Source organism: Eurosta solidaginis, chromosome X, assembly GCF_040869045.1.
Source record: "Eurosta solidaginis isolate ZX-2024a chromosome X, ASM4086904v1, whole genome shotgun sequence".
NCBI lineage: Eukaryota > Metazoa > Arthropoda > Insecta > Diptera > Tephritidae > Eurosta > Eurosta solidaginis.
Window position 1 is genome coordinate 53,448,091 of NC_090324.1, and position 72,089 is coordinate 53,520,179.

Genomic DNA, 72,089 nt, shown 5'->3' on the forward strand with positions numbered 1-72,089 from the left:
CCATCGGAGCCACAAGATCTGGAGTTGTCCAAAGATTTTACTACCTTCAGTAATTCAGTGCCAGTAAAAGGTTCAAAGAAAAAACTAGTACCTAAATTTGAAATAACTGAGTTATTCATTGAAAGTTCGTATGTATAAGCAATTGTATAAGTTTGACCGATTGTTGAAATCTGACTATTAAAAAGGTTTGCTGTGGGATCAGAAATATTTAAGCCACTATTGCATAAAACAACTGATGAGTCAATTGCTTTAGGACTCCGATTTAAAAGGCTGTTTATAACATTCCATTCCTTTTTTGGGTTTCCATACGACGACCTAAATTCGTTTCGATAGAAACTGTCGCGTTCCAATCGTACTTCTTTTCTTAACCTTCTACATAGATCTCTATGTCGACTACGAAGCCTTGTATTCGACGGATTTTTAGTGCTCTTTCTTCCAAGCTTGTTTTTAAGGCGATTCTTTTTTACCAACTGCTTGCTGATCCAAGGCTTTAACTTTATATCAGATCTAGGTGAAGTGACGGAGTAGCTTGCAGCCTGAAGGTGGCTTAAAAAAGTATTTTAAAAAATGTGGTATGAATTGGATACGTCTTTCTCAGCAAAAAATTTGCCCCAGGACTCAAACCGTAGGGTTTGATTAAGTAAACCGAAATTAATCTTAGTGAATTTTGAACTCGGATTACTTCTATTTACGCTTTTTTGCATGCAATGTTCATTACTATACAAGCCATAGTATGATCTGTAATTTCGAAATCAGGGTTTATGTCGGAAATATTATTAAAACTACTACAGCTGCTGCGACCAAAAACATGGTCGATGTAGCTTCCAGAAACACTACGAGTAGATACAATTAAAAATGATGTTAAACCAAGATTAGCCATAAGCGTTAGGTAGTTATCAGTTGTATCACTCAGTCTGAGGATATCCAAATTAAAGTCACCTAAAATGTCTGTGCAGAAACCGAATGTAATCTATAGACACACATGAAATTAAAAACTTTGTCAGATATGATTAAGGAGATCTTTAAAATATCTGCGCTTGTAATGTTATACTCGACATATTCACACTCGTAAATATTTCGAACAAAAGCTCCAACACCACTTGCAAAATATTGCTCATTAGTGTTAGCAAAAAAAGTATAGCCAGATATTGTAAAGTCTCGTATTTCATGAGAGTATATCCATATTTCAGAAACGAAAATTAAATCTGGTTTGTTTTTAAACAACTCAAAATGACAGACTAAAAGATCAAAATTTTTCCGAAGACTGCGTATATTTTGGTGAATAGCAACAAAAGAGTCACTATTACTGGCCAATAAATTTAAATCATTAATAGGCGTGTTTATGGCATGGCTTTTATTATTTAGCAAATTTAAAAAGATCATTAATTTTGATGATAAATAATTATATGAATCTAAGTTCCTTCTGACAAATCGTCATAAGTTCTTAAAGCAACAGCCTCGCCATTATCAGCCTTTTTTATCATAATTTTTTTATTTTTCAACCATAGATACTTATGACATTTTTGTTTTTTTTTTTTGCCGCTGTAAACAAATCATTTATGTAAATATTGTGTTTGTTTGCATCAACAAAAAGCTCAGTGGTTCATTTTCCCTTTGCCTTTCGTTTACTATACATCACTTTTCTCTTCATCTCAATAGAAGCAAAGTGAACACGCAGCATATTGTCCCCCAGCGGGTTAGAGGGTCAGAAAATACCCGCGGTAGGCATGCCTGTCGTAAGAGGTGACTAAAATACCAGATTCAAGGGGCTGTGTAGCGCAACCCTTCAGGTTGCCAGCGTAATATATAGCTTCTCCAAACCCAATTGTCAACCTCACCTATCCGCGGCGAATCCTGTTTCACTAACAGACGAGGCTCTGGCGACCACAAGCTCCTCATGGAACTTGGCGGTGGGGAAGGAGGGAATGGCCTGAAGGTTTAATTTGGCTCCCGAGATGGTCGGGCTAGCGCTTTAATGGTGCTGTGGTACCGGAGCGTATCCGGCAAAGGACCATCACATCGATAACACTCCCCAAAGCCTTTGGGGAGAAACCTTATCGCTACAAAAACAACAACAACAACTCAGCACAGTACCCAAATGAGAAGATTTATTTCCCTACTTTAGTTTTTTAATATAACATCTGCTTAAATCTTCTGTCATCACGGTTATACACAAAACAGAGCTTAAAATATTTTTTGTGCATTCTGTAGTGTGCCTGACCACACTAATGCACGCGATACATATTGCTGAGTCAACAGGTTTGATGTCTCGATTGCATAGCTTTACTTATGAGCCACCTGTGACACATAGCTTAACAATATGTGATCGCATTGCATAGCTTAGCAATGTATGATCGCATTACAAGTGGCACACTTATTTCAGAAACAATTAGCAATTAAGCATTTGTATGTATTTCAAGCGGAAATCGATATGAGAAGTACTCCAAAGTTCAATTTAGCAATTAAGCAATTTTGTATGCATGAGTAGAATTAAGAACTTCACTGTGAACATATAAAAGCTGGCGATGTGCCAAAAAAATCATTCTTGACTAAAGACTTAAACCTGGTGGTTGTCTTTATTCAGGAATCAAAGCGTGCATTTTAATGCTCGGACAAATGCGGCTGGAGAGCTAAGATAATACTCAAATCCACAATTCATCTTGGACTAGGTCCTACATAGGAGAATTAGGGTAACACTTGACTCAATCTTGATTCAGTAGACAAGGTCCCCTGCAATTCACTGGCATTCTCACTTGCTAGCTGCGGCACACCAACAATGTCGACAGCGCTGCTTAGCAGTTGTTGCTCTCTCCAGTTCAATGCAATTTCAAGCTTGCATACTTTAACACACAGTTTGAAGTTTTCTTCTTTGAGCTCCTTTACAATGTTGAGAAAATCATTATTTTGTTTCTTTGAACTAATTATCTCGTCGTTCAACAACTGCAAAGTTATTTGTTTCGTGCCTGTATCATTATTATTATGCACTTGCACTTGCTGAGGGAGGTGGGAACCACTTGCGTTGGTGTTGTTATTGTTGTTGGTGTTGTTATTGTTGTTGTTAGTTTAGGAGGGTGGAGCCGTGTGTAGAAGTCCACGAAAGTGGAGAAAGCTTCTGACCACTGCCGGTGGCTTGCGGCCAGGTATCCTTCGGGTAGCCGCTAAACATCCGTTTAGCAGTGAGCTAATGTGAGAAGGCGACAACGTGGCTAGGCCTCTCTGACATAATCGGTCTAAGGGCTAGACGGGGGAGATCTCATCGGCAGCGTCTGTACACCTCTAGGTGCGGCTGTAAGCGGGCGTCTGTCTGGGACAAGCGGCTCGCTATATAAACGTGCAAGTAATATTTTCACCCCCGCTGAGCGGGTTGTGCGCTGGGCTTGGAACCCGCTACGTAAAACCATACTCCAATGAAATATAACAAAAATCCTCGGATAAATACACTCTCTATTGATAAAGACCATGGCAAAAACGTGTGAAGGACAATTAATTGAGGGCATGCACCTGGAACGTCCGCTCCCTGAATGGGATTGGTGCAGATGCCCGGCTGGTTGATGTCCTCGTCAAAACAAAATCTGACATCACCGCCATCCTAGAAATGCGTTGGACGAAGCAAGGAAGAAAGAAGATCTAAAAATTATGACATCTATTGGAGTGGCCATACGTATAAGCGCAGTTTCGGCGTCGGATTGGTGGTGGAAGAGAGACTTGGTCGCCAAGTTCTGGCGTTCACGCCTGTGGACGAGCATCTCGACGCTATCCGAATAAAAGCCACATTTTTTAATATATCATACATCTGCGCCCATGCGCCGACAGAGGAGAAAGACGATGAGGTGAAAGAAACTTTTTATGAACAATTAGAAGGCACATACGAGCGCTGCCCCCGTCATGATATAAAAGTCGTGCTTGGCGAATTTAACGCCAGGGTGGGCAAAGAAGGTATTTTTGGCCCTACAGTCGGAAAGTTCAGCCTACACAATGAAACTTCTCCTAACGGAGTGAGGCTGATTGACTTTGCCGCTGCTCGAAACATGGTCATATCTAGCACGAGGTTCATGCATAAAAAGTACATCAAGCTACATGACTGTCCCCTGATCGAATTACTCGCAATCAGATCGATCACGTTGTGATAGACGGACGGCATGCCTCCAGTGTTTTAGATGTGCGCACGATCCGAGGACCTAAGATCGACTCAGATTATCTCGTTGCAGCCAGAAAACGTACCCGCCTCAGCGGGGCTAAATCCAAGGAACAAAAAAAACACAAGGAAAGCTAGAAGTCGAAAAGCTTCAATCACAACAGACTGTCAATGATTTCGCAACTCGACTCTCACACCTACTCTCTGAGAACACAACTCTGCCTGAAGGAATACAGGAGCAGTGGGACCATATCCCCAAATCACTTCGTACTGCCGCCGGGGAAAAAATTGGTTACCGGTGGCCGTGAAAAACAACTGGTACGATGAAGAATGCCGCGTTGCAACCAAAAGAAAAGACGCTGCCTACAGGGCTACGTTAAAAGCGAACGCAATAAGAGGAGTGTGTGAACGCTATCGTGAGTTGAAAAGAGAAGCGGGACGCCCTTTCAGGAAGAGAAAAGCAGAAGCAAAAAGGCGTGAGTGCGAGGAGCTTGAGCTGCTAGCCGCCAGAAATAATGCCTGAAAATTTTACAAAAAATACGGCGACATACGGAAGGTTTTAATCCCGGGGCAAACTCCTGTAGGAACGAAAATGGCGGCCTTGTAACTTATGTCCAGAGAGTGCTTAGATTATGGGGGGTACACTTCACCACGAGATGCATGGTTCCAGGGGGGGGGGACTTTTTTTTGTGGTGACTGTAATGAAGTATATAATACTAATCTACAGAGTAATTTCTTTCCACACAACGGATTTTTTAAATTTTTAATTTTTCTTGCTTTTTTACGTTATTATTACATATATTTAAAAAAAGTTCCCGCTCCCCCTAGAACGTAAAAAACCAAGAAAAATTAAAAATTTGTAAAAATCCGTTTTGTGATAAGAAATTACTATGTATATTAGTATTATATACTTCATTACAGTCAATACAAAAAAAAGTTCTCCCCCCCCCCCCCCCCCCCCACTGGAATCGCGCATGCACCGCGCAGAGATGACGAAAACGATCCCGAAATCGATAATGATGGAATATATGTCCCCCGCCCGATTATGACGAAGTTAGAATAGCAATAACCAGATTGAAAAACAACAAGGCCTTTCGCGCTGATGGATTGCCTGCGGAGCTATTCAAGTACGCCGGCGAGGAGTTGGTAAAGCGCATGCAGCAGCTTCTTAGCAAAATGTGGGTGGACGAGTGCATGCCTGACGGTTGGAATCTTAGTGTTCTTAGCACAGTCCACAAGAATGGGGATACTGCAAAATGCACCAACTAAGGTCCTAAAGTCCTTTGGACTAGGTAGGCAATTGAAAAGTAAAGTCCTCTCTCGGCGAACGAAAATCATACTCTACAAGTCACTTATCGTACCCGTCCTGCTATATGGGGCAGAAGCATGGACCATGACAACAGCAGATGAAGCGGCTTTGGGAGTGTTCGAGAGAAAAGTTCTTCGAAAGATTTATGGACCTCTACGCGTTGGCGATGGCGAGTACCGAAGAAGATTTAATGATGAGCTGTACGAGCTATACGCAGACATCAACATAGTCCAGCGAATTAAAACGCAGCGGCTGCGCTGGCTAGGCCATGTTATGCGATTGAAAGATGATGCTCGGGCCAAGAAAGTGTTTCTATCGGAACCCGCCTATGGAAGCAGAGGTAGAGGGCGGCCCCAACTCCGTTGGAAGGACCAGGTGGAAAACGATTTAAACTCCCTTGGTGTGACCAATTGGTGCCAGTTGGCGGAGCGAAGGAGCGACTGGCGCGCCTTGTTGGAAGGCCATAACCGTTTAGACGGTTAAGCGCCAATTAAGTAAGTAAGTAAGGTCCTTTCAAGTGTATTGTGCGAAATATTGAAGTCCACCGTGAACCGGCTGGACCTTATCAGTGCGGTTTCAGACCTGTTAAATCTACCATCGACCAGATTTTCACAATGCGCCAAATCATGGAATAAACCAGTGAAAAGAGAATCGACACACATCTCCTCCTCGTCGACTTTAAAGCCGCCTTCGACAGCACGAAAAGGAGCTGCCTATATGCAGCTATGTCTAAATTTGGTTTCCCCGCAAAACTTATACAGCTGTGCAAAATGACGTTGAGCAACACCATGAGCTCAGTCAGAATTGGGAAGGACCTCTCCGAGCCGTTCGAAACTAAACGAGATTTCAGACAGGGTGACCCCCTATCATGCGATTTCTTTAATTTGATGCTGGAGAAAATTATACTAGCTGCAGAACTTAACCGCACTGGAACAATATTCTATAAAAGCATGCAATTACTGGCATATACTGATGACATTGATATCATCGGCTTAAACACCCGCGCTGACAAAACGAAGTACCTGCTGTCATCGAGCAAAGAGTCAGCGCATACGCGCCTTGGCAACCACGCTACTGTTGGCAGCCATAATTTCGAAATAGTAAAAGACTTCGGTTATTTGGGAACCAGCATCAACTCTAGCAACAACATCAGCACTGAAATCCAGCGAAGAATCAATCTTGCCAATAAATGCTACTTTGGACTAGGTAGGCAATTGACAAGTAAAGTCCTCTCTCGGCGAACGAAAATCATACTCTACAAGTCACTTATCGTACCCGTCCTGCTATATGGGGCAGACGCATGGACCATGACAACAGCAGATGTAGCGGCTTTGGGAGTGTTCGAGAGAAACGTTCTTCGGAAGATTTATGGACCTCTACGCGTTGGCGATTGCGAGTACCGAAGAAGATTTAATGATGAGCTGTACGAGCTATACGCAGACATCAACATATTCCAGCAAATTAAAACGCAGCGGCTGCGCTGGCTAGGACATGTTATGCGAACGTAGGATGATGCTGCGGCCAAGAAAGTGTTTCTGTCGAAACCCGCCTATGGCGGCAGAGGTAGAGGGCGGCCCCAACTCCGTTGGAAGGACCAGGTGGAAAACGATTTAAACTCCCTTGGTGTGAACAATTGGTGCCAGTTGGCGGAGCGAAGGAGCGACTGGCGCACCTTGTTGGCCGGCCATAACCGTTTAGACGGTTAACCGCCAATTAAGTAAGTAAGTAAATTTTGGGAATATTTGCGCTCTTATTTCCAAATGTCTTATGCGGTTGTTGTTTTTGTACGTTTTGCATGTTCTGCTTTTATCTAGAAGGCGCCGATGACATTAGTTTGTTTGATGCTTGTGAGGCAGTCTTCGTTCCGGTCGGAGCAGATACATTCATGGCAGCAACAGATATAGAAGTTGGCAATGGCTGTTGATGTTGGACTTTATGTGTAAAATAGAGCATGATACGCATCGATGCTTAATGTTATTGCACTTCATATAGTCCAAATCAGCAGCAGTAATTTTGGCGCAAGAGGCATGATAAACTCTTCCACAATCGGCACACGCGACTTTGGTCACATCCACTCTATCGGCTTTGTCTTGGTAAGTTGGACAAAACATATTTATGTATAGAAAGGAACGTATTGGCTATTGTGTTGAAATAAAACATATTAACAAAGTGCGCATCCAACGACACTGCGAAAACACGTCCGCACACAACGAAAGTCAATACATACAGGACACATGAGAAAACGAAAATCGTTAAAGTTGACTTTAAAGTGAGGAATAGTTTACCTGCCCGGTAAGTTAATTGAACTTTATTGGGAGGATGAGAAAACGGTTCTTAAAGTAAAGTAATTTTTATTGTGACATCTCAAGCCGTTTCCGTTTCCGTTTCGTTTGAAAGGGCTGTCATTCGGGTGGGTCTGATAATCGGTCAACATATATCTTGGTATGGCCCCATTAATGTTAATTGGTGGACTAACTTATTTTTTAATTTTTTTTGGCAATATTTTTTATTTTTCTATGATACAGCATTCAAAACTGCATTCAACCATGAAATTTTTTTCCGGGAAGTGGACCAGGAACCTATCTATTTCAAGAAATTTATTATAAGGAAATTATTACAAGGAAGCGGAAGAGATAGAGGAGAAGGAAGAAGGAAGAAGAGGAAAAGAAGGTGATGAGGAAGATGAAGTGAATGGGGAACAAGAAAAGGAAAAGGAAGATGACCCGGATACCCCTAAAAGATGTTTATACAATAAGGACATCCAATAAAAGCTGTTGATGAGTACCTTAGTACAGGGAATTTTTATACTTATTGCTGACTATGGTCTCGAAATAAAACGTGGATCAGGTTATCACTAGGATGTGTGTTTATATTATGGAAATCAAATTTGAGCTGTTGATGTGTGCTTTAGTACAGAGTCTTTTTTATACCGCTGGGTGACTAGGGTCTCGAGATATAGACAAAAACCTGAACCCGGGTAACCCTTGGATGTGTTTGTAAAATATGGGTATCAAATGGAAGCTGTTGATGTTAGCTTAAGGGCCCTTATCTCATCTAGCCTTTAATTGTCGCAATCACTTTATCCTCCTTATAAGTGAATTACCCGGAGGAAAAATTTACCGGCAGCTCATCTGCCATTTAAATTTTATTTTTAGCTTTGAACGTATATAAAAAAAACGTAATAAAAAACAGTTGCCAGTGAGGTTCGAACCGCCGGCACTTTGAGTTTTTCATAGCAGCAAAAAGTAGCCGCAACGATGCATTCTTTACTTAGGTTTAAATTAAAGCATATCATGTCAAGATTGAAAGTATACAGCAAAAAAAGTAGTACACTTTTAATGTGAACGTTTTGCAGTTTAAATGTGACGTTGCCAAATCTAAATCAAATGCAAGCTTCATTTTCACATGAGAAAATGGAAATCCTGGCTTTAAAGTAAGGAATAGTTTACCTGCCCGGTAAATTAATTCAGATTTATTGGGTGGATTACATCTCAATCCGTTGCCGGGGTATAGACCTTAATATTGATTAGGGCTACCAGTGGATGGGTGTTCACGATATGGGAATCAAATGAAAGGATTTTCGTATCGGATAGGTCTGATACAGTGACGCTAACAGTGCGTATACGTAACATAAAAATAAGAGTTACGCATATATAAGTAAAAATGTAGTATACATAAGTGCTTTAAACATATTTATAACAATGTTTTAATAATTACTACCAGTCGTAAGGACTTTAAATCGTTTTCCACCTGGTCTTTCCAACGGATTAGGGGCCGCCCTCTACCTCTGCTTCAATAGGCGGGTTCCGATAGAAACACTTTCTTGGCCGGAGCATCATCTTTCATTCGCATAACATGGCCTAGCCAGCGCAGCCGCTGCGTTTTAATTCGTTGGAATGTCTGTGGATGGCTGCGTATAACTCGTACATCTCATCATTAAATCTTTTTCTGTACTCGCCATCGCCAACGCGTAGAGGTCCATAAATCTTTCGAAGAACTTTTCTCTCGAACACTCCCAAAGGCGCTAAATCTGCTTTTGTCATGCTCCATGCTTCTGCCCCATTAAGCAGGACGGGTACGATAAGTGACTTGTAGAGTATGATTTTCGTTCGCCGAGAGAGGACTTTACTTTTCAATTGCCTACCTAGTCCAAAGTAGCATTTATTGGCACGATTGATTCTTCGCTGGATGTTGTTGCTAGTGTTGATGCTGGTTCCCAAATAAACGAAGTCTTTTACTATTTCGAAATTATGGCTGCCAACAGTAGCGTGGCTGCCAAGACGCGTATGCGCTGACCCCTTGCTCGATGACAGCAGGTACTTCGTTTTGTCCTCATTCACCATCAAACCCATCGTTACCGCTTCTTTTTCCAGTTTGGAGTAAGCAGAACTAACAGCGCGAGTGTTTAAGCCGATGATATCAATGTCATCAGTATATGCCAGTAATTGCATGCTTTTATAGAATATTGTTCCAGTGCGGTTGAGTTCTGCAGCTAGTATAATTTTCTCCAGCATCAAATTAAAGAAATCGCACGATAGGGGGTCACCCTGTCTGAAACTTCGTTAAGTTTCGAACGGCTCGGAGAGGTCCTTACCAATTCTAACTGAGCTGATGGTGTTGCTCAACGTCACTTTGCACAACCGTATAAGTTTTTCGCGGAAACCAAATTCAGACATAGCGGCATATAAGCAGCTCCTTTTCGTGCTGTCGAAGGCGTCTGTAAAGTCGACGAAGAGGTGATGTGTATCGATTCCCTTTTCACGGCTTTTTTCAAGATTTGCGGCATTGTGAAAATCTGGGCGATGGTAGATTTACCAGGTCTGAAGCCGCACTGATAAGATCCAATCAGCCTGTTCACGATGGGCTTCAATCTTTCGCACAATACACTTGAAAGGACCTTATATGTGATATATAGAACGCTGATTCCACGATAGTTTGTGCATTTTGCAGTATCCTCCTTCTTGTGGACTGGGCAAAGAACACTTAGATTCCAATCGTCGGGCATGCACTCGTCCGCCCATATTTTGCGAAGAAGCTGCTGCATGCGCCTTACCAACTCCTCGCCGCCGTACTTGAATAGCTCCGCAGGCAATCCATCAGCGCGAAAGGCCTTGTTGTTTTTGAATCTGGTTATTGCTATTCTAACTTCGTCATAATCGGGCGGGGGGACATATATTCCATCATCATCGATTGCGGTATCGTTTTCATCATCTCTGCGCGGTTCCAGGGGGGGGGGCTTTTTTTGTATTGACTGTAATGAAGTATATAATACTAATATACATAGTAATTTCTTATCACAAAACGGATTTTTACAAATTTTGAATTTTTCTTCCTTTTTTACGTTCTAAGGGGGCGGGAACTTTTTTTTAAATATATGTAATAATAACGCCCGGTGAATCGCTGCCTCCATTTAGGAGAGCAGAGAAGTGTTCCCCCCATAATCTAAGCACTCTCTGGACATAAGTTGCAAGGTCGCCGTTTTTGTTCCTACAGGAGTTTGCCCCGGGCTTAAAACCTTCCGGCTGTCGCCGTATTTGTTGTAAAATTTTCAGGCGTTATTCCTGGTGGCTAACAGCTTAAGCTCCTCGCACTCACACCTTTCTGCTTCTGCTTTTCTCTTGCTGAGAGGGCGTCCCACTTCTCTTTTCAACTCACGATAGCGTTCACACACCCCTCTTGTTGCGCTCGCTTTTAACGTAGCCCTGTAGGTAGCGTCTTTTCTTTTGGTTGCAACGCGGCATTCTTCATCGTACCAGTTGGTTTTTCATGACCGCCGGTAACCAATTTTTTCCTCGGCGGCAGTACGAAGTGCTTTGGAGATATGCTCCCACTACTCCTGTATTCCTTCAGGCTGAGTTGTGCTCTCAGAGAGTAGGTGTGAGAGTCGAGTTGCGAAATCATTGGCAGTCTGTTGTGATTGAAGCTTTTCGACATCTAGCTTTCTTTGTGTTTTTTGTTCCTTGGTTTTAGCCGCGCTGAGGCTGGTGCGTTTTTTGGCTGCAACGAGATAATGGTCCGAGTTGATGTTAGGTCCTCGGATCGTGCGCACATTTAAAACACTGGAGGCATACCGCCCGTCTATCACAACGTGATCGATCTGGTTGCGAGTATTTCGATCGGGAGACAGCCATGTATCTTGATGCATCTTTTTATGCATGAACCTCGTGCTGGATATGACCATGTTTCGAGCAGCGGCAAAGACAATCAGCCTCACTCCATTATGGGAAGTTTCATTGTGTAGGCTGAACTTTCCGACTGTAGGGCCAAAACAACCTTCTTTGCCTACCCTGGCGTTGAAGTCGCCAAGCACGACTTTTATATCATAACGGGGGCAGCGCTCGTATTTGCCTTCTAATTGTTCATAAAAAGTGTCTTTCACCTCATCGTCTTTCTCCTCTGTCGGCGCTTGGCCGCAGATGAATGATATATTAAAAAATGTTGCTTTTATTCGGATAGCGGCGAGATGTTCGTCCACAGCCGTGAACACCAGAACTGGGCGACAGAGTCTCTCTCCCACCACGAGTCCGACGCCGAAACTGCGCTTATACGTATGGCCACTCCAATAGATGTCACAATTTTTAGATCTTATTTCTTCCTTGCTTCGTCCAACGCATTTATTGGATGGCGGTGATGTCAGATTTTGCTTTGACGAGGACATCAACCAGCCGGGCATCTGCAACAATCCCATACAGGGAGCGGACGTTCCAGATGCATGCCCTCAATTAATTTTCCTTCAAACGTTTGCAATGGTCGTCATCAATAAAAAAAAAAAAAAAAAAAAAAAAAGCCCAGCGCACAACCCGCTCAGTGGGGTGAAAATATTACTTGCACCTTTATATAGCGAGCCGCTTGCTCCAAGACAGACGCCTGCTTGCAGCCGCACCTAGAGGTGTACAGACGCTGCCGATGAGATCCCTCCGGCCAGCACTTAAACCGATTATGTCAGAGTGGCCTAGCCAGCGGATGTTTAGCGGCTACCCAGAGGATACTTGGCCGCAAGCCACCGGCAGTAGTGAGCTGCTTGAACCGCATGCAAAAGAATCGCTCTGGCCATTCCCAAGCGAATGGCTGTCAGAAGCTTTCCCCACTTTCGTGGACTTCTACACACGGATCCACCCTCAGCATAATTTACTACCATAAATAAAGTATACTTTCACTGCACAACCTTCCGCGAACTAGTAAATTCTAGAGGGAGAAACGCCTAGAAATATGCGAGCGAGGAAACCGAAGAGAATAAAAGCAGCACAAGCTGAGGCATGATTGCTCATTGATTTAAGCACGCTATTAGTTGCGAAGTATAAGTGTTATTGTGAAGTATTTTCAAAGTAGTCTCATAAAGACCATTTTGCATTATTGAATATTAGTCCTTATTTATTCAACAGTTTAGCGATACGAACAATAGTAGAAGGTTGCAAATAAGCGGAATTGCACTAAATTCGTAACAATATGTATATTTGAGCGGGTAAAATTTTTTTCCCATCAGGAGTATAGCAAAAACGTAATCTACAGATGATTCTAAGAAAAATTGCTGAAGACACCACAGCTCTAAGTCCGTTTTCGAGGTCCCCAATTTTGCAAAATAGATATCCTACATTTGTATGTATGGTTTGGCCAAAAAATCTTCATAAAACACTCTTCAACACTCAAACACACTTCACTAAACTCTTTCAACAAATATATAAATTTTACAACGGAACTTGAAGAAGACGGAAACCTACCATATCTTGACTCAATTATTATTAGATGCAAAAATGAATTGAAATTAAAGTAGTATAAGAAATCAACATCAACAGGACGAATCATCAACTTTTATTCAAAGCATGCAAAGACGATGATAATGAATACAGCAATGGGCTGTATAAGAAGAATGTTAGAAATTACGGACGACACTTACCACGAGGAAATTAAAAATGAAATAGAACTATTATAAAGAAGAAATGATTTTAGTGAAAACATAATTAAAACCCTGTTAAATAAATATCAAGAAGAAAAGAATCAAGAAAGAGAAAAAGAAAAAGAAAAACCGCAGGAAATATTTAAGTCAGTAGCTTATGTGCCAAAATTGTCGGAACGATTGGCCAAATCAGACTGATACAACAAAGATGTAGTAAAAATAGCCGATAAATTCTTTAAAAAACATATATAATCAAACAAAATCAAAAATTCCACATACATAAAAAAGCAATATGCTACAGCGTATATGTTGGAACAACAAAGGCAAACTTAAAACTCGACTAGCGCAATACAAATCGGATTACAAATATTGCCACCATACTGCAAACCAAAAAACTGCACTTATGACCCACTGTACTGAAAACTTCCACTCACCAAACTTTGAGCAAGCTACTATTCTTCAACAAGAACAACATTACAGAAAACGATTTACTCTGGAAATGCTTCACATTATTAACACACCAACCAGCAAACGAATGAACTACAAAACGGACGTAGATAACTCCGCTAGCTTCTATAGATATTTGTTGACAAACAAACGATCAGTGATAAACTCCACGTCAAGTGATACGCACGTGTAAAAAATGTATGTGATTAATTTTTTAAAATTTGTATGTTAGAAAATTTGTTATTTATTTATTTATTTTGTTATTTTTATGTTTTATAGTTTTCACCCTGAAGACGATTACCGTGTGTAATCGAAATATATTGGTAATATATAAAAAAACCCTTGTGCTTTTATTTCAATTCGGACCTCAAGCCAGCTATAAAAAACTGATTAGTTAACAAAAAGGTCGCCAAAATCAAAATTTATTGAAAATATATAAAGGAATTAGCGACGAGCTACAATATATGTTTATCAAAATGAAACACTCACAAACTTCCTGGTCGTCAGGAAAGTTAATTACTTCACAAGATAAATAGCGATTCCGATTTAATATTCAGTCGTGCAATTGGAAAGAAATTAATTGAACTCCAAAATGCACTTACCACATTAAAATTTATGCAAGTGATTAATTGCAAATAGGAAATTAAAAATTAAGGGACAATGGAAAGGAGTTAGATTACACAAAATAAATTCACTTGTCAGTTCAGAATTTAAAACACAATTCAAAGTTTAAGATTTACACTTGTGAAAATTATAACTCGAAAATGGTTAGGAAACTCACCCGGGGCTAGCTGCTGGCTCGTGAACTTTCCAAAATAGAAGAAGGAGCCAAGACCGCGAACAAGTTCGTGGCACCTACCGATAGCTAACTTTCGTTGAGTTTTTCCCCTTCAAAGTTATCTCTCGGCTGGTGTTAGCCTTTACCGGTATTAATAATAAAATAAATAATGTGCGTGTTAGGGTGGTCCAAAATATTTATCCTGGTGGCCTAAACATGCCGGCCCCCTTGCGGCGAGCAACTTGAAACTCGGTGAGTACGCCAGCAACTTTCCCAAGGCAGGATAAACTAAATAAATTAAAAATATGATATGTATGTATAGTTGTATGGTAAGTGCGATCTCCGTTGGACATCCGTGCTTTCAATACTGCAGCCTCGCTGAACTGTGGATGAAAGAGAAAAGCGTTAGTGTTCAAGTACGTGAGATTGCTTGGTTTAAAATGCACCTTGTGGTATAATTAAAGTTTTTATAGTGGGTGGGCCACCGTGTTGTGATGGTAGCGTGCTCCGCCTATCACACCGTATGCCCTGGGTTCGCATCCCGGTCAAAGCAACATCAACATTTTAGAAATAAGGTTTTCAATTAAAAGAAAATTTTTCTAAGCGGGGTAGCCCCTCGGCAGTGTTTGGCAAGCGCTCCTGGTGTATTTCTGCCATGAAAAGCTCTCAGTGAAACTCATCTGCCTTGCAGATGTCGTTCGGAGTCGGCATAACACATGTAGGTCCCGTCCGGCCAATTTGTAGGGAAAATAAAGAGGAGCACGACGCAAATTGGAAGAGAAGCTCGGCCTTAGATCCCTGCGGAGGTTATCTCGCCATAAATTTTTTTTTTTTTTTTATAGTGGGTGGGCTCCAGACACGACGAGGCCGAAAATTGTGGCTTGGGTGAGGAGCCCGCCGTCAGTCGACGCGGGTGTGCCGCCGACCACAATACAGGTGTAGACGTCGGCGCCCAAAGTGAGCAGCACTGGCGACGATCAGTAAAACGTCGGATCGGCCAGCTTCATGAACTGGAATGGGACCGCTACCGACGGGTCCAGATTTGCCGTGGGGTTTAACCTCGCATAGTTTGCTATTACGGTGGCTTGGGTCGTGATCTTTCCCGCTACCCCATACTTCCCTCGAAGAACGACGGTTCACCTCGAAAGACGTGCGTTATTGTTGCGCTCCAGGCGTAGATCCTGGCATAGATTGGCATCGATAATGCTGGTGGGAGCGCAAGCATTTAACAGGGCGCGGACCAGGTGTAAACGGCCTCCTGCCTCAATTCGGACTATGGCTGTCGGCGCGATGCGATCAATGCTCGAGTATAGTCGGCGCCGCTAAATTGTCCCGGAGTCAACCACTCCTGAAGCCAGTAGGGGTGTGTTGTTGCCTCACGAGGGCTCTATGGTTGTTGCGCATCTTATTAGTGGCCGCCCTCCCAGCGAACTGTCGTGACGAGCGGGACGGACGCGGTTCCGCGTCGTCACGCTCTTAACTGTAGAGCGGTGCGATGGGCGGAAAGGACGTGTCTCCGCGCCATCCCCGATTTGTAAGCGTGCGAAAGCGCCGTGCATAGGCGAGCGGTTCTCGGGTCTCTCGTGACTTAGTGGTGGCCGGAATCGCCGCGTCTCTAAACTGACCGATTGGGCTACCTCTGCTGCATTGGCCAGCCTCTCTTCTTCCTCGACTTGCTGGGCCCATGATTTCGTTTGCTCCGTGACATGGATGGAGAGGACCCCATCCGAGCTCGCATCGTCGTCGTCGTGCTTGCTTTGAGGTGGCAACGGCTGATCTTCGTCCATATGTATCGTCGTGTGATGTCGTTCACTGCAACGTCGGCATCGGTCTTGGCTGTGGCATATTTCCAGGCGGTTTAACGGGGATAGGCAGTTGGGACAATAACGGTGAATGAGTATTGCTCGTAGTCGCTCCTCAGTCGACATACCACGGTAAATTGGGCCCAATCTCACTCCGTGCGGTTTGGTGCACAGACGGCAAGCGATGGTGAACGCATTGGGGCGTGCCTCGGTTTTGGAGCGTTTGAGTGTAAATCCAGGCATGTCTGGAAGTGGTAGCGTTTAGTAATATCGCTGCATAGGTTGGTTGGGTGGCTAATGGACGGAGACCAGGGGTCGATTCTGGCTGACATATTGATTGGCGTACTCGGAATAAGGTATTCACGTGGAATGCATAATCTTATTAGGTTATTATGCAGTGATTATGATATGGTTGTGGTGGTTGAAACCACTATCAGACTTTATAAAAGATTTATTTAGATAGAAAATATTTTCATCAGAATAAAAATTCTGATATTGAAAGCCATCAATAGTAAATTAAGAATTATTGAGTATAGACTAAGGACAAACTATATTTTTTGGTGTTTGCCTAAGGCAGGCATCACGCGGTAATGTACGCTATATCACGGTAAACCCGTGTGTTGTCACGGCTCCTTGTCATTCATAGCTGGTGAATGAGATTGTCGTTTAGCGACGTCGTTCAAATAAAAATGTGCGGCAGATGTAAAGTGGCCTTTATTCGCTGCACTGGAACACTATTTGTGTTGATTTTGGCAATTTTGGGGTGAGATGCACAAATTGTGGTGTGTTTGGTGATTTCAACACAACCCTAGCGGAAATAGACTACCTTACCGAGTGCGGTAATTTGTAGAGCTGTCAGCTGCTAACTCTTCCACTCATTGGAGTATACAGCTGTACGGTGCTGCCAATTTGGCAGCATAGCAATACCTAATGGTCATGTCGCGAAAGTGTTTGAGGACATTGACGTTTCAATTCTGACGCGACCTGAATTCTGAAATGTTTCATTTTTTTTTTGTGGGTTTTTTCTCATAAAGTTCATTTGGTTGAATTATTATTTCATAAACGTTTCTGAACCTTCCTTTAGTTATTTTATTAATCTTGAAAATTGCATCATAATCTCCAATTAGCTTTTCAGCAGTTAAGTTTAGGCTGATAAAACTTGAAAGGTCTCCTTCGAAAGTTGTTTCTTCGTAGTTTAAGATACAGTCTTAAGCTAAGTTGGAGTGAGTTAGGTTTTTTTTTCATATTTTGTTTTGTGAAGTTCAGCGTGTCGTCGACCGCTGTTCATGTGATCAGCGCTTTTGGTTTTACTCATTTGCTGATGTCTGTCTGGCAGCACTGTATTTTAGTGTTGTTATGTTCGCTGAATCTGTGCACAAAACCGGCATTTGTAGCGTGACAAGCGAAGTGGCAAGTTTCATCCAAGGAAAAAAAAATATGTGAGTATAGGGGTTGTAGCCCTTTTTTGGTTATGGGATCATTTTCCATAATATAATGAAACCACTTTCTTTCCTTTTCGTTTCAGGGCATCGTTCGAACTTCGTCCCAATCTTCGCATTACCTTCTTGAATTTACCGCGGAACTACAATCGCATAAGATTGACGGTACGGTATTATGACGAGGGACCCTCGTGGTACACCCGTTTTTATCGGGGTTATGAGGGGCTCTTTGGGTGCGCGCAGACTCAGCGGGCGGCCAGGAATTTGTGTGCCGAGTGGGTGGGCACACGCTTAGCTGCTTTACCACATAGAAGGCCCACCTCAATCTCCACATGGGCTTTGCACCCTATAAGTGCAGCTGCGGGTAGCGATACCCCTCGGCTTCCTCGCTGGGGTTGCATCGCCAGCGAAAGCATAGTTCGCATTAAGCGGGATTACGTCGGTCTCTGCTTTTTCAGTGTGTAAATATATTTTTTTTAACAAATAAATTTTAATTAAAAATGTGCGTTTCTCTTTTGTAAAATATACTTTTTTTGGACGGAGAATGGACAAAGTTTTTTTTCTTTTTTTTTGTCTTTTATTTTGTCTTTTATTTTGTACTTCCTCCCCTTTTTTCTCCTATGGTTGTTTGTTTTTTTTTTTTTTTTTTTGTCCCAAACCATAGCTGTTGGTAGGGTGCGTCGTGCACCTACCTAGCTCGCGTATGACTTGTTGTGTTTGTCGGATCTCACGGATCCGAATTGTGGTACCCTGGTAACGCCTACAATGTGTTCCCCGCTTAAGAAACAATAAGGGCAAAGTCAGACGAGTGGCAACCTTGTTTCGTTCATTCAGAAATGTCATTCATTCATGGAAATGAGTATACAGACATTTTTGAATGAATTTTCATTATGAAGAAAAATGCGTGATGGGTAAGTATAAGTATGCCAGTATCGTTCCCTTTTTATAATTTTATAAATATTCTAATTTCTTATTCTTTGTTTCATTTCAGCTAACTACTTCTTTAAAATTGAGGCGATGATCACGTTGCGGTCCGCCGCTGCTTGAGTTGGTAAAAGATTTACTACGTACATGACGTCTCCCGTGGTGGCTACGTCTTGAATGCTTGCGATTGCTTACGGCACCAAAGCAAAAAACACCTCCAACCTCACAATCACTATCCATCATTTCGTTTTGTAACAAATGTTCCACATAAGGTGATTGATGAACCGAAGCTGAGACCGATGCTGCGACACAATCATCAGTGGCGATTTTAGATATATTTACTGATGCATTCCCGTTGTAAAGTTGAAGAATTGCATTACGTTGCTGACAATTTGATGTTGACTGAAATAGTGGTTGCTGTGGTCGTCGTGTTTGGATGCAATGTGCCGATGGATCTCTTGATAGCTCGGAACCAAAATTGCTTGCAGTACTGAGGAAAAGTTGGCATTCAGGTGGTAGATTTGTCCCATAACTCAGCACACCGGGATAGTAAGCATCAATCGGGAATGACTCGGGGACAGAGAATGTATGACGTAAGCGTTGAATCTTGTAACTATGGGTACCATTATTTACGACAATCCACGACCGTTTCAAATAAGTTTGTTCGATATAATTTGATGAGCTCTGAGGACGCGAGGGGGCATTTGCCTTGTTTTCACTATAACAGATTGTTGTTGATTGTGACCAATTTGGCCTAAAGTGAGTGACATATTGAGTGAATCATCTCTAAATACGGCGCTTCGTTCCTCAAGTTGAGTCGGCGTTCCGATAGAGCTCGCTGTGGCCTCCAGTTGTTGCGCAACGGCACATGATAGTTCACACCCATTGGGAAGCGATGTCGCGCCCGCCGAAATCCCCATGGTCGATTGACAGCAGCAGCATCCCTGTGTAACTGCGGCTCTCGACTGTGAAGCGCCTGCAGAGCCACAATCTGCAGTAGCCATTAGCACACGATTGGATAGTTCATTGCATATTTCTGCCTCGGGCATTGAGGTTCCTGATATTTCTTCCGCCACGCTGCCCGTTGCGAGTGTTAGAGCTGCAGCTGCTGCCGATGTCGTTGGACGATCACCAGTGTGGGTGTTAGGTTGTATGCAATTTGAATGCTCGCAACAACGCTCAGCATGATGATGATGTCTACGTCGTTGTCGCTGGCGTGCATCACGTATTTCTTGCTCCATACCGACTTTGATTACTTCGTCATAGTCCGGCGGGGCTTCATAGCTAGGCGGTTCATCCGGTGTCGTCTCCTCTTGACGATCCAAAAGCTCACTAATCGTTTCCAGATTATTTTTTAGTTCGCGTTGATGTCGTGCTCTCACACCCATCCGGTATAAAATGAAAATACCCAATGTGCTTATTATAAAAATGCCGGTAGCTGTTTTCAAATCTGGATACTGTTCAATTTTCGGAAAATAATAATTTGGCTTATGTGAATACCAACGACGATCGTGCTGTAAATGTGCCCAATCCTCTTCGCATGTCTCCGGCTCATCTGCACCATCACCGCAATGATCAAAACCATCAGCATGTAAACGTATGGATATGCAATGATTATTGACACATAAAAAGTCCGAACCAATATAACAATTTAGATAATTGAACGCCGCTTAAACGTATATAATAACCAGTGAGTACAGGTACAATATGATTCTCTTTACTCATGCCATTGTTAGGCCAAACGACACTCTCTATTTCAGCTGCATCGGATGTTGTACCCAAACGTATAGTTAGATCCGAACGTGAAGCCATATCATGAAATTCCTCAATGTGCAGCGATATGTGGGTTCTCATCATCATATAATTATTACCAGATTTTATGATCCATATGCAATCGTAAAATCTTATATCGGTGCTATTTTCAATCATATTCATCATAGTAATTGCACCACCTGGCCCTGAAACCATGCCACCACAATCTGTGTATGGCACCAAACGATCCTCCTTCAATTGCTTCGAGGACACAAGAGAGATCTCGGCACGAAATCCAATAACCGCATTACCATTACCACGAAACTGTAGCAACAATGATTTTCCATTGCTTATTGTGATGGGCGAACGAAAATGTTCACCGGTATAGGGATCCAACATTTGACAGTTCGAATCGAATATTTCCAAAGTTGAGGTGAGACCCAATTGAAAGTCAGTAAAATCTAAACGCACTTGACAATTTTCCGATTCACATGTTAATATAGTTCAATACCATAATCACGAGGGTAAGGCATTGGAAAATAAGGCGTGGAGATGACATGAGGTGCATTGATAGAATAATTGCTGTAATGGCCAGCCGCTGACAATTTTAACATTTCCTGGTATGTATTTATTTTGCGTAATCCAATAAGAAAATCTCAAACAAAGTTGGTAGGTATGTTAAGCAAGTTAACTTTGGGTATGGTTGCCGGTTAAAGTAGAATTTTATTAGGCACAAAGTATGTTTTTTTTAATAAAAGATATACACCAAAAATTTATTAAACCGTGCACGGCAACAGAGGTGAAAGTACTGAGTTGAACCACAAAATAATTTAACTCATTTGTGTATTATGAACTGCGCACAGGGCAAAAAGCGGCCGACGAATATAGCAGCAGAAAAAATAATGTAAAACACAAACAAAACCCAGAATGGATTGAGTATTAAAAGCAAAAACAGAAACAATTAGAATCTCTGGAGCCATGTATTCAGTTGTACCGCAAAGGTATGGGTGCGCCAAAATATTATGTGTCACAGTCATAATTTTACAACTGATTGGTTTTTATTTCAGTTTAGCGACCAGTTGAACAAAATATCAGTGCGAAGTTGTTACATAAATACAGGCCGTGAGTGGATGAGGGAAGGGTATGAGATGAGGGTGTGGTTTTATTGGGGGGGAGAAGTTGTTCACTACGATGGCACCTACCAAGTCTCGAGGGGACTTTGGAAGAATATGACGGTGGGTAAATATTAGTGTGTAGTGGTGGATGCTTATACGTTGTTTCTTCCCCCCTTTTGTGTCACTGTTTAAATGCCTTGATTTTTTCAACAAGACTGTATATTTACCAGGTGTATGAACAAATTTACGGAAGCAAATGCAAAGGGTAAAAAACTGTATTCAATTGGGAATTTTCAATTGCATTGGACTTGAGCGCCTGCATTGGCACGTCAGCTTTATTTCTGAAGACAAACTGTGTAACTGATTCACTACTGACTTTGGCAGAAGAGTTAAGCTTTTGTGCGGCGTGCTACACAGGGAGTATTTACCCTTTTATTCTGATATTTCGGAAGGCTCATTCCCGTTTAAATATCCATTGAAGGGTTGCGAATAAAACTTTAATTTAGAATATTTGGAACCCGTTAGCCTGATACTATCTCGTGAGGTCCAAATATTTTAAATATAAAACAATTTTTAAATGGAGACGTATGTTCCGAGAATACGGAGTGAATAACTTAACGTACTCAATGAGTACATTTCGTTATGGCATCTCCATTGGTTTTAACGACATTTTTACGCGAATCGACTTGCTGGTCCAGTTGACGTGGAATGATGAATCTTCAATTAGGTACTTCTCATAAAATTACTTATGTTCAGCCACACTAATAGATCATGGCATGGTTAGTAAATTCATCATAAGATCAAGAAATGTTCTAAGCAATTATGCAATTCAGTACTTATCAGCTATTCGTAACCTGATGGCTTTGTATTTTTTTCTACTAAGTCCTATTGGCCTCATAAATGGCTCCAGGTTGGACGGGTCATTTGAAGACGGGCTTAGTGGTCGGGAGTTGAGACAGGATCAATCCTACACAGGAGGGTGCTAAAATCCTCGAGAATAAATTTATGATCCGATGCGATTTTTTTGAAATTAGTTTTGAAACTCTTAACTCCCGCTTCGCACAGTCCACCCATATGAGCAGCGGCTGCTGGTATGAAATGCCATATCAGGGTTTGGTGGGCATATTTAGAGAAGGTTTGGTTGAGCGCATCAACGAGCAATGCCTTGAACTCTGAGCGGAGAGCCCTCGACGCACCGACAAAGTCGTCCCGTTGTCGGAATAGAGGTTTTTCGTGCATCCTCGTCTGGCGACAAACCGACTAAACGCGGCGGTGCTGAGGTCGCTAGTCGCCTCTAAGTGGATCGCCTTAGTCGTAAAGCAGAAAAATAGGCAGAGGTAACCCTAGGACATGCGGCATCCTCGTCCGCTGTAAGACTTGATGTCAAACGGTCCGGCAAAATCCACCCCTGTATTGGTAAATGCTCGAGAAAAGGTGGTGCGTTCCGCAGGAAGAATTTCCATGAGTTGCGTCGGGGAACGTTTGCGGAATAGCGTACAGGCCTTGCGGTTGTGGCTGATGGATCGGATCATCTTTTTGACCCGAGGTATCCAATACTGCGTTCGTAGGAGCCGCATCATTAGTTGGTTTCCGTCATGTATGGAAATGGTGTGGACAAACTGGACTGGGAGACGTGTGAGTCGGCAGGCGTAAGGGAGGATTATCGGGTGACGCTCGTCGACGGGAACATCCCTGGATGCGTTGAGACGACCCCCCACCTGAAGGACATTATTTTCGTCGATAAAGGGGTCTATAGAGAGGATCTCGCTCGGAAAATAAGAGGGGACATGCAAGTTAAGGAACATGACTACATTCAATTCAAATGCTTAATATAGACAGGATGCTTCAAATATTACAATCTGAATTATTTATGAAATTCGGGGTATTCGAATGTGCTCCCACACACTGAACGGGATTCCAATTTCAAAATCTCAGATTACCTCGGGCTCATTTTTATATCAGTATGAAGAAGTTTATATATAAGGGTCAAATGTAAATTTAATTTTCGTTTTTAAGATGAAACGGCATAGAGAAGCCAAGTTTTTTCATAAACTCCAATACAAACTAAAACACTTAGCGATCCTGCCAGGAGCTGCTAAACAACCTGTAATAAAGTTACGCGTCTGGACAATATTTTTAATAAGTAATTTAAAAAATGCTGCGCCTAAGATGTTGCATCCTGCTGGCAGCATAACTGTGTATGGGCAATATTATTTTGTTTTCTTTTGCGTTGCCGTCTAGCGCCCATCATATAGGCACTAACAAATATGTATAAGCATGCGCAGAACATTGAACTGTAGGCACATTTTTGCTTTTGCATAAACTATTATGCGCCTGCTTACTGCCAGCAGATATATGGGTATGAACACATGTACGTACATACCAACCATATAGAGATATACGTACATCCCGATATACGTAGATATCAAAGATAAGGATCCTTCTTCTTTGTGCGCTGGCATATTCTGCCAGCAATCTTAAAGATACATATCCTGATATATGTATATATAAGACATACGGGTTTCCCTTTTCTTATGCGTTTTGAACGCTAGCTTACATTTGCTCCTCAAAATGGTTTCCCTCTGCGACCACAGATTTTAAGGGTCTTGCCGCCACTTCTAATTCAGCATCTACGCGCATCGGATGCCCCATTCATCCGAGTAAGTACGTAACCCAAATCTATTTTAACACTGAATTTTTACTTTAGTCAAAAATACTTTTGATAATATATAGTTTTAACATTAGAACTGTAATACACTTGTAGCATTAAGCCTTAATAATTTTAAAAATAAAAGCATTATAAAGAATTATTATTGGCCAAATCCTTTTATTTTTTATGTCCTGCTCTCCGATAACTTTTTCAAACCAGTACCTGAGGAATCAGGATACGGAGCATAACAGCACCTAAGGCGAATTTTATAAAAGGGATAGCAGCACGTAGCAGATAAAAAACGTATTAAGGCCGGCAGAGAGCAATCAATAAATCATCTATCAATAAAATCTTCTATCAAGAATTAATCAAGGTGGTTGTTTTCAGTTGGCACTATAACTATATATATATATATATATATATATATATATATATATATATATATATATATATATATATATATATATATATATATATATATATATATATATATATATATATATATATATATACATATATAACCAGTGCGGCAGTGAATAATTAATTACCTGTGAGTTGGCTGCATCTGCCTTTACCCTGGTATGAATGTTAGAGGTTCGAGTTCAATACTCAGCTCCCGAGAAGCTAGCTGATGAAGAAGTGAAATTCAGAAACATGTCCTAGTAACCATCGCCGTTTGTAAACTTTGCAATTTTTCTCTAATATCAATAACAAAATAATTGTTTATTGCAATATGAGCAAGTCTCTCTCATTAAATATAGATGATATATTCATTTTCGCTTCGCTCCCAAATTTCTTGCATAATGGAATTTTACTTCCTACTAGCCGACGCAATAACCGAATTTTAGTCAGATTTTAATGACTCACCTGTAGCAAGATACACGAAGACAACTCTTGCGCTTCAACAAAAGTAGTTAAGGGCGATCTGAAAAAAGGCAAAAGCGTCCCAAGAGCCTCTTCTCAATTCAGATACGCTAGAAGCCAACAATATTTCAGCTGTAAACCTAAAACACAAAAATGCTTACTCGGTATACATATCTGCGATGCATGTCAAATTTCGTTGAGCTGCAGGAAAAATTAACCAAGCCTGAAAAGACTGTGAAAGCCTCACCTATACGTGAACGTGAACGTCATTTTCGTCTGCCGCCCTGCGACACCGACGTGTTCAAGGGCGATTGTCTATCCTTGCCAAGATTTCGCGTCTTGTTTACGGCTATTTATATAAATAACAGTGATCTTACTAATGTTAAGTGGTTATATTGCTGATTTTTGATAGCCTTGTAAGTACTTATTATTGTAAAAAATTTAATGAGCTGATAGGCCTTAGTTAAATAAAACACAATATTTAAAGTTGTGTTTTAGTTTTACTTCGTCGATATTTCGATTTCAGTCTGAAATCATCTTCAGGAACATATGATCGATCAAACATAGTCATATCTTCCTGAAGATGATTTCAGACTGAAATCGAAATATCGACGAAGTAAAACTAAAACACAACTTTAAATATTGTGTTTTATTTAACTAAGGCCTATCAGCTCATTAAATTTTTTACAATGTTAAGTGGTTATATTACATGATTCAAAACATATTACCTCAACCAAGACACAGGGGGAAGCGAAGGAAATTGTCCAAAAATGCGAAGTCACATATGACGGCTTCGAAACTGCCTGGAAAAATTTGACCGACAGGTACAAAAATAAACGTATCCTGATTAATACTCAGTTAAATATTTTATTCAATTTAGAGTCAATTAAGCAGCAGTGGGGTACTTCAATTAAAAAGCTGCAACGCGAGATCAATAATTTTAAAAACGCATAAGATCGACATAGCAAACTGGGATGCGATTCTAACATACTTGTGCTCGATTAAGCTACCAGAAAGCACATTGGCGCTCTGGGAACAGACAGTCGAGGACAAGACTGAAGTTGGAAGACATGGACACATTTTTGTTCAATCTATTCCAGACACTGCAAACTGTTTCGGGCATAGCAGGTACAACCATGCCACAGCCCCGAAACAGAATAATGGTAGACTTTCTACCGATTCTTCGGGCAGAAAGTTTGGCACCTTTGAAACAAGCATAGCCAAGGTTTCTTGCAACATGTGCAATTCAAATGAGCACAAACTTTTAAATTTTCAGAGGTTCCATAACCAAATGCCCCTTGGTAGACTAAATTTCATTAAAACTTCTAATAGTTGTGTCAACTGTTTATCCTCAGGATATTCTGTGTCTAGGAGCACCAGCTAATATAATTTCAGCACTTGCCACCTACGACATCACACGCTCCTACATATACAGACAGTATATCTGCGGGTAGGATTTCAGCGTCACAACCCAATGTTAACACCGCTAGCACTTCGATCCAGGCCCAGCACAGACGTAACGCTGCAAATAGGTGAGCAAACATTTCCAAAAATGTTACGTCATGTTTCTCAAATACCAGTAAGGGGGTTTTACTAGGCACAGTACGCGTTAACGTATATTTTATTTTTAATTAATTCTGGGTCTGAATGCACCTTTATAAACGACAGGCTCAAGCGTCGTATTAACTTGCCGTATAAAAGGCTGTCTGCCCAAGTTTCGGAAATAACTTATTGAACTGCGTTGCTTTTACCACAACTGACAGGAGACCTTGCTACTTGTCAGGTAGACCCAACCACTACTCAAGTTTTCCCTATCTCATATTAGCGGACAAGAGTTTTTCAAAAATGAGCCAGTCGACCTGTTGTTGTTGTTGTAGCAGTGCTTCGCCCCACCTAACATCCGCGACCGATCACAGATTGTCATCAATATCCTCTAACGGGAGTCCAAGGAAACTTGCTGTTTCAACAGAGTTGGACCATAAGGAAAGGGGTGTTAGAGGCGTTGGTTCCACATTACAATTAAAGAGATGGTTGGTGTCATGTGGGGACACATTGCAAGCGGGGCATACATTTTGTATGTCGGGGTTGATTCTGGATAGGTAAGAGTTTAACCTGTTACAGTATCCAGAACGAAGTTGAGCCAGAGTGACTCGCGTTTCCCTGGGGAGTATGCGTTCCTCTTCCGCGAGTTTTGGATACTTTTCTTTGAGTACTGGATTCACCGGGCAATCCGGCATAAAGGTCCGACGCCGGTTTGTGGGGTTCACCAAGGACCTGCTTGTGTTTTTTCGCTTCATACGGCTGGGTTCTCAGGTGCCGTATTTCCTCAAAATGCTTACGGAGATGACTCCTTAAGCCCCTAGGCGGTGCTGGCTCATCCAGATGTCTGTTGGGATGCCCAGGTTTCCAGGAACTGTCAGCATCTCATTTCTCTCCCTGATGGGGAGTATTCTCGCCTCATTATGCAGATGGTGTTCTGGGGACATAAGAAAACAGCCCGTGGCGATTCTGAGAGCAGTATTTTGGCAGACCTGTAGTTTATTCCAGTGGGTAATTTTTAGGCTTGGCGACCATATGGGTGACGCGTAGCACGTAATCGGCTGGCTAATTGCTTTGTATGTAGTCATGAGCGTTTCTTTATCTTTTCCCCAGGTACTGCCAGCAAGGGATTTGAGGATTTTGTTACGGCTCTGAATTCTCGGAACAATTGCGGCTGCGTGTTCACCAAAATGTAGATATTGATCAAACGTCACACCCAATATTTTGGGGTGTAGGACAGTCGGTAGCGTAGTGCCATCGACGTGGATTTTCAAAATGGTCCACATTTGGGACGTCCATGTTGTAAATGAGGTCGTGGAAGATTTAGTCGGTGATAATGCCAGGTTTCGCGAGGCGAAAAAACTGGATATATCAGGGAGGTAGCCGTTTATTTTATTGCATAGCTCATCGATCTGTGGGCCTGGGCCTGTGGCCATTACTGTGCAGTCATCGGCGTACGAAACGATTGTGACTCCTTCCGGTGCTGAAGGTAGCTTAGATATGTAGAAATTAAACAAAAGTGAGGATAGAACACCACCATGTGGGACCTCTTGTTTAATTCTCCTTGGTTTTGATGTTTCGTTTCTAAATTGCACCGATGCCTGCCGACCACCCAGATAATTTGCGGTCCACCTTTTAAGACATAGGGGAAGGGTAGACCCTTCCAGGTTTTGCAGTAACGAGCCATGGTTGACCGTATCAAAGGCTTTTGAAAGGTCTAGCGCTACGAGTACTGTTCTATGGTGGGGGTTTTGATTTAAACCAGTCGACCTCATATTAGGCTGTGACATATCTGCTCAAAAAATTCTAGGCGGTATCAAACAAGACGTTATGGGAACTCTTATGAAGCGGGAGACAGTTTTCGGTTGGATATTAACCGGCGAAACTGCAACATTAGACCTTGCCAAAAAACGCGTATCTTTTGTTAGCGGGATAACTCTTGACAAAACTTTACGATCATTTTGGGAAATAGAAAATGTACCTAATAAAAGGCCATACAAAGAAAATGAAGCCTATTGTGAAGAACTGTACAGGAAAACAACGAAAATAACCAAAGGGGGAAAATATGTGGTACCACTTCCATTTAGACAAAATTTCCCAAAGGACGTACAGCTAGGCCCATCGCTTAAAATTGCTTGCTCACAATTGTTTAGGATGGAAACGATGTTAGCCAAAGATCCACCTCTACAAAAATAATTTAATAGAGTATTAGCCGAATATGAGGCCCTAGGACATATGTCGCGTATAACCGAACGCATTCACGGAGACTAATGCAATAATTATTTTCTCCCATATCATGCAGTCAAAAAAAAGGAAAGCCCCACAACAAAAGTTCGTGTTGACTCTAATGCGTCTTCGGGAACATCAAATAGAGTCAGCCTCAACGACGTCTTCTACACAGGTCCAGTCCTACAAAGCGACTTGCCGACTTTAATATTACGATGGCGCTTTCTAAGTATGTTTTCAATAGCGATATTGAGAAAATATACCACCAAATCATCTTAAATCCCGGCCACACGAAATACCAAAAATAGTATTTAGAATAGACCCCTCACAGCCCACGCAACTCTACGAGCTAAAGACAATCAAGTATGGCAAATTAGATCAGCGATTTTCTGACCAGTTTTTTGGTTACAATTCACGAAAACCAAAAACCGTTCTTGAATCGTAAAATTTGTTGATTTCGAATTGAAATGGAGGTAGCGCAAAATTAACGTAGTCAACGTGAATAGCATCAGGCATAGCATCAACGATAATAGCAAAATACTAGGCTTTCTTGCCTTCATCTAATATAGTTTCCCTCACGTGCTTTGCAAAAATTTCTATAAACTCATTCTGAATGTCTGTGGAAAGATAGTGAACTTGTAAACATTTGTGCTGCTGTTGTGAAATCCTAACTTTCTCCAAATTATCTCTAAGTATCGGATCATATTGGCTTATGAGACCTTAGATGCCCAAATGTCCATCGTTTCGTTCACCAAGATATATACTTTCGCCTTTGAAAGCTAGGCCTCTTTCACCCAAAAATAAAATGGCGTCCCAAATTCTATATAAAATGTCTTTTTAATTTTGAGTTTCAGTGATTAGCTGATCATTGATAAGTGTATCAATTGTAGCCTCCTTTTGAATTAGATTTTGTAAAGATCGCCATTGAATATAACATTTAATGTGATCTTGAGTATTTTCATGTGATGGCGGCAGTTTATCGTATAGCTTCTTCCATTCCTGGAATTTCGAATATCCGCCAGGACAACAAGTTTTAGGTCGATTTAAAGTATTGGTGCTTAACAGACGACATGATAGGCAATAAAAAGCATTGCTACTGGCACTCCACACTAACTAGTCACGCTCCACTTTCTCTCCATTTGGCAAGATTCTGTTTAAATACGAGGTAGGAAATGCCACGTCATGACAATCACGTGGTAAAATAACAGGACACTTTTGATGATCTCGACGAATTATTACTTATTCAGGTCGCAAAAACTCTTTATTCACGGCAGGGGTGTAGCCAGAATATTGCCTTGGAGTGGGTTCAAAAAAAATTTTTTTTTTCAGTTAAATAAATTAAAAAAATGTTATGGGTAAGCTTTAACGTTAAAGTACGTGTATTCAGAATATGATATGAAAAAGGTTACAATTTCGTCTCTATATTTACTTAGAACACTTTTGGTGTCTGCAGACGTTTTTAGTATGAACTTTTCTTTGGCACTGTTGCTTATTTTTTGTTGAAAGGTGTTTATTTTGGCTGCAATTTCACTTCTTACTGAATTCTTTAATTTATTTATTTTATTATTTTTGCAATTATTTATTTTTTTTAAATTTATTTTATTTTTATTTTTTTATCACTTGACCATTTTGCTGTGATTTTTCCTGTTAATTTTATTTGCATCTGTGATATTATTTTATTTTTATCTTATCTTTAAATCTTTGCTCCTTTCATCTTTGATATTTTCTTTATTTTTTTATTTTATTTTACTTTTAGTTTCTAGAATTTATCTGTGATATAGCTTAAGTAGGATGTAAATGTTCGCAGTGACCGAGTTTCGTAGTTCCTTGATGTTGCAACAAAATTATGCCGAGAGGCTTTGAAACTTTAACAATAAGATTAGGCCCGGCATTGAGCCGTGGGTCGAGGCCACACGTTGGACGGTAAACAAAAGATTGCGATCTGCGGTCGAATTTTTTTTTACGCACAAGCTCCATAGTGCAGGCACCATCGGCGGTTGCGAGCCTGTAACGACAGCCTTGCATCATAAGCACTGTTTCGAATGAATGGCAGCATGTATCTGTGACTACGTGTGATGTGTCTAGGTTCGTGGGTTGGCCGCAATGTTACAATGACTGTCGCAACAGCACAACGGAAACATTGTGTCTGCAGTAGATATGATGTTGCTGATAGCGTAGCAACATTGCAGTCAAGACACGAACTAAATGTATCTGTGTAGGTGTTAATTTGTGCAAACGTTTAAGTGTATGAGTGTATGAGTGTGTGAATGCATGAGTGTGTGAATGCATAAATGAAAATACGGGAAAGCCGAAAGATAGCTTTGCACGTATAGGTAAAAATTTTTCTAAATGACGTTCTCTGCCACGGCGGTAGCTATAAAAGGGCACAACGTTAGGCAACGGACAAATTATTATTTTATCAGTGCCCAGTGTGAGTGAGTGCAGTTTACCTTAAAGGTTGTGCCCCGAAAATTATTTGAAGTCATAAGTTTGGAGTGCGCGGCTTAAAGCGAAAAAGAAGAAAAATAAAAAGAATTTGTTGTGCGCGAATAAAAGCGAAAGTTCGCGCCGAAAAGTTTTTTCGCGAAACGTAAAAAGGGAAGAAAAAGAGGCTTAAAAGGATAAAGGCAAGGATCTCCAGCCAATCACAAAGCGGTTTCCGACGCAAGACAGTAGCAGAAGTTCCAGGTGAGTTTAATTGTTTTCTTTGCCCTTGTTTTTTTTATCTTCCTCCAACTTGGCATGCCCACTGGGAAGCTGGCTTCTATATAGTCAATTTTCCAAGCAAGCCGAGAGCAAACTTGCATGCATGTATGCACGTCTACATACAGACATATGTATGTCGGCGAGTACACAATCATGCAGACAATAAATATTATCACCCTCACCAGTCTTTTAAGCCTAGAAATTCTTCAAAAATAACTTTTTTGTATATTAGCAAGTTACTCCCTGCTGGAAAGGACCACTGGGCACAGAGAATTGAAAGTCTAGGTTTCCGGCCTAAAGGCTAACTTGGCGGCATACCGCCCGGCAACAACTACCACTCATCCACAAACAATAGACTTTATTGTTAATTTGGTGGCGCACATCCCAACAACAACCATTACGCCACTTTTATATTGGCGACATACGGCCGCAATAACCAATACCGCATCTTTGTTTTAGTTAGCGACATACCGCTCCAACAACGAAATTTGGTATTGGCGACGCAACGCCAACAACAATCGTCGCAACACTTTCATACCGACGGTACACAACGTTTACAACAACCACATCCTCATTTTCACTGGCAACGCACTCGCGCATATTCTCCAGCAACACACGGCAATAACAACAAGCACAACTCAACTTATGTCTAAATATATGAACAACAACACGCAAAAGATACATACGCTCAACATATTTATTTGGTATCGCTCGCAACAACTAATGAACCTGACCATAAGCGAATGAAAGTCTGGTAAGATAAATTTCGCATAGAACAAAAACTGCAAAGCTTAACAAGATTCAAGTCTGGAAGAACGACAGCATCAACGGAAGGCTACAACAACAACATTTGAGGGAGAAGCGGATTTAAAAATGTTATTGTTATTATAGTTATTTATAAGTTTTATTTTGGATTGCGTGAATTTACACATATGTAGTATATCTCTAATTAGGAGAATTTTTATATGGTATAAAGCTGTACGAGGGGACAGCGGGGAGTCGTCCTCCTGGTTAAATAATATTTTCTTTTACCTTTTCTTGTTTTACTTTCAATTTTTATTCCCTTTTTGTTGTTTTTTTTAATTCACTTCATTTCGCTTCTGCTTTCATTCGCCTATTTTATCCCCCATTTAACTGTGCTTCCATCGTATTTCACTATTCGGATGTTTTTATTTTTGCCTTTTTGGTAGTTTTTTTATTTTCCTTTTTTTAGTCGACGAGGGACTAACTCCAAATTGTAAAAATTTGAGAATAGTAGTCTTTTTTTTTTTGTTTTTTTGGTTGACCTAAAGATTGGCGGCAATATTCCTTGCAGGATCGTTCCTTGGAATATCGCCGCTACATACCGAGGTTCACTTAATTAAATAAATAAATGTAAGGCGCGATAACCTCCGAAGAGATCTAAGGCCGAGCTTCTCTTCCAATTTGCGTCGTGCTCCTCTTGATTTTTCCCTACAAATTGGCCGGACGGGACCTACATGTTTTATGCCGACTCCGAACGGCATCTGCAAGGCAGATGAGTTTTCACTGAGAGCTTTTCATGGCAGAAATATAATCGGAGCGCTTGGCAGAACTGCCGAGGGGCGACCCCGCTTAGAAAAATTTTCTTCTTATTGAAAAATCTTATTTCAAAAATTTTGATGTTGCTTTGCCCGGGGTGCGAACCCAGGGCATACGGTGTGATAGGCGGAGCACGCTACCATCACACCACGGTGGCCGAGGTTCACTTAGTTAGATTATTATTAATAGGTCTGGAAGCACTGCGACTTTTGTGCAGATATAGTTAGATACCCGTATTTTTTTGGATAGTTTATTTCTTTTAACATCCATTTTTTGCCATATGAACACCACGCTGGTAGATTCGTTACTATAAACCCACTCGTTGCAGAACTGCAAAACCGAGTGAGTTATCAAGAGCTGAATAGACGTATGTATGTATCTGGAATGTATGCTCTGAGCTTTTCCTCTTTTCAGCATAGCTACAGCGGAGCCGGCCATAAGTTGCACATTGTGCAATTTGAGTTCGTATATTCACACCGACACTAACGATGTGTGATCACGGTCGTTTGCTTGCGCTTGTCACTCACTAAAATCAACAGTGAATGCAAAAGAAAAAGTCCATGCTACTTTTTGGGCACATAGTAAAAACAATATGCTGCAATGTTAAAGTGACTTTTAATATACGTTTTAGTTAGTATTATTAAGTTCCTTTGAACATACATATTAATATTTACAATTTAAATATTAATTATTAATAATGATTCAAGGTTCGATTCGAGCTCAAGGCCAGAACAATAATTTTTTTCTAATTATTGTTATTTTTTAATTTTTCTAAATTTGAAAAATTGTATTTTGTTTTTGGAATAGTAAGTACAAAATTTTTCAGACAACCTGCCATAGCTGCGCAGATAGATCCATTTCGAAGGGTGTTAAGCCTTCATCATCAGTACGCTTTAGGCATGCTGCGCTAACCATTTAGCTATACAGCGGTGGTTTGTTTGACTGGCAAATTTGCTACTTCCATTCCTTTTTACCAACTATATTTATTCAGTGTTGCGCCATCTGGTGCAAATCACTGATAATGCTGGATTTTTGCTTATTGTCAATTACTTTGTTTGACATTCCCAAGTGCTCATGGTTTATTAACAATTGTTTTTGTTTTTATCGGCCTATTGATAAATCATTCAAGGTTCGATTCGAGCTCTAGGCCAGAACAATAATTTTTTTCTAATTATTGTTATTTTTTAATTTTTCTAAATTTGAAAAATTGTATTTTGTTTTTGGAATAGTAAGTAGAAAATTTTTCAGACAACCTGCCATAGCTGCGCAGATAGATCCATTTCGAAGGGTGCTAAGCCTTCATCATCAGTACGCTTTAGGCATGCTGCGCTAACCATTTAGCTATACAGCGGTGGTTTGTTTGACTGGCAAATTTGCTACTTCTATTCCTTTTTACCAACTATATTTATTCAGTGTTGCGCCATCTGGTGCAAATCACTGATAATGCTGAATTTTTGTTTATTGTCAATTACTTTTTTATTAACAATTGTTTTTGTTTTATCGGCCTATTGATAAATGATTCAAGGTTCGATTCGAGCTCAATTATTAATAAGTATTGACAATTTAATATAAGTATCTTTTTATACGTTCTACTTAGTTTTATTAATTTTCATAATTTTTTTTTTATTGAATAACTTTATGTTTTGAAAATATATATTTCTATCTTTGCATTTACTTTGTTTTATAGTTCTTTGTTAATGAAAAAGTGAATTTTTTAAAGTAAATTTTGCATTGAAGAAACAGCATACCTTCTTTTATAAAAAGGTTTTATCTGACTAGCTCGACCTCCGCGTTCTTAGTTATACGAATATAAGTAAATATAGTAAGGATTAGCTTGAAATCAAATAACCAAAGTCCTTTTTAATTTCAAACTTCACAGTCCTAATTTTCTTTTAGCGCACTGTTTGGAGTTGTCACTCAATTTTTACACACACTTATGCAATTGTTTTAGTATTTGTGTGTCCGACTCTGCTCTACAGCTTGGAAGCGCCTCCAACACATTGAGTGACATGATTGAGTATATATGCTAGTATGCAAATATATTGGCTTGCAATTCCTAATTTATACTCAAAAATTTGAAAAGAATAGGAATTGACAAAGAGCAATAATATATTTGCATACATAATTTTATGCACATACATATCTACATGCAGGCTTATTTTTTGTCTTATGCCAAACTCCTTTTTTATCGTTCTTCTTTTTTATCGTTCTTAATTGCATCAGTTATTGAGATAGGTCAAGGATTAGGGCTTTAACTTTATTGTTTTTTTTTTTTTGTAGCGCAAGGAATTTATTTTATTACGTTTGAATTGTGTATAAGCTAGGGGTATAAATGGGTTGGGGTTTCCACTACTCTCCCTTCCAAATGAAAATCACGGCACTTCACTTTAAACTTCACAAAATAGCTTATTATTAAACTAACATAAAATGACAGACTTCTATATCTATATATATAAATGGATTTATATTTAAAATCACTCAGTATTCCGCGACAATGATATCGATAGCCGGACGTTAATAAGCGAACTGATTTAGCAAAGTTCCTAAGTTTCCTGCGCAGCAGGGAAACGGTAAGTATGTATGTATGTACGTATGTATGTATGTATGTATGTATGTATGTTAATATGAAAATGTACAAAGAGTATAAAAAATGCAGAAAACAGTAAGTAAGTTCTTATTTTTCAGGGTGCTTCAAAAGGGTGAGTTAAGTAAGTTAATTTAAGTAAATTTAGGTATTTTAACAAAGGGTATGTATCTTAGCACAGGTAAGTATTTTAGAAAAATGATTTAAGTAGATTTAAGAAATTTAAGGTAAGTGCATATGTGGTTTTAAGAAGTGAATGTTTTAGTTAAATTTTACAAGGTGAGTTATTCTAAGGTAAGGATATACATATATAAGTGTAAATTCATTGTAAAATCGTTTTTCATAATAAATTCATTATTATATTATAATTGAATAATTAGGGAAAATTTTTAAAATTCAATCAAATTGGAGTTCATGTCTTCAACATGGCGTCCGGCCTGCTCCGATGAAGGAAGCAGCAACTCCTGAATCTCTGCCAAGGTGGATACTGCCGTGGAGAACAGGGTTTTCAAGCGCCGCTGAGTGTCCTTGCGTCCTTGCCTCTTCTTTTTCGGCTTTGCAATGACCACTCGTCGAGTAGTGGGTTTCTCCATCAGTTTCGGTACATTGCGTCGGTTCTTCTGCTTCTAGGGAGGTTTATCTTGCTGCCGATGAAGCAGCGTGTGATGTGCAAGGCCGCATTCTTGCGGCAACGGTCCGGGGAGTCGCATGCGCCCGTAACATGGGATGTTGCCAAACAATTTATACAATATTTATGAGCCCACACCGACTCATAGCGTTCTTCAGGAGTCATAGCCATGAAGGCGTTGCAATAGCGCAAAGAGTGCTTTTGGCAACAGAGCCGACAAGTGCTGTAACTCTCGTAGTGTCTGTAATGAGAATAAAAAGAGAGAGCAATGTTTTGTGAGGTGAGTAGGGGAGTGCTAACGATAGGGTTTTATGGATATCCTAGAGTTTATATGCTACGGTGAGATCTCTAGAGTGAGGGTAGAGATATTATTCTGCTGGGGGAAGTGCGCATTGTTTTGCAATGGGTCGTGCATATATTCCGCTTTGAGTGCGGAGATCTACATCTCGAACATTTTCGTCCGATCCGGGATGAAGACGAGTGACACGTCCGAGTCGCCACTCATTCGGGGGGGAAAGGTCGTCTTTCACGACGACTAGATCACCTTCTTTGATGTTTGTCTGCTGAATTTTCCATTTAGTACGCTTATGAAGTTCTTTGAGATATTCATTTTTCTAGCGCGTACTAAATTGATGGTGTAGAACTTGTAGTTTTTGCCATTTGTTGATGAGCGAAAGATTCTCGGAGTTGGGTTCGCGAGTAGTGGTGCACCACGGAGGAAATATCCGGGAGTTAGAGCGAGTAAATCATTTGGATCTTGCGACATCGGAGCTAGCGGTCTAGAGTTGAGAACCGCTTCGATTCGAATGAGTAGGGTAGTAAGTTCTTCAAATGTGAATTTTTGACTGCCTGCAACTTTAAGGAAATGGGTTTTAAAGCTTTTAACTTCCGCTTCCCATAATCCGCCCATGTGAGGAGCATATGGTGGGATGAATTGCCAGTACAGTCCATGAGTAGCAATTTTTTGAGCTATGTCAGTTGCGGCTTCTGTGAGAAAAGAAGAAAGCTCCTTTTGAATGGCACGACTTGCTCCAATAAAGGTTTTGCCATTGTCTGACATTATTTTTTGTGGGAGTCCACAACGACTAACAAAACGAGCAAATGCTGCTTTAAAGGCAGCGGTCGTCAGATCTGAGCAGACTTCCGTAAGATTGATATTTTAACGAGAAAAGGTCCATCAAAGTCGATACCGGTCGTGTGAAATGAGAGAGAGTATGTGGACCTTTCCGGAGGGAGTGCGCCCATTATTTGGGATTTAGCCTGTTGTTTATAGATCGTGTATATTTTACAATGGAATATGCACTTCTTCACCTTTTGTTTGAGTCGAGGGATGTAGTATTCCTGTTGTATCATGCGGATCATCAGTTGTTTTTCGGCATGCAACAAAGTAGAGTGAATAAATTCGAAGAGTAAATAGCAAAAACGAGAGTTATCGGGAATTATAATAGGATAACGCTCGTTGTAACTAAGATTGGCTTTTGCGAGCTGACCGTTCACTCGCATTATGCCTGATTCGTCGAGCATAGGGTTTAGAGTTAACAATGAACTCTTTGTGTTGAGTGGTTTGTTGGACTGTAGATCTGCAATTTATGTTGCGTCAACAGGATCAAACGAACTTTTGCCTGATGAACTTCCTCTTGGGTTAGCGTGATCGTTTTCAAAGTATCAAGACCTTGTGCTCTGTGTATAAATCGGTACATATAAGCAACGACTCGTAGAGCTCTTCAGTACGAAGAAAAGCGTTCGAGTAGATCAGGCACATCTACAGCATGAAATGCTTGGGTGCGCTTTTGTTCCGGTGGAGTAGGGGTTTGTGTCACTGGTTTCGGCCAGGACGTTGGGGATTTGGCCAACCACTCTGGGCCCTTCCACCAAAGGGAGCATTCGGCTAGATCCTTGGGTGTACATCCACGGGTACCAATATCGGCTGGATTATCTCCACTGGGTACGTGTTTCCAAGGGGCGTTACTCACGTTTTCCAGAATTTGTGAGGTTCTATTTGCCACGTAGGTCTTCCAGGTGTGTGGGGGTTTTTACAGCCATGCTAGTATGATAGCGGAGTCCGACCAGAGAAACAGGTCATGTGGAGTCAGAGTTAGGTGTGAGCGAATTTGTTTTATTAATTTTGTGAGTAGTACTGCTCCACAGAGTTCTAGACGAGGGAGGCTCACGGTTTTCACGGGAGCCACTTTGCTCTTCGCCACGGGTAGGTAAGTAGAAAACGTCTCCTTGCTATTCTGCACTCGCAGGTACACACAAGCGCAGAATGCTTTTTCAGATGCATCTGAGAATACATGCATCTGAAAGGGTTTATTCGGTGAAAATTCAACCCATCGAGGTATTTTAATTTCATTTATCGCGGAGAGATTTTCGCGAAATATGTTCCATTTGTGGAAAGCGCTGGGTTTGACTTGTTAGATCTGGACTTTTTTCGAAGGATCTTTCAAGGCTGAGGTATTGTTGTTGTGTAGCAATATGTGAGTGTCCCAGGGCAAGCGTCTTTGGAAATCCCTTCTTAAATGGTAGTTTTACAATATATCTACCATCTTCTTGGCGGTGGGTGGTTTTGCGGTAGAGTTCTTCGGAAAATTTGTCATCTTCCGAAAGAGCTTGAGTCATGGGTAGCTCTTCCTGTTGCCAGAACTGCTGGAGTATTTTACTGAGAGTATCATCCGGACTCTCGAGTACTTGAGTCGAGAATGTATTTAGTAGTAGTATCGCTGCCTATAACTATGTCGATTTTTGATGGTGTGAAACATTGAGGGTCAGCGAGTGGCAATGTTGCAATTTCCTTCAAATTTACTGTCGACACTTTGAAGCTGGGTAATAAATGAGCCAATTTAGGCAGTAAAATGGCTTGGGTATAAACTTGCTTTTTCTGGTCCGCGGAGTAGAGAGTTATTTCACAGATCTTATTCGAGTTTTGAACTACCGAACCTCCCGTTCCCTATATTTTATAATGGGTTTCTTTGGTTGGCAGTTGAAGTAGTTTTGGTATTCTAGAGGCTACAAAGGGTTTTTCAGACCCTTGGTATATCAGTGCACGAATTTTATGATATTCGCCGTTAGCTAACACTGTGACTAATGCTGTGGGTAAGAGGGTGGTTGCGCTACTACTTGCGAAGTGAGTCGATGTCCTGTTTTTCTTGAATGGGTTTTGAGTTGATTGGGTTCGACTGACATCTTTTGAAGTTGATGTTCTGTCTGGGTCTTCAACTAGCGCCTTGCTCCTTTGTAGTCTCCGTGCTGAGTTTTGAGGGCTGGAGTTTGTTTGAAAATGTAGTAAAGAGTGATGTCGTTTTTGGCAATATACACAACTGAAATTGCTACCACACTCTTTTTCCAAATGTGAGCAAGCTGAACAATTTGTGCAATAATTGTTTTCTTTTACGAATTTGCTTCGCTCTTGGGTTGAGAAACCTCTGAATTTTGTACAGCTCATTAATGAGTGATTCAGATTGCAGAGTTTGCATGAAGGTTGCCTCTTTGAGTCCACATGGAATGTTTGGGTCTTATTCCTGAAATTCGACTGGCTTTGAGGCGTCGAAGATCTGTGGTTGAAACTAGAGTTAGAGTTTCGGAATTTATTGGGTCTATATGTGCCGAGTCGTTCTACCACTTCGTACCTAGTCGTGAGAAATTTGTCCATCTCCGACCAAAGTGGTAGCTCCTTTCTAGAGTCGAGTGATTGCTCCCAAAGTGCTAGGGTTTCATCAGATAGTTTTACGTGGATGGGGTCCCAGTTATCAGTTGAGACATCGCTCGCATTTAGGGTCGAGATAGAGTTATTTATGGTGGTTTGGGATTTGAGTGCTCCCCAGGTCAGCTCGAAGTTTTGATCATTTAGCTGATATTTTTTAATAATCAGAGCTGCTTTGCCTCGGGGTTTTGCTCTCAGGTGATAGAGTTTTTGGGCCTGAGATAATTTTGGGTGATTTATGTAGACCGTAGTGAACATGTCCCGGAATGACGGCCAGTCTTCATAACCGCCATGGAAGACCTCCGTGTCGCATGCGGGGACTTTGAGATAAGGTTCGTGTTGAGAGGGGGTATGATTTACCTGTATGGGCATGTTGCTCGGTTGACTAGTCTGCAGGGTGCTAATCAGCTCGCTGATCCTGAGTTTTATGCTCATCGCTGTGTCGAGAGATGTGTTGTATGCCTCCTCGCTTGTCGCCCTGAATTTTTCCTCCGTTCTGCTTCGTATGCAGGTTCCACTGCGTCTACTCGCTTGTTGAGTTCCTCCAAGTACAGCTTGAGACTGGGCTCAGAGTGGTCCGTTTCCGCTAGGTTCCACCATTTTACGGAGAATTTTTCTAATTTGTTTATTTCTAAGAAAAATTTCTTGTCCAAAACTCCGTATTCATCTTCCGACTGGGATTTAGATCGGGTAACGGGTCCTGACTGTGGCTTTAGGGTTTTGTGTTGCTCCTTTTTCTCGTCCGCCATATTACAATTTAAACTTAAGTCTAAATTTTACGGAGAATTTAAGTGTTCCTTACCACTGTAATTTTACTCAGTTTTTGAGATGCCTAGTCCCACTGTGCAATTATGAGTAGCGGAATTTGCACAAACAAGTGGATATGAGCGGCTTTTGTGTTGTGGAAAATTACTTGTCTTAGCGCCTCTAAGTACAAGTATGTGGTTATGTATATAAATATGTATGTATATATGGCGTGGAGAAATAAAAAAGAGAGTGGGTGGAGCCATAATTGCTTTGAGTTGCTATTATTTTACTAAGTTGAGTTCTAAGTTGCGTATTGAGTGAAGTCTTAGTTTAAAAGAAGTGCGTATTAGGGTGTTTAACTTTTTAGTTTTTTTTTTGGTCCAATAAAATCAATTTTATTATATAGGGGTGGGGTTTTTGTTGGAGTAATGGGCTGAGTTTATTTATGCAACTGAGTTAAGTACAAAATTGAGTTTTTTGGAGATTTTTTTCTATGTTGCAAAAAATGTATGCAACGGGTTATTTGTATTTGGGTAGCAACCAACTTTGAGTGAAAGTGATTTAACGGGAGAGTGTATGTGGTATGGGTAAGTAATATATACGTTTTTGTGAAATATATTATGGGTGTAAGTACAGCTTTTTGAGGGAAACCGCTATGGGCTTTAAACCTATGTCCGAACTACTGGGTTTAGACGAGAATGTACTTGGTTTTTATCCAGAATCTGATGTTTTGTACCAACGGGTATAATGAACTGATATTGGGGTCAAACTCCAAGCACCCCATGTACTTATCGATATATGAGTATAATGATTTGTGCAGGATGTACTCACTTTGACATTCCGTTTTCGTTTTATTACCACCTGTTTTATCGTGATTGCGTATAATGTTGTTGCTTTTTCTGTGCTGGTTATTTCCGTGTTGTTGGAGGTTTGCTACAGTGTTTTTGTGAATGTTGTTGTTATTGGTCCACTTATGCAGGTATATACCGCTCGTGGAGCCAATAAAAATATTTTAACAAATTTTTACTTGAAATTTGTGGTAAATATACTTTGACACTTTGCACGTATATATGCTAAACAATTTGTCCACTAGGGTGTACCGTTTTTTATAATAATAATTTTTTTTTATAGGTAAATTCCTTTTGTTTAATTTTCAATATAAATGTCTTTTATTTCTATTTCTTAGCACTTGTATGCCTTTCCGCACTTTGTACTTCTTTCTTTTCTTTTCAGCACCTTGCTTTCCAAAATTTTTCGTTCTTCGGGTAATTTTCCCAATTTTAATTTACTTTAAACCTGTTTTTTTTCAGCACTTTGTAATTTTTAAGTAAGTAAATGTAAATTTTTTCTACAATTTGCACTTTTTTGTTTGTTTATATTTATTTGCGGTTTGTTTTAGCGCGCACGTACCGGTTAAGTATTTGACTTTACTTTTAGTTTTTTGAATGTTTATTTTTTATGTTTTTTGCACTGGTATAGGTACATAAGTATACACTTGTATTAAGGTAAGTAAAAACTATTTGGTCTTTTTTCGCAAGTAAGTATTTTTTAAATTTTTATATTTTGCAATTGTTCCGGCTTCAAAATTATCCTACGAGTCATGCAAAGTTATCTAATTCCCTCATTTGTAATATTTCAATTGGCATCACTGTATTTGTATTAATTGCTTGTTGTCTTTCTTCTATGTCTTGTTCTGTTTTAATAAATCAGTGTCATATCAGCAATCAAACTATCAGCTTGTGCTCGTTACCTTTCGGTTGTTTCGATTCGCATTACCTGCTTTGGAAATTTACAGTCCACTCAGCAAACATTTCAACATTTTAGTGGTCCTTACGAACCGGATTATTTCTACACATTGGAAAAATCTTCAGTTATGCACAAACTTATGTACATACTATAAATGCAATAAATCCACCATCTACAGCAAACGATAAGTTGTGACTCAACAGCAAAAGCGGTAAAATTAAAACATACTTACATACATACAAACAAATAAAAAGGTACAATCCAACGGTTGTTATTATATTTGTTTGTACTAAACATAAAACGGTGTGCTGTTATCAAAAAACGAGAATCCCAAAACCATGGAGGTAGCAAATTTAATTCGTACGCGGGGTCAAATAAAGGGCTCCTTTACAAAATATAAAAGTTATATCTTAGCAGCCAATGAAGCTACAACATATGAGGCTCTAAAAATACGGTGTGATCGGCTTGACACCTTATGGCAAGAATTTGTAGATGTTGATAAAAAATTGCGTCAAATGTTGACCAAGTCTCAGATTATTCTTCTCAAGAAGATGTATATTTGGACTTGAAGGAACGTTTTCTTGTGCTGCTAGCTACTCGTTCTGCTCCACCAGCTCTCATTTCAAGCACTGGGGCAGAAGACCTAAATACAACACTCAACAGATTTACGGAAACTCAGCGCAGCTTGATCGACAAATCTCGTACCTACGACACGCCATTGCCAAAATTGGACATTCCTGCCTTCCACGGGGAATATTGCAAGTGGCCTACCTTCAAAGACCTATTTTCAAACACCGTGCACAACGCAGCAACAATATCTAAGTCACGAAAATTTCAATACCTGCAAATGTACCTGAAAGGTGAGGCTGCAAGCGTTATTTCGGGAATGGTTTGTTCAAATGAAGCCTACGACAGAGCTTGGAGCAAAGTATGCGATAGATATAACAAACAAAAACCAATTGTTATTTCATACATAAAATCATTTTTTGACCTCAAATGTGTAGTAGAACCATCCGCTGTGGCAATCCGTACACTGTCAGACAATACAGACTGTATTTTGAGAGGGCTGAAATCTTTAGGAGCAGACGCAGAAAGCCGAGATCCTTGGATTATATACATGTTATTGAACAAATTGGACGATGACACCAAAAGACAGTGGGCCGAGAGCATAAGGATCACCCCAAAATCGAAGAATTGATAGAATTTTTAAACAAACGATGGTCAGCTCTTGAGTGCATGCAATCTTATAAAAATGGAACCTCCACTTCCAGCCGTACTCGATGCTTTATCGCAACAGAATCAAGTCAAGTTTTAAGGTGCTCCATATGTCAAGGTGAACATTTTGTTTACAAATGTCCTCAATTCAAAGCTTTAGAAATAACAAAAAAAAGAGAATTTGTCAAAGACCACAACTTGTGTTACAATTGTCTGTCTGCAGAGCACAGGGTCGGCAATTGTACCTCTAGGCAAAAATGTCACCATTGCGGACGACTGCATCATTCATGTCTTCATGTTGACGCCTTCAATAGAAATGAAGCATCAGAAAATCAGCCTTTTTTGTCAACATTTTCAACACAAAGCAACATGGTGAATCAAATGGGTGTTCTCCCTACAGCTGTCGCGAACGCTTCAAACATCATGGAGCCACGCTTTGCAAAGTGCTCATGGACTCAGCTTCAATGGGAACATTTGTGACAGAAGAGCTAGTTCAAAGGTTGCGGCTAACTCGTCGAAATGGCCGAATAAAGGTGGGAGGAATAGGTGGAGCAAAGTCAGTATTCACTAAGGGCATCGTTTCGCTGCGGCTCACATCGCGGTTCGACAGCAGCGCATCAGTCAATATTGAAGCATTTATTTTAAATCGAATATCACAACAAGAAAGGGGAGCCTCAATCTATGGGTATCATTGGGATTTCCCTAGAAATCTGGATATGGCAGATGATGGGTCACTTACCTCCCAATCAATAGATGTACTCGTCGGATCACAACATTTTTTCAACCTTCTCACAGAAGGAAAATACACTACCAAATCGGGATATCCAACTGTTCAAAATACAATATTTGGTTATGTATTGGCTGGAAAAATACATAACGGCGGAGAGAACATCTCTGCATACACCACCACTGTCACTGCTAACGACTTCAGGGTTGATGAAGCGCTACGGCGCTTTTGGGAAATAGAGCACGAACCTGAAGTGTTAAAGAAACATTATACAACAGAAGAGCAGTTTTGCTAAAACCATTTCCAAAATACGCATGAATACGATGATACTGGTCGGCATATGGTACATCTACCTTTTAAGGACACGTCGCTGCAATTAGGCGACTTTTATACTTCGGTCTACAGGCAATTCGAGAGCCTTGAAAGGCGCCTTCTGCGTAATGAATCGCTCTCAAAGCAATATAAAGCCTTTATGGAAGAATACCTGTCACTGGGGCATATGGAGAGAATTGCTGATTCTGAAGTCAACAAGGTCTGTGAAAACGTATTTTATCTACAACACCATCCAGTTTTGAAGCCTGAAAGCAGATCCACCAAATGCAGAGTAGTTTTTAATGGATCTGCAAAATCAATATCTGGAGCAGCACTCAATGATTTACTTGCAGTTGGTCCCACAATTCAACGTAACTTGAGATCCTTGTTGCTGAACTTCAGACAATATCGTATTGGACTCAGTGGCGACATTGTCAAAATGTACAGACAAGTCCTTGTTCATCCTGACGATAGAGATTATCAACGGATCCTGTGGAGAGATGACACGAAGCAACCAATTGCACACTATAGACTCCGCACGGTCACTTACGGTACAGCTACAGCGCCATTTCTAGCCACACGAAGTCTCTACGCAACGGGCGAGGAAACTGATTCGACAGAAATAGGTTTGCTAATTAAAAATAATTTTTATGTTGATGATTTCATTGCAGGTACAAACAGTGTGGAAGAAGCTGTAAATGTTAAAAACCAAATTACCAACGTATTAACCCGAAGAGGGTTTCTGCTGGAAAAATGGGTGTCAAATGATCTCAGAGTAATCAAGGGTCTGGATGTGGAAGACTCGGATGTTGACCTGGCAGACATTGATCCAGAAAGCAGTTTAAAAATTTTGGGTCTCCATTGGCAACCAATATCGGACTGTTTCACCTTCTGGGTCAGGCCTGTGATAAATGCTTGCACCAAACGGGCAATTCTGTCAGAGTCATCCAAAATTTATGATCCACTTGGGTTTCTGTCACCTTGTACAATATTGATAAAGATCATGTTTCAACAGCTATGGTTACATGATATTGAATGGGACGAGGAGATTCCCGTCCAGTTGTCGCAGAAATGGCTTATATTTCGTCAGAACTACGAGTGCTTCAACACGCTCAGCATTCCACGATGGGTACACATCAGCCCTAACGACAAAGTCCAGCTTTGTGGATTCTCTGATGCTTCAGAGATGGCTTATGCTGCTGCCATCCATTGCCGCATTCCTACAACTTTGGGCGCCAAGGTATTTCTGCTCACTGCACAAATAAAGGTGGCTCCTCTCAAGCAGATGTCGGTTCCAAGATTGGAACTTGCAGGCTCGTTACTACTGGCAAAACTCTTTAAGGCGGTGACGATGGCAATGGAACTGAATAATGTTGAATGTATGGCTTGGACAGACTGGATGGTTGTACTTGGGTGGTTATCATCTCACCCACGGCGCTGGAAAACATTTTTTGCCAACAGAGTTGCAGAAATCATAGATTTAATCCCACGATCATCATGGCATCATGTCGCATCAGCAGATAACCCAGCAGATGTCGCGACTCGTGGATTAGAACCAAAAACGCTTTTGAAACGCAATCTTTGGTGGCACGGGCCCAGTTGGCTTGGTCAACCGCAGCACACCTGGCCACGCTGTAATTACGATGCATCAGATATAAACCTCAAAGTTGTCGCTGAAGAACGAAAAACTACCTGTCTCGCCTTAATAGCTACTGAGAAACTTGACGTCATCAATTTTCTTTTCAATCGCTACTCAACCTTACACAAGATACTCTCCACCATTGCGGCGTGGAACCGTGTCGTCCAAAGAAGGCGGGGCATCTGCATTGACCGGGCAACCAGCTATACCTCTGCCGAAATTTATAAAGCTCTCTTGCACTGCGTGCGTTGGGCCCAAGCGCAATACTATTGCGAAGAGATCAAACAATTGTCAACAAACAAGCCACTTTCGGCTAAAAGCACAATTTCTAAACTTGCACCATTCATTGATTCTTCATCGGTTCTCCGGGTAGGCGGTCGACTTAAAAATGCACAGTGTGCTATAGACACAAAACATCCAATTATCGTGTCCAAGGACAGCATTCTTGCTCGTCGAATCATTGCAACAGAGCATTTAAAAAACCTCCATGCTGGCCCAACACTGCTAATGAATATTTTACGTCAACAATTTTGGATCACCAATTGTCGTCGCCTGGTCAAGCAACATATAAACAAATGTGTAGTCTGCACTCGCAATCGTGGCATAACCTGTTCTCAACAAATGGCAGATCTTCCAGCTAGTCGAGTTATTCAAGCTCGACCGTTTCTTCGCACTGGCATTGACTACGCGGGCCCGTTTTTGATGAAACCACACAAAGGTCGCAATGCAGTACTTATCAAACGATACATAAGCATATTTATTTGCCTTTCTACATGAGCTAATCATATTGAAATTGTATCAGATTTGACTTCTGATGCATTCATTGCAGCTTTAAAGAGATTTGTTTCTAGAAGGGGTTTGTCATCAGACATATACAGCGATAATGGCACCAACTTTGTTGGCGCAAACCGCGAGTTAATGAAGAGTTTCAAACAGATAGCCAAATCTCGAGATGTCGGTTCATACATGGCCTATTCGTTTATCAACTGGCACCTAATCCCACCAGGTGCTCCGCATTTCGGTGGAATTTGGGAGTCAGCAGTTAAAGCAACCAAATTCCATATGCGACGCGTCTTAGTTGAAACCAAGTTAACATATGAAGAAATGGCGACCTTGCTTTGTGAGAGAGAAGCTCAACTCAATTCTAGACCACTAACAGCTCTTTATGATGACGACGTCGACAACATCAATGTTTTAACACCTGGTCATTTTTTAATTGGTCAGCCTCTGGTACAATTAGCTGAACCTAATATCCAGCACATTCAAATATCACGGCTTTCTCGGTGGCAACTCCTCACGCGCTTGCAGCAAGACTTTTGGCGCCGCTGGCAGCATGAATACCTATCGGCACTTCAAAAACGAACCAAATGGCATACGGAAAGGGAAAATTTACAACCTGTTTATGACGATCGTGCTCCGCCCTCTGTCTGGCAAATGGCCGAGGCACCGAGGTACATCCTGGTAAAGACAATTTGGCTCGCGTGGCAACAATTAAGACCAGTCATGGATCCATGAAGCGTCCTATTACAAACTCTGCAAACTTCCTACTGATGGTTAAGGTGTCCCTTAACAGGCGGAGAATGATCCGGCTTAAAAATTATCCTACGAGTCATGCAAAGTTATCTAATTCCCTCATTTGTAATATTTCAATTGGCATCACTGTATTTGTATTAATTGCTTGTTGTCTTTCTTCTATGTCTTGTTCTGTTTTAATAAATCAGTGTCATATCAGCAATCAAACTATCAGCTTGTGCTCGTTACCTTTCGGTTGTTTCGATTCGCATTACCTGCTTTGGAAATTTACAGTCCACTCAGCAAACATTTCAACAGCAATATTTTTGTCTCAGGTGTTTTTATTTATTTTTTATTTTTATTCAACCTCTTATACTTTTTTTCCAATTTTTTTTCGCATTTAGGGTTTTTCTATTTTTTCTTATAGGTCACTGATCCACTGATGGCCGCAATGGACCATGCATAAGCTAGGGGTGTAAATGAAAATCACGACACTTCACTTTAAACTTCACAAAATAGCTTTATTATTAAACTAATATAAAATGACAGACTTCTATATCTATATATATAAATGGATTTATATTTAAAATCACTCAGTATTCCGCGACAATGATATCGATAGCCGGACGGTAATTAGCGAACTGATTGGCAAATTTCCTAAGTCTCCTGCGCAGCAGGGAAACGGTAAGATGTATGTATGTATGTATGTATGTTAATATGAAAATCTACAAAGAGTATAAAAAATGCAGAAAACAGTAAGTAAATTTTTATTTTTCAGGGTGCTTGAAAAGGGTGAGTTAAGTAAGTTAATTTAAGTAAATGTAGGTATTTTAACAAAGGGTATGTATCTTAGCACAGGTAAGTATTTTAGAAAAATGATTTAAGTAGATTTAAGGAATTTAAGGTAAGTACATATGTGGTTTTAAGAAGTGAATGTTTTTGTTAAATTTTAAAAGGTGAGTTATTCTAAGGTAAGGATATACATATATAAGTGTAAATTCATTGTAAATTCGTTTTTCATATTGAGTTCATTATTATATTATAAATGAATAATTAGGAAAATTTTTTAAATTCAATCAAATTGGAGTTCATGTCTCCAACAAATTGTATCCATAAGTTTTCCGATTATCTAGTAAGCCATTAGGGTAGGCCGTAAATTAAAAAAAAAAACAAGTAAGGACGGGACTGTCTTCGGCTGTGCCGAAGACTTCATACCTTTCATGAATGGGGCTGAACAATAATGTTATCCCATTCGTAATCTCCGAATAATCAGATGTATAAGATAAGAAATATATAGTGAACAGATCTACATACCTAAACGATTTTTAAGATAAATATAAAATAAAAAATAGGTAGGTACATTGTGTGAAGATGCAAAGTTTCAGGTTTTTTGTGGTCTGCGTGTAAAAACTATGAAATACGTGATTCGTAGTCATAGTTTTTACACGCAGACCTCAAAAAACCTGAAACTTTTATCTTCACACAATGTACCTACCTATTTTTTATTATAAGCTTTTATTTAGTTTCACTTTTGTTGTCTGTATTGGAATCTTGCAAGTTAAATTTGATACACTTCCCGGTGTCCGATTGAGCTGAAATTTTGCACACATGTATAACTCCGATGACAATGCAATATTACTTTGTTAGAATTCGATAAATTAATCGATAACACAGTTATCGGTAAAGATTTGTATTTACTTTGGCATAACAGCCTAAGTCCCATACAAACCCGCCGGTACCTATCCGTGGATTGTGATATTTGGACGTGGTGAATCACGCGTGTCACGCGTGGTGAATCTCAACGCTTGCGAAAAGCGGAGACACAACCCTCTGTTGTATTTCTGTGTATAACCAACATAGCTGAATTTTTAAGGCTGTTTAACTCTGTAATCTTTTCTGTAATTTATTTTGCTTTTGGAAAAATTACGTATTTGAAAAAAAACTGGCAGAAAAATATTGGTGTAACAGCTTAAGTTAAATCAAGAATGGAAAAACTTGGAAAATTTGAGCAGATGTGGCAATTACGCGTGCCCGTTGAACGAAATATTGACAATCTATTGATAATCGCTAGGAAATTAGCGACATTCCATCAACTTAGCAGCACGTTAGCAATACTACTGTTATTATTTGGCCGCTCAAACACACCCATATTAATTGTGCATTAAATTTAAGATATACAACTCAAAAGTTGAACTACCAGCGCTACCGCCATCAGCTCTTTGTCATGATTGCCAGTAGCGCCAATAACACCAAAATCCTGCCTGACACACAAAAGTCGTTTCACTCAATAGCGCAAGTGAAATGTACTACGCACTCACTACTAAGTAACGTCAAATATTCGATTGGAGTCATTTCGTCAATGAGCTACCATTGAGCTGGCACCGCATTGGCGCTGGCTCCATGCAATTTACATCACTAAAATTGCACGAATGTCCAGGCTCATGACTTTGTTAATCCAGATGGTGAAAACGAAGACTCAAAGGAATGCAACCTTGCAAACAACCGCCGTCATTTTCAAAGTGTAAAAAAAAATTTTGTGATACAACGAACGCTAACGCCGTTAGGCTGTTATCGGTAAGTGTTGCATACTTTTCTGCGCACTTGATATTGTTTTACAGATTTTTGGCGATGGAATTTTAGCTAAGCGAAAGTAGAATTTTATTTTAAAACAGATTTAACCCACAGATGAGAGATCTGCAATAAGTAGTTGTAAACTGAACGCGGCATAGGCAAAGTTAAGTTATTTAACACTGTTTGACATAATTTAATATGTGCTCTCTGTCAAAAATGCTTCAACTAACTTAGTCACATTTTATTTCGATTATGAATATGCCCCAATATATTCGGATTATGATATAATAAAATTAAAGAAAAAAATAAAATTAAAAAAAAAACTTTTTTAAATATAAGCTTTTATTATTGGCTAATAAAATTAACTGAAAAGTAAGTTGATGCATTAAAAGAAATGGATAGAATGAGAAACGTTACAAATAACTAAGTAAAGATTACGCAACTAATTTAAACAATATTTTACCCTACTAAAAATTTAAAAAAATTCCTATTTAAATTAAATTTAAGAAAAAGGCTTTTCTAAGAACAAGCTTCTATTACTTGTTAATAAAACGAACTAAAAAGTAAAAAATAAAATTAAAGAAAAAAAAACTTTTTTAAAAATAAGCTTTTATTATTGGTTAATAAAGTTAACTAAAAAGTAAACAATAAATTGACTCTAAAGAAATATAACACTTTATAAGTTCATTGTAAGCTTTAACGATAATTAGGCTTTTTCGTATGCGACAAAAGAATTCTATATTGTACATAATTATATATTTTTAACATTAAAACTTTACACCTAAATTATTAAACCTTACAGTTTATATCACAGTCCTAATTGTTCTAATAAAAGCGTGTTACATTGCGATAGCAAGAAAAGGAGATCCTAAATGTTCTTAATTATACCATCAAAATTCAGCACGTTTTTTATTAGAACAATTAGAACTGTGATATAAACTGTAAGGTTTAATAATTTAGGTGTAAAGTTTTAATGTTAAAAATATATATTTATTTACAATATAGAATTCTTTTGCCGCAGACGAAAAAGCCTAATTATCGTTAAAGCTTACAATGAACTTATAAAGTGTTATATTTCTTTAGAGTCAATTTATTGTTTACTTTTTAGTTAACTTTATTAACCAATAATAAAAGCTTATTTTTAAAAAAGTTTTTTTTTTCTTTAATTTTATTTTATATTTATCTTAAAAATCGTTTAGGTACCACCGATCTCTATGATTTTTTCAGATAACAATATATGCTATATACGTAAGCATTTGGTGAAATTTGAAGCTTCTAGCTGTTAAAATGGGACAGAAATTGCGCAATGTTTCTTATCTGAACAATCGGTTGTATGAGATATATACTATATATACCACCGATCTCAATGACTTTTTCAGACAACAATATATACTATACACGTAAGCATTTGGTGAAATTTGAAACTACTAGCTGTGAAAATGGGGAAGAAATTGCGCAAAGTTTCTTATCTGAACAATCGGTTGTATGAGATTATATATACCACCGGTCTCTATAATTTTTTCAGACAACAATATATGCTATACACGTAAACATTTGGTGAAATTTGAACATATATAAGTAAGGAGGGGACTGTCTTCGGCTGTGCCGAAGACTTCATACCTTTCATGAATGGGGCTGAACAATAATCTTATCCCATTCGTAATCTCCGAATAATCGGATGTATAAGATAAGAAATATATAGTGAACAGATCTACATACCTAAACGATTTTTAAGATAAATATAAAATAAAAAATAGGTAGGTACTTTGTGTGAGGATGCAAAGTTTCAGGTTTTTTGTGGTCTGCCTGTAAAAACTATGACTACGAATCACGTATTTCAACAATATATGACGTAAACGTAACTATTTGATGAAATTTTATGAATTTTGGAGCTTCTAGCCGTAAGAAAGTGGCAAAAAAATACAGTTTATATGGGGTATATAATATATGTACCACCGATCTCTATGATTTTTTCAGACAACAATATATGCTATATACGTAAGCATTTCGTGAAATTTGAAGCTTCTAGCTGTTAAAATGGGGCAGAAATTGCGCAAAGTTTCTTATATGAACAATCGGTTGTATGAGATATATACTATATATACCACCGATCTAAATGATTTTTTCAGCCAACAATATATACTATACTCATAAGCACGTAAATATATATATATATACTATATATGTGTATATACTATACATACATATATACTATATATACCATCATATATATATTATATATATCACCGATCTCTATTTTGACTCTTTTTTTGACACAACAATATATACTATATACGTAAACTATGACTACGAATCACGTATTTCAACAATATATGACGTAAACGTAACTATTTGATGAAATTTTATGAATTTTGGAGCTTCTAGCCGTAAAAAAGTGGGAAAAAAATACAGTTTATATGGGGTATATAATATATGTACCACCGATCTCTATGATTTTTTCAGACAACAATATATGCTATATACGTAAGTATTTCGTGAAATTTGAAGCTTCTAGCTGTTAAAATGGGGCAGAAATTGCGCAAAGTTTCTTATATGAACAATCGGTTGTATGAGATATATACTATATATACAACCGATCTCTATGATTTTTTCAGACAACAATATATGCCATATACGTAAGCATTCGGTGAAATTTGAAGCTCCTAGCTGTTAAAATGGGGCTAAAATTGTGAAAATATATATATATACTATATACCACCATATATATACTATATATACCACCGATCTGTATGAGTTTTTCAGACAACAATATATGCTATATACGTAAACATTCATTGAAATTTTAAGCCTCTAGCTCTTAAAATAGGGCAGCATTTACGAAAAGTTTCTTATCTAAACAATCGGTTGTGGGGGATATATACTATATTTACGACCGATCTCATCAATTTTTCAGTCAACAATATGTGCAATATACGAAATTATATGGTGAAGTTTAAATCTTCAATCTGTTAAATTGAGTAAGATATTACAAAAATCCTCTTTTTCTGAAAAATCGGTTGTATGGAGGATATATGCTATAGTGGCCCGATCCGGCCGGTGCCGGCAAATGTCTAATCGGACACCCAAATACACCCGCTCACCAAATTTTATCAAGATATCTCAAAAATTGAGGGACTAGTTTGTATACAAACAGACAGACGGACAGACGGACATGGCTAAATCAACTCAGCTCTTCATCCTGATTATTTCGGTATATTTAATGGTGGGTCTATCTATTTTCCTTTAAGGACTTACAATTTTGGGTTTCGTGACGAAATTAATATACCATTTCATTTTCATGAGAGGTATAAAAAAATGGCGTGAATTGATTATTCTGTTATATTTTTTTTTTGGCAACATTTATTATTATTTTTGCTAAATTTGTGTTTGCGAATAATAATAACATTTGAATTGAAAACTTGTGATTAGTATTAGGGCGTAGTTTAATTTAAATCTTAGAAATTTCTTGAAATCATAATTTTTAGTTTACCTTTCTTTTTTTGAGTTCTAGCTGTTAAAATGGGGAAGAAATTGCGCAAAGTTTCTTATCTGAACAATCGGTTGTATGAGATTATATATACCACCGGTCTCTATAATTTTTTCAGACAACAATATATGCTATACACGTAAACATTTTGTGAAATTTGGACATATCTAAACGATTTTTAAGAAACATATAAAATAAACAAGTAAGGACGGGACTGTATTCGGCTTGCCGAATACTTCATACCTTTCATGAATAGGCTGAACAATAATCTTATCCCATTCGTAATCTCCGAATAATCGGATGTATAAGATAAGAAATATATAGTGAACAGATCTACATACTTAAACGATTTTAAGATAAATATAAAATAAAAAATAGGTAGGTACTTTGTGTGAGGATGCAAAGTATCAGGTTTTTTGTGGTCTGCGTGTAAAAACTATGACTACGAATCACGTATTTCAACAATATATGACGCAAACGTAACTATTTGATTAAATTTTATGAATTTTGAAGCTTTTAGTCGTAAAAAAGGGACAAAAATGACAGTTTATATGAAGTATATAATTTATATATATCACAAATCTCTTTGATTTTTTCAGACAAAAATATATACTATATACGTAAGCATTTGGTGAAATTTGAAGCTGTTAAAAGGGGGCAGAAATTGCGCAAAGTTTCTTATCTGAACAATCGGTTGTATGAGATATATACTATATATACCACCGATCTCAATGATTTTTCGGACAACAATATATACTTTACACGTAAGCATTTGGTGAAATTTGAAACTTCTAGCTGTTAAAATGGGGAAGAAATTGCGCAAAGTTTCTTATCTGAACAATCGGTTGTATGAGATTATATATACCACCGGTCTCTATGATTTTTTCAGACAACAATATTTGGTGAAATTTGAACATATCTAGACGATTTTTAAGATAAATATAAAATAAAAAAAATTAAAGAAAAAAAAAATTTTTTAAAATAAGCTTTTATTATTTTGGTTAATAAAATTAACTAAAAAGTAAACAATAAATTGACTCTAAAGAAATATAACACTTTATAAGTTCATTGTAAGCTTAAACGATAATTAGGCTTTTTCGTCTGCGACAAAAAAAAATCTATATTGTACATAATTATATATTTTTAACATTAAAACTTTACACCTAAATTATTAAATCTTATAGTTTTTATCACAGTCCTAATTGTTCTAATAAAAAACGTGTTAAATTTTGATGGTATAATTAAGAACATTTAGGATCTCATTTTCTTGCTATCGCAATGTAACACGCTTTTATTAGAACAATTAGGACTGTGATATAAACTGTAAGATTTAATAATTTAGGTGTAAAGTTTTAATGTTAAAAATATATAATTATGTACAATATAGAATTTTTTTGTCGCAGACGAAAAAGCCTAATTATCGTTTAAGCTTACAATGAACTGATAAAGTGTTATATTTCTTTAGAGTGAATTTATTGTTTACTTTTTAGTTAATTTTATTAACCAAAATAATAAAAGCTTATTTTAAAAAAATGTTTTTTTCTTTAATTTTATTTTTTACTTTTTAGTTCGTTTTATTAACAAGTAATAGAAGCTTGTTCTTAGAAAAGCTTTAAATATAAGTAAAGGAGGTGAAACAAAAACACATATTTCAGTTACATATACGTATAATCAGAAACGATATAATATAGAGACATTGCATAGACGAAAAATCGTGTGAGGCAAGCTTCACAAAATTCTAGTAGGTCACATTCACCACTTACCACAGCAGAATTTGTTAAACTACCACTGTCTGTATTTGTTATTTAATAATTATTTGTACACTTTTTATTCAGCTAATGTGTTCAGAATTTTAACTTTTACTCACTAAAACTCCAATCAGTGTATTTCTGTGCTTAAATTATGTTAAAAATTGTGTTACAGTTTTTGGTGTGGTGAAAGTGACCTACTAGAATTTTGTTACGCTCCGCTGCTTTCCACCGAAGTTCGCGCATGCAATATCTTTATATTCAAAAATTTTTGGTATAATGCGGATTGGAATTTATTAGTACACATTTTATGCGCAGCAACTTCAGCGGTGTATTCGAAGTTTAAAGCATAGTAAATATAAGTATTGAAGTCATGAGCCTGGGCATTCGCGCAATTTTAGTGATGTAAATTGCATGGCGCCAGCGCCAATGTGGTGCCAGCGCAATGGTAGCTCATTGACGAAATGACTCCTAGCGAATTTTTGACGCCTTAGTAGTGAGTGCGTAGTACATTTTACTTGCGCTATTGAGTGAAACGACTTTTGTGTGTCAGGCACATTTTACTTGCGCTATTGAGTGAAACGACTTTTGTGTGTCAGGCACGAGTTTGGTGTTATTGGCGCTACTGGCAATGATGACACTGAGCTGTTGACGGTAGCGCTGGTAGTTCAGATTTTGAATCAGAGAAAGAATTGATGACCCGTGTAAATTATTATGGCTTTGGCCGTGTAAATTATTATGGTGTATTTGTATATTTTAGATTTAATCCACAATTAATATATGTGTGTTTGAGCGGCCAAATAATAACAGTAGTATTGCTAAAGTGCTGCTTAGTTAATGGAATGTCGCTAATTTCCAAGCGATGATCAGCAGATTGTCAATATTTCGTTCAACGGACGCGCGAAATTGCCACATCTGCTCAAATTTTCCAAGATTTAACTTAAGCTGTTATGCCAATATTTTTCAGCCAACAATTTTCAAATAGGTAATTTTTCCAAAAGCAAAACAAATTACAGAAAAGATTACAGAGTAAAACAGCCTTAAAAATTCAGCTATGTTGGTTATACACAGAAATACAACAGAGGGTTGTGTCTCCGCTTTTCGCAAGCGTTGAGATTCACCACGCGTGACAAGCGTGATTCACCACGTCCAAATATCACAATCCACGGATAGGTACCGGCGTGTTTGTATGGGACTTAGGCTGTTATGCCAAAGTAAATACAAATCTTTACCGATAACTGTGTTATCGATTAATTTATCGAATTCTAACAAAGTGATATTGCACTGTCATCGGAGTTATACATGTGTGCAAAATTTCACCTCAATCGGACACAGGGAAGTGTATCAAATTTAACTTGCAAGATTCCATTACAGACAACAAAAGTGAAACTAAATAAAAGCTTATAAAATAGGTAGGTACTTTGTGTGGGAATGCAAAGCTTCACGTTTTTTGTGGTCTGAATGTAAAAACTATGACTACGAATCACGTATTTCAAAAATATATGACGTAAACGTAAATATTTGATGAAATTTGATGAATTTTGAAGCTTCTATCCGTAAAAAAGGGACAAAAATGACAGTTTATATGAAGTATATAATATATATATCACAATTCTCTTTGATTTTTTCAGACAAAAATTTATGCTATATACGCAAGCATTTGGTGAAATTTGAAGCTTCTAGCTGTTAAAATGGGGCAGAAATTGCGCAAAGTTTCTTTCTATATACTATATATATCACCGATCTCTATTTTGACTCTTTTTTTGACACAACAATATATACTATATACGTAAACAATCGGTGAAATTTGAAGCTTATAGCTGTTAAAATGGAGTAGAAATTGCGAAAAGTTTATTATCTGAACAATCGGTTGTATGAGATATATACTATATATATACTATATATACCACCGATCTGTATGAGTTTTTCAGACAACAATATATGCTATATACGTAAACATTCATTGAAATTTTAAGCCTCTAGCTCTTAAAATAGGGCAGCATTTACGAAAAGTTTCTTATCTGAACAATCGGTTGTGGGGGATATATACTATATATACGACCGATCTCATCAATTTTTTCAGGCAACAATATGTGCAATATACGAAATTATATGGTGAAGTTTAAATCTTCAATCTGTTAAATTGAGTAAGATATTACAAAAATCCTCTTTTTCTGAAAAATCGGTTGTATGGAGGATATATGCTATAGTGGTCCGATCCGGCCGGTGCCGGCAAATGTCTAATCGGACACCCAAATACACCCGCTCACCAAATTTTATCAATATATCTCAAAAATTGAGGAACTAGTTTGTATACAAACAGACAGACGGACAGACGGACATGGCTAAATCAACTCAGCTCTTCATCCTGATTATTTCGGTATATTTAATGGTGGGTCTATCTATTTTCCTTTAAGGACTTACAATTTTGGGTTTCGTGACGAAATTAATATACCATTTCATTTTCATGAAAGGTATAAAAAAATGACGTGAATTGATTATTCTGTTATATTTTTTTTTGGGCAACATTTATTATTATTTTTGCTAAATTTGTGTTTGCGAATAATAATAACATTTGAATTGAAAACTTGTGATTAGTATTAGGGCGTAGTTTAATTTAAATCTTAGAAATTTCTTGAAATCATAATTTTTAGTTTACCTTTCTTTTTTTGAGTTCTACCTGTTAAAATGGGGAAGAAATTGCGCAAAGTTTCTTATCTGAACAATCGGTTGTATGAGATTATATATACCACCGGTCTCTATGATTTTTTCAGACAACAATATATGCTATACACGTAAACATTTAGTGAAATTTGGACATATCTAAACGATTTTTAAGAAACATATAAAATAAACAAGTAAGGAAGGGACTGTATTCGGCTTGCCGAAGACTTCATACCTTTCATGAGTGGGGCTGAACAATAATCTTATCCCATTCGTAATCTCCGAATAATCGGATGTATAAGATAAGAAATATATAGTGAACAGATCTACATACTTAAACGATTTTTAAGATAAATATAAAATAAAAAATAGGTAGGTACTTTGCGTGAGGATTAAAAGTTTCAGGTTTTTTGTGGTCTGCGTGTAAAAACTATGACTACGAATCACGTATTTCAACAATATATGACGCAAACGTAACTATTTGATTAAATTTTATGAATTTTGAAGCTTCTAGTCGTAAAAAAGGGACAAAAATGACAGTTTATATATTATTATAATTTATATATATCACAAATCTCTTTGATTTTTTCAGACAAAAATATATACTATATACGTAAGCATTTGGTGAAATTTGAAGCTGTTAAAATGGGGCAGAAATTGCGCAAAGTTTTTATCTGAACAATCGATTGTATGAGATATATACTATATATACCACCGATCTCAATGATTTTTCGGACAACAATATATTCTATACACGTAAGCAATTGGTGAAATTTGAAACTACTAGCTGTTAAAATGTGGATGAAATTGCGCAAAGTTTCTTATCTGAACAATCGGTTGTATGAGATTATATATACCACCGGTCTCTATGCTTTTTTCAGACAACAATATTTGGTGAAATATCTAGACGATTTTTAAGATAAATATAAAATAAAAAATAGGTAGGTAGTTTGTGTGGGGATGCAAGGCTTCACGTTTTTTGTGGTCTGAATGTAAAAACTATGACTACGAATCACGTATTTCAAAAATATATGACGTAAACGTAAATATTTGATGAAATTTGATGAATTTTGAAGCTTCTATCCGTAAAAAAGGGACAAAAATGACAGTTTATATGAAGTATATAATATATATATCACAATTCTCTTTGATTTTTTCAGACAAAAATATATGCTATATACGTAAGCATTTGGTGAAATTTGAAGCTTCTAGATGTTAAAATGGGGCAGAAATTGCGCAAAGTTTCTTTCTATATACTATATATATCACCGATCTCTATTTTGACTCTTTTTTTGACACAACAATATATACTATATACGTAAACAATCGGTGAAATTTGAAGCTTATAGCTGTTAAAATGGAGTAGAAATTGCGAAAAGTTTCTTATCTGAACAATCGGTTGTATGAGATATATACTATATATACAACCGATCTCTATGATTTTTTCAGACAACAATATATGCCATATACGTAAGCATTCGGTGAAATTTGAAGCTCCTAGCTGTTAAAATGGGGCTAAAATTGTGAAAATATATATATACTATATATATATACTATATATACCACCATATATATACTATATATACCACCGATCTGTTTGATTTTTTCAGACAACAATATATGCTATATATGTAAGCATTCGTTGAAATTTGAAGCCTCTAGCTCTTAAAATAGGGCAGCAATTACGAAAAGTTTCTTATCTGAACAATCGGTTGAGGGGGAAATATATTATATATACGACCGATCTCATCAATTTTTTCAGGCAACAATATGTGCAATATACGAAATTATATGGTGAAGTTTGAAGCTTCAATCTGTTAAATTGAGTAAGATATTAAAAAAACCCTCTTTTTCTGAAAAAATCGGCTGTATGGAGGATATATGCTATAGTGGTCCGATACGGCCGGTTCCGACAAATGTCTAATCGGACACCCAAATACACAATATGGTGAGGGGCCAAATTTTATCAAGATATCTCAAAAATTGAGGGACTAGTTTGCATACAAACAGGCAGACGGACAGACGGCTAAATCAACTCAGCTCTTCAACCTGATTATTTCGGTATACTTAATGGTGGGTCTATCTATTTTCCTTTAAGGACTTACAATTTTGGGTTTAGTGACGAAATTAATATACCATTTCATTTTCATGAAAGGCATAAAAAATGGAGTGAATTGATTATTCTGTTATATTTTTTTTTTGGGCAACATTTATTATTATTTTTGCTAAGTTTGTTTTTGCGAATATAATAACATTTGAATTGAAAACTTCTGATTAGTATTAGGGCGTAGTTTAATTTAAATCTTAGAAATTTCTTGAAATCATAATTTTTAGTTTACCTTCCTTTTTTTGAATTTGTTATAATAAATGAATAATGTATGGATGAAAATTTTAGATTTTTCTTAATGCAGGGCTAAAATTTTAGGTTTGGTGTTAGTGCTGCGCTTGCGCGTGGCAAGGTAAGGTGAAGTTGAGTGTTTAGGGAAAATTACTGAGTGACAGGGGGCAGACTGGTGTCAGGTTTGGGGGCACTGCAAGTAGATAGGAGTCAGCACAGTTCCCACCGTGCGGTGCAATTTGCACTGCAGAGGGAGGGTAGACTCCACCTGACAGGACAGGCCCTCGTCTTTTTCTGCTCCTTATGCTTTCCTCTTTATAACTTTGTCCCTCACCTCTAACTCTATCTTTTTCAGCTTTTTCTTCCCCTTCAATACACATGCAGGTACGAACCCCTTTTGTTCATGTGGCCGCGGGTAAGGACAGTGGTGCAATACCCCGCCCAAGACGATGAGCTAGCCTGGGCCCACAAGCATACCTGCTTGCCTCCGCTCCTCACCACCCAAACAAACAGGCACGTAATAATGGGCCCAATGGTTATAGCCCGATAATCTTTTTAGTTTTTTGTCTTTCCATTTATTTATTTTATTTAGCAATTTTTAAATTCGTAGCTAATTTTTTTCAGTTTGTTTTTTTTTTTTTTGTTGATCTACATTAACGCTTCAATAATTCTTTTTAGGTTCCAAAATTTTCATTCAGATTTATGCTTGTGAATTCCAAAGCTACAACCCGATCCTCTTTTATTTCCCTCATTTTTCAAGTAACCTCTATTTTTCACTATTCTTTAATCTTCCCACTTTTCTTCCAGATTTTCTTATTTTTTTCTTATCCCATATTCCTTCCAAACGCAATCCCTATTTCCCGTCTTTTGACAGGACAGGGACCGTCATGATGGCAACGCCGTTGGGGCTCACCTGGTCGACTAGTGTCATCATGACAATACGATAGGGAGTGGCTGAGTGTTCATGCCAGGGTTCCTTCTTGAGGTACTTAGTTACGGACGAGCATACTGCCTCACCGAACCTTCGCCAAGGCAGCACCACACACACCAAGATAAACATTCTGTTTCAGTAGTAATATATTTTTTTGCAAATTGCAAATTTGAAAACTTTTTGTAAACTTGGCTTTCAGTAACAATTTTGGTTGACTACTTGCTTATTAAGATTGTTTTCAAGCAGTTTTCTTGAAATAGCGTTTTCAAATTTTGGGTTTTTTTATTATATCGTTCTTAAGTCTGTTTCATATTGCTTTTCATTTTTTTATTAGGGACTGAAAAGAAAAAAAAAATAATAATAATTTACATATACATACGTATATTGAAATTCGTATACATTTGAATTTTGTAGGTGTTAGTATATTCCATAAATTAAAGAATATCTTTGAATATTTTTTTGTATTAATTAGTACTAAGTTTTTATATTTCTGTTTTATTTTTGAACTTGGGTTTTGGGTGAACTTTAGTAATTCCCCTCGAGGCATTTAAGATATAAAATTTAAATTTTTTTTGTCTAATCCACACCATTACTTGAATTACAATACACATACATATACACACACAAACATATTACTTATTAGATTGAATTTTTATATACCTATATTGTAATTTTTACATCTATTATTTCATATCCATTATTTATATATATTTTTTATTGGGTTTTGGGTGAAGTTATTTAGGCTCACATTCATATTTATTCTTTTGCTTTATTTTTAATTTCGTAGTATATTTTGGTTGCTTCTAAATATATACAAAACTTTTTAGTGAACTCCTACATTTTTATTTGCACTTTCTTCGCTTTTTTAGTTTCGTTTCTTTCACTTCTTGGGGTTTTTTGTTCGGTACTCAGACAGTGAATATCTGATAAAAACAAGGAGGTTGATAACCGCATAGTAGGTGGATTACCGATACTAGATTCCAACCAACGCGTAACTAGGAGCCGCGCGCGAGCCCTAGAAAACCAAATCGCAGGTTCCCTTTTCAACCAAATTGACATGGGTATACCAAGGCCCGTTGACTGTCCCTACGGACTATTTTATTAGGTGCGCAACGCGGATTTTTGGATCGTTTGGCCCTGAACGTCCGCTTAGGGTCTCTTTCGCGAACGGAGTGTCGTTTAACGAGACAGGGTATAGTTTAATTTTCTCGCAGAAAATCGATTTGGTGTGCCAAATATCCGATAGCGGGAACGTGGGTACACAGGGGGGCGATGTTCCATCACGAAACGCACCAGCAATGGTCCACGGCGGCCTAAATGCTCCTCGAACCGACGCTAAGGGCATGCCACAAATGTTGAACAGCTGAGCTCCATGATGGCGATGATGGCGCAACAACCAGATTTGGTGGTGCGAATGGCGGGTGAAGTGCGAAGCATCAAGATCAATGTCGATCATCTTGGTGGTCGCGTGGCAGAGATGGAGGCATCCAGTCACGCGGTGGGATATCGGTCCGCTGTAGCATCCACGCCCGATCCTCAGAACCGCAGGGGGAAACCTGCTACCCGCAACAGTGTTCCGAGTGGCAGTCGGATTACTGAGCGAAATGGTAGTGACCCTCCAAGGTGGAAAAAGTTGGATTTGGAAAAATGGAACATTAAATTCGATGGGACCAGTAAAGGTATAAGCATCGAAAGTTTCTTCTTTCGGGTGGAAAGGATGCGAGAGCAGCATAATATTTCCTACTTCCAGCTTTTCACTGACTTTCATAGTCTGGTTCCCGGTAGTGCTTTAAAGTGGTATTGGCAGGTACTTGAAGACCACGCAGACGAACCCGATTTCGGTTACTTCGAGCTGAAAGCCAAAATGCTAAGCCACCTCAAATCCGCTGAGTCCGACTATGAAATCATCCATGAAATCATGGAGAGGAAACAGCTGCCCGCGGAAGCTTTCGACGACTTTTATGCCGAAGTCCACAATATGACATTCCATTTGCGGAAGAGGATCCCTGAAAAGAAGTTGGTTGGCATCATCAGGGGCAACCTTAAGCTGTACCTGGCCAACTTGACCTTCGCCATAAAAATGGACTCGTTGGCGGAGTTCAAGTCGGAATGCAAGAGAGCCCAAAAGATTATTAAAGAAAATAAAAGTAGGTCGAGGGTCGTTAATGAAATTGATTTTGAACAGCCAGAGGAGTTAGGAGCTCAGAAGATTGAAGCTATCAGTATGAAACCCCAACCTCAATCCCAATAACAATCCCAATCCAATTCCCAACACCAAGCACAATCCTCACCCAACACCAACCCACAGCCAACCCTAATAGTGTTCGTCCTTCTGTCAATACCTCCGCATCCAAGTCCACTGTCAACTCATTTTGTGCTTATCCCTTCCATTTAATGTTGTGTTTTTCGTGCGGTATGCCGGTGGATCAGTTTGTGAAAAACCCGGCAGAAGCATAAAAACCAAATAAATGTTCGTCCTCGTTCCACAATATGGTCTGTTTTGCTTGTGTTTTAAAACCGAAACAGGGAAACACCGGGCTGGCGGAGTTGACCGGGGACTCCAGCCAGCAGACAGGCAACCCGGCAGCACAACTGTAAAGATTTTGAGTAGGGAAAGGGGTAGATAGGAGAGTTGAAAAGGTAGAGAAAAAGTTGAAAAAGCGCCAGGTAAAAAGCTTACACCAGAGAAAGGTAGAGTATGAAGAAGCTAGTAGAAGGATTTTTGTGAAGCAATAAATAGTAATAGGAAGAAAAGAAATTTTAAGCAAATAGAGAAAATGCGTGAGAAGGGGAAATATTTTAAGCGGCTAAAAAATAAAATAGTTGCCACCATAGTCACCGTGAAATAGATTTTATGCGAAAACTACTATAGGAGGTCAGGAAGTATTGGCTCTCTTGGATTCCGGAGCGAGTACAAGCTGCTTAGGAAAGGACTCAGCTGCACTCCTGCGCGGTAAAGAGGCATTGATTATGCCGATCAAGGGCCAAAATATCCGAACAGCGAACGATGAAGAAACCGCCATAATAGGGGTCATAAACTTACCTGTCGTGTGGGATAATACGACCAGAGAATTGGAATTTTTGATAGGTCCTGATCTGCAACAGAAAGTATGATTTGGGATAGATTTTTGGCAGGCTTTTGGTATGAATGTTGTGAGTAAAGGCATGAATGGGAATGTGTGTCCATATGTTGCCAGTGTGGTGGAGCTCGTTCCCGCCGAGGGTGACTTGTCTTTCGACGTTGCGCAGCACGTTCTAACGCCGGACCAAAATGATAGGTTGGACCGTGTAAAAGCCCAATTACTATCCTTTGCGGTATTAGGGTGAGGCCAAACAGATAAGGAGGAACACGTCATCGCGGTGGTTGATGAGAATCTGCCAGTAATGCAGCGCCATTACCCGATTTCACCAGCTATTTAAAAACTAATTTATGCCGAGTAGGATCGTATGATAAGCTTGGGAGTGATCGAGGAGTCCAACAGCAGCTGCAATTCGCCGGTATCACTGGTAATAAAACCGGCTGTGCCTGGACGCTCGCAAAGTCAACGAACGAACAATTAAGGATGCCTACCCCTTACCCCACATTGATGGAATACTCAGCGCGCTACAAAACACGAGATATATATCTACAGTTGACCGCAGGGACGCTCTCTGGTAGATTCCTCTGGAGAAAAAGTTAAGAGAAAATACTGTTTTTACTGTCCTTGGCCGACCCCTATACCAGTTTACCGTAATGCATTTCGGGTTGTGCAATGCAGCACAACGAATGTGTCGTCTCATGGCAAGGTCATTCCGGCCGCTTTACGTGAATGTGTATTTGGTTACTTAGGTGATTTATTAGGGTGTTCGGAAGATTTCTCGTCTCATATTTGTTTATTGGAAAAGGTCGCTCGGTGTGTTCGCAAGGCGAAGTTAACAATTAACGTAGAAAAAAGCAAGTTTTGTTTTAAAGAGGTTCGCTATTTAGGATACGTAGTCGGGGATGGATGTATTAGGACAGACGCCAATAAAGCGGTGGCTTTGAGGGAATTTCCAGTTCCGAAAACACCGAAGCAACTACGACGGTTCCTGGGCATGTCGGGCTGGTACCGACGTTTCATACAGGGCTACGCGACCATTGCAGCTCCGCTGCACGATTGCCTCAAGAAAGATAAAATAAAGAAATTTACTATGACGGACGAAGCAATCAAATAGTTTGAAATTTTAAAGCAGAGTTTGGTTTCTGCACCGGTTCTTATGCACCCTGATTTCAACCGAAAATTTTATATACGATGTGACGCATCGACTGACGGAGTGGGAGGGGTTTTGTTTCAACTGACATACTCTTACGAATGCACATGAACGAAATACAGACGAATGAGAGAGCCATAGACGTGTGTCTCGAGTCACCGTGCTTCGAGTCGGAGGAGTATATGGAGTTCAAAAAGACGGTGACCGAGAACAAGGACAAACTACCTGACTTGTGTTTGTCGGACGGTTACGTGTACAAACGGACGCAATTCTACAGGGGGATGATCTTCTAGCGGAACAGACCTGGAAACTCTGGGTTCCGTCGGAGTTGCGACCGAGGCTGGTAGAGTCGTCTCACAGCTCATCGTCCGATGGTCAAGGTGGCATCCACAAAACATTATCCCGACTACGTCATAAATATTACTGGCCAGGAATGATCACAGATGTATGCGACCATATAAAAGATTGCGAAACTTGCAAAATCAACAAGACACAAACGTTTTCAAGCAACTGATGATGGGTAAACAAAAGCTCACAGAGCGACCTTTCCAACGTTTGTTTATTGATTTTATGGGTCCTTATCCACGTTCTAGTGATGGTAATGTATTTGCCTTTGTGTGTTTAGACCAATTTTCGAATTTCGTGTTTTTGGAACCAATGCGGAGGACCTCTTCAGCGGAAGTCATAGAGTATTTGGAAAACGATATCTTTCACATTTTTGGTGTTCCCGAATATATCCACTCTGACAACGGAAAACAGTTTATTTCAGAAATGTTTAGTAGTTTTCTTGATATGTTCGGCACGAAGCACATAAAAACAGCATTCTATTCGCCACAGGGTAACGCAGCGTAGAGGGTGAATAGATCTGTTCTGCAGATCATTAGATCCTGTATAAAGGATAATCAGAAGAATTGGGACAAATGCGTCGGTGATGCAGCATTTGCTCTCCGCAGCGTTGCGCATTCAGCAATCAACATGTCGCCATATTTTGCCACTTTCGGTATGCCCATGATACAGCACGCTTCATCATATGAGCCGAAAGCTGGCGGCGTTAAAGGATGTTGATTGCGATGTGCAGGAAACAAGCGATAGAATGCAGCTCATCATAAATAAAATAATGAAAGAGCTGAAGTTGGCCCGTGATAAGAGTAAAAAGATGTATGATACTAGGAGTAAGGATATTAAGTCTCAAATTGGACAAGTCGTGTATCGCCGAAACTTTAAGAAAAGTTCCCAAGTCGATAACTACAACGCCAAGCTAGCTTCGAAACAAATAAAAAGTATCGTACTTAATTCCATAGGGAATTCAATGTATGAGCTTGGCGATAGCAATGGGAAAAAGATCGGTTTATACCACGCTAAAGATATTTTTGTAAAATAGTTTAATGTGTTTATATTTGTTGTGGTAGCACTTGATTTATTTTATTACTCCTATTTATTGACCCTTGACGTGCGAAATTATTTACCTGCTTCTTGACTTTTTTGATTCCTGACTTTAACTTATAATTTTTATTTGGGCCAAACTCTTTTTAAAATGTTTGCTGGGTAGGAGCTGCTTCGGCCGATAGATTAATAAAGAAAAACCAAAAAGTTTTACTTTTCCCCTCTATGCATTTCGTCGCTTTCGCGTCATCATCAGGAAGGTCTACATTTATTTTAAAAAACAGAAACATGAAAACACAAAATGAAATATAAGAATACAGCACAATCAATAGACATTTGGAACTTTACTCACATTAATTTGATTAATTTTTTAAATTACAAAAACATCACATTTTAACATTAAACATATTGATTTTATATTATTATTTGATTACATGTTTGATGACAGCTGTGTAAGCGCTGTTTGTGTTGTCCACGTCTTCTTTAAAATTCATTACGTTTGTGAGTTGCTGTTGAATTCGGAGACTTTCCAGTGTCATCCGTCTTTTTTCTCTTCTCTCAACATCCAAAATCCTAGCGTTCGAAAAATCAGCTATGTGTTCGTTTTCTACCAGGTGTTGAGAAAGCGCTGTTGTTGTTTTGTTGTTTTTCACGTCCATTTGATGTTCGTATAGTCTCGATACTAATGCCCTTTTTCTTGTGCCTATGTAACACTTATTGCAGTTAGTGTTGTTGTTGTCTTTGCATTGGATTTCGACGACTACGTTGCTTTGCTGTTCCTTGTCTATCCTGTCTTTTTTTTTTTTTGCAAAGATTCTCCTTAGTGTATTGTGCTGTTTATAGGCAAAATTTATATCGTCATTTTTCATAATTATACTCAGTTGAGCAGAGCTCCCAGAGTATATTAAGTTTGATTGGATAACGGTTGGTTGTACATATATAAAGGAATCGAGATAGATATAGACTTCCACATATCAAAATAATCAGGATCGAAAAAAAATGTGATTAAGCCATGTCCGTCCGTCCGTCCGTCCGTCCGTTAACACGATAACTTGAGTAAATTTTGCGGTATCTTGATGAAATTTGGTATGTAGGTTCCTGAGCACTCATCTCAGATCGCTATTTGAAATAAACGATATCGGACTATAACCACGCCCACTTTTTCGATATCAAAATTTCGAAAAACCGAAAAAGTGCGATAATTCATTACCAAAGACAACTAAAGCAACGAAACTTGGTAGATGAGTTGAATTTATGAAGCAGAATAGAAAACTAGTAAAATTTTGGACAATGGGCGTGGCATCGCCCACTTTTAAAAGAAGGTAATTTAAAAATTTTGCAAGCTGTAATTTGTCAGTCGTTGAAGATATCATGACGAAATTTGGCAGGGACGTTGCTCCTGTTACTATATGTACGCCTAATAAAAATTTGCAAAATCGGAGAAGGACCACGCCCACTTTAAAAACAATTTTTTTTAAGTAAAATTTTAACAAAAAATTTAATATCTTTACAGTATATAAGTAAATTATGTCAACATTCAACTCCAGTAATGATATGGTGCAACAAAATACAAAAATAAAAGAAAATTTCAAAATGGGCGTGGCTCCGCCCTTATTCATTTAATTTGTCTAGGATACTTTTAACGCCATAAGTCGAACAAAAATTAACCAATCCTTTTGAAATTTGGTAGGGGCATAGATTTTATGATGTTAACGGTTTTCTGTGAAAACGGGCGAAATCGGTTGATGCCACGGCCAGTTTTTATACACAGTCATTCGTCTGTCCTTCCGCATGGCCGTTAACACGACAACTTGAGCAAAAATCGACATATCTTTAACGAACTTTGTTCACGTACTTACTTGAACTCACTTTATCTTGGTATGAAAAATGAACGAAATCCGACATTGACCACGCCCACTTTTTCGATATCGAAAATTACGAAAAATGAAAAAAATGCAATAATTCTATACCAAATACGAAAAAAGGGATGAAACATGGTGAGGTAATTGGATTGGTTTATTGACGCGAAATATAACTTTAGAAAAAACTTTATAAAATGGTTGTGACACCTACCATATTAAGTAGAAGAAAATGAAAAAGTTCTGCAGGGCGAAATAAAAAACCCTTAAAATCTTGGCAGGTATTACATATATAAATAAATTAGCGGTATCCATCAGATGATGTTCTGGGTCACCCTGGTCCACATTTTGGTCGATATCTGGAAAACGCCTTCACATATACAACTACCACCACTCCCTTTTAAAACTCTCATTAATACCTTTAATTTGATACCCATATCGTACAAACACATTCTAGAGTCACCCCTGGTCCACCTTTATGGCGATATCTCGAAAAGGCGTCCACCTATAGAACTAAGCCCCACCCCCTTTTAAAATACTCATTAATACCTTTCATTTGATACCCATATCATACAAACATATTCTAATGTCACCCCTGGTCCACCTTTATGGCGATATCTCGAAAAGGCGAACACCTATAGAACGAAGGCCCACTCACTTTTAAAAATACTCATTAACACCTTTCATTTGATACCCATATCGTACAAACAAATTCTAGAGTCACCCCTGGTCCACCTTTATTGCGATACCTCGAAAAGGCGTCCACCTATGGAAATAAGTATTACTCCCTTTTAAAACACTCATTGACACCTTTCTTTTGATACCCATATTGTACAAACAAATTCATCTTCTTCTATTGTGAGATGTTTAAATCTTTTTGAGTTCCATGGAGTTTTTTATGTTGATATCTTCGGATATAATATACTTCCAATGAACTTTGATAACTTATAGCATGGTACATTCGTAGATGAGCAAATCGGTTAAAAGGATTACTCCCTTTTAAAATACTCATTAACCCCTTTCTTTTGATACCCATATTGTACAAACAAATTCTAGGGTGAACCCTGCTCCGCCGTTATGGCGATATCTCGAAACGGCGTCCACCTATGGAACTAAGGATTACCCCTTTTAAAACACTCATTAACACCTTTCTTTTGATACCCATATTGTACAAACAAATTCATCTTCTTCTATTGTGAGATGTTTAATACTTTTTTTCAGTTCCATAGAGTTTTTTATGTTGATATCTTCGGATATAATATTTTTTAAGATACTTCCAATGAACTTTGATAGCTTATAGCATGGTACATTCGTAGATGAGCAAATCGGTCTAAGTGGTGTATGCGGTTTGTGTATTTTCGGAAGTCCGTACAGTCTTGGTGCGTTAGCAGCCGAGGAAGTCAGTTGGTATTTTTGTTTTGTATCGAGCCTGTTCTGTTTGTAGGGGTCATTTATAATGGCGTTGTTCTTCCTCAGTAATTTCTGCGTGGGATCGTTCGTAATAGTTTTGTACGTGTTCCTGTCATTTAGCAGCTCTTTCATTTTTTGTTCATATTCGTCCTTGTTCATTAAAACCGTCTTATTTCCTTTGTCGGCATTGGTTATTACAATTTCGTCCTAACGACAGCCTTGCATCATAAGCACTGCTGATAGCGTAGCAACATTGCAGTCAAGACACGAACTAAATGTATCTGTGTAGGTGTTAATTTGTGGAAGCGTTTAAATGTATTAATGTATGAGTGTGTGAATGCATAAATGAAAATACGGGAAAGCCGAAAGATAGCTTTGCAGGTATAGGTAAAAATTTTCCGTTCTAAGTGACGTTCTCTGCCACGGCGGTAGCTATAAAAGGGCAACGGACAAAGCATTTATTTATCAGTGCCCAGTGTGAGTGAGTGCAGTTTACCTAAAAGTTTGTTCCCCGAAAATTATTTGAAGTCATAAGTTTGGAGTGCGCGGCTTAAAGCGAAAGAGAAGAAAAATAAAAATAATTTGTTGTGTGCGAATAAAAGCGAAAGTGCGCACCGAACAGTTTTTTCGCGAAACGTAAAAAGGGAAGAAAAAGAGACTTAAAAGGATAAAGGCAAGGATCTCCGGCCAATCACAAAGCGGTTTCCAACGCAAGACAGTAGGAGAAGTTCCAGGTGAGTTTAATTGTTTTCTTTGCCCTTGTTTTTTTTATCTTCCTCCAACTTGGCATGCCCACTGGGAAGCTGGCTTCTATACAGCCAATTTTCCAAGCAAGCCGAGAGCAAACTTGCATGCATATATGCACGCCTACATACAGACATATGTATTTCGGTGAGTACACAATCATGCAGACAATAAATATTATCACCCTGACCAGTCTTTTAAGCCTAGAAATTCTTCAAAAATAACTTTTTTGTATATTAACAGGGCACTCCCTGCTGGAAAGGACCACTGGGCACAGAGAATTGAAAGTCTAGGTTTCCGGCCTAAAGGCTAACTTGGCGGCATACCGCCCGGCAATAACTACCACTCATCCACAAGCAATAGATTTTATTGTTAATTTGGTGGCGCACATCCCAACAACAACCATTACGCCACTTTTATATTGGTGACATACGGCCGCAATAACCACTACAGCATCCCTTTTTTAGTTAGCGACATACCGCTCCAACAACGAAATTTGGTATTGGCGGCGCAACGCCAACAACAATCGTCGCAACACTTTCAAACCGACTGTACACACGTTTACAACAACCACAACCTCATTTTCACTGGCAACGCACTCGCGCATATTCTCGAGCAACACACGGCAATAACAACAAGCACAACTCAATTTATGTCTAAATATATGAACAAAAATACGCAAAAGATACATACGCTCAACATATTTATTTGGTATCGCTCGCAACAACTAATGAACCTGTCCATAAGCGAAGGAAAGTCTGGTAAGATAAATTG

At 38.9% G+C, this 72,089-nt stretch overlaps 1 pseudogene; it reads right to left on the reverse strand.

The window, feature by feature from the left end:
• Positions 1–16,952: 16,952 nt before the first annotated feature.
• Positions 16,953–21,028, reverse strand: LOC137234154 (uncharacterized; annotated as a pseudogene).
• Between the last annotated feature and the right edge of the window lie 51,061 nt (positions 21,029–72,089).